General features: G+C 33.2%; 7 protein-coding genes across 7 annotated transcripts in view; 2 read left to right on the forward strand and 5 right to left on the reverse strand.

Moving 5' to 3' along the window:
- The window catches only part of LOTGIDRAFT_235181 (hypothetical protein), a gene marked incomplete at its 5' end in the record, with an annotated part of 3,153 nt that extends 723 nt beyond the window's left edge, over positions 1-2,430 (forward strand). Inside the window, 5 exons of the mRNA XM_009064200.1 lie at positions 1-55; positions 470-687; positions 1,207-1,320; positions 1,530-1,640; positions 2,130-2,430. The exon at positions 1-55 is cut by the window's left edge and continues 45 nt beyond it. Of these exons, the coding sequence (XP_009062448.1) occupies positions 1-55; positions 470-687; positions 1,207-1,320; positions 1,530-1,640; positions 2,130-2,400 (769 nt within the window). The 3' untranslated portion in view covers positions 2,401-2,430. The remainder of the gene's footprint in view (positions 56-469; positions 688-1,206; positions 1,321-1,529; positions 1,641-2,129) is intronic.
- A 4,973-nt stretch (positions 2,431-7,403) lies between these two features.
- LOTGIDRAFT_88834 (hypothetical protein) lies at positions 7,404-7,946 on the reverse strand (the record flags this gene model as incomplete). The annotated part of the gene is made up of 2 exons (XM_009064201.1): positions 7,404-7,562; positions 7,860-7,946. Coding segments are annotated over 2 exons (246 nt in total), but the record flags the coding sequence as incomplete, so codon positions are not given.
- A 1,803-nt stretch (positions 7,947-9,749) lies between these two features.
- Positions 9,750-14,565, forward strand: LOTGIDRAFT_235183 (hypothetical protein). Its single transcript, XM_009064202.1, has 8 exons — positions 9,750-9,824; positions 10,583-10,751; positions 10,988-11,081; positions 11,536-11,687; positions 12,198-12,314; positions 12,778-12,858; positions 13,650-13,817; positions 14,355-14,565. Exons 2-8 carry the CDS (start codon positions 10,672-10,674, stop codon positions 14,452-14,454), a joined length of 792 nt encoding a protein of 263 aa, XP_009062450.1. The 5' UTR covers positions 9,750-9,824; positions 10,583-10,671; the 3' UTR covers positions 14,455-14,565.
- A 552-nt stretch (positions 14,566-15,117) lies between these two features.
- LOTGIDRAFT_194600 (hypothetical protein) lies at positions 15,118-21,551 on the reverse strand. Its single transcript, XM_009064203.1, has 5 exons — positions 21,390-21,551; positions 20,639-20,694; positions 20,324-20,430; positions 18,467-19,548; positions 15,118-18,344 (listed from the first exon to the last, which is right to left on the reverse strand). Exons 1-4 carry the CDS (start codon positions 21,445-21,447, stop codon positions 19,386-19,388), a joined length of 384 nt encoding a protein of 127 aa, XP_009062451.1. The 5' UTR covers positions 21,448-21,551; the 3' UTR covers positions 15,118-18,344; positions 18,467-19,385.
- A 9,961-nt stretch (positions 21,552-31,512) lies between these two features.
- On the reverse strand, positions 31,513-32,142 carry LOTGIDRAFT_166758 (hypothetical protein; the record flags this gene model as incomplete). The annotated part of the gene is made up of 2 exons (XM_009064204.1): positions 31,513-31,668; positions 31,996-32,142. The coding sequence occupies 2 exons, from the start codon at positions 32,140-32,142 to the stop codon at positions 31,513-31,515; spliced, it is 303 nt and encodes a 100-aa protein (XP_009062452.1).
- Positions 32,143-32,588: 446 nt separating this feature from the next.
- LOTGIDRAFT_166759 (hypothetical protein) lies at positions 32,589-39,175 on the reverse strand (the record flags this gene model as incomplete). The annotated part of the gene is made up of 7 exons (XM_009064205.1): positions 32,589-32,654; positions 33,115-33,246; positions 33,670-33,763; positions 34,022-34,133; positions 35,740-35,865; positions 38,741-38,810; positions 39,173-39,175. Coding segments are annotated over 7 exons (603 nt in total), but the record flags the coding sequence as incomplete, so codon positions are not given.
- A 16,376-nt stretch (positions 39,176-55,551) lies between these two features.
- The window catches only part of LOTGIDRAFT_235185 (hypothetical protein), a gene marked incomplete at both ends in the record, with an annotated part of 21,304 nt that continues 4,766 nt past the window's right edge, over positions 55,552-72,089 (reverse strand). Inside the window, 4 exons of the mRNA XM_009064206.1 lie at positions 55,552-56,442; positions 57,043-57,095; positions 58,093-58,261; positions 71,709-71,898. Coding sequence (XP_009062454.1) covers positions 55,552-56,442; positions 57,043-57,095; positions 58,093-58,261; positions 71,709-71,898 — 1,303 coding nt within the window. The remainder of the gene's footprint in view (positions 56,443-57,042; positions 57,096-58,092; positions 58,262-71,708; positions 71,899-72,089) is intronic.

The raw sequence follows: 72,089 nt of genomic DNA on the forward strand, positions 1-72,089 counted from the left end.
CTCAAAAGCCACCAGGAAAGAAATTAAGGCAGCTTTTATAGAAAAATCAAAAAAGGTTGGTTTTCTGAAAACATATATTTAAGCAATAAACTGTCACCCTATGGCGGTTATGGTCGTATATCAGGACAAAGGTTGGTTAAGAAATTGAATTAATGCGTGTTAGCATGTTTATGACTAATTTTCCAGTAAACTTTTGTCTAATGTACATTAGTCCAAAATGATAAAAATTATTAGCTAATGTGAATATTAATGTATATTTAAAGACCCAAATCATGTCCTAAAAAGTTTTTATGAATGAAGCTTTTCAGATAGCTGCATGAAAATTTGTGACAAAAACAAATTTTACTCTTTTTTGTCCCTTTTTTGAAACAGTGTTAGAAGTTAACACCATAGGACATCCTAGCGCTGAGATTGTTTTGAGAGTACATGGCCATAAGACAGAGTTGTTATTTTTTTTCTTTCGTTCCAGCTTCACCCAGATAGAAATGTTAACGACCCTAAAACACATGATAAATTTATTCAGTTAAACGAAGCCTACACGACTCTCAGTGATCCTGGTTTGAAGAGTCTGTATGATGCCAGAAAGGGATTTATGGGCCGATCGTCTTACACCAATCATCGCTCTCCTCCCTACAACAGTCGACCAAATCCCGTTAGTCAAGAATACTACATGTACGAGTATAACAGGTAGGATAATATCAAATATAAATCATTATTTCCTCTTGTGGTAGCTTAAAGACTTGTCATGAAACGAAGGTGAAAGTGGTTGTAAAAACGTTTTATAAAAGAACTTAACGAAAGCACAGACTGAGCAGGAAATTCAGCATCAATTACTGTTTAAAATTAACCCATTTGACAATGGAAAAGCTGTCAGTCAGTAGCGAATTGGATTGTTGTGTTGTTGTCTCCTAGGCGAAAAGCCACTGCTTCCAAAAGTCCACCGGTTGTCAGTTTCGAACCCCAATCACCAGCTAGCTGTATCTCCTACATTAGAATAAATAAAAGAATCTAGTTAAACAGTGTACTCTGTGATATCCGACATCTGAGTATTCCAACATTCAGCGTAATCTGACATATTTTGTTGGTGTATTTTCAAGTATTATGAATTATGACACTATTTAATTGATCATCTCATTGAACATTCTTAAGTCACGTCATTTTTATTAATTCAGATCAAAGCATTGTGAAATGTTAAATTTTCTTTAGAAATAGAACATCATATGAAGATCAACAGAAAGAAGAGGAAGGTATTAGAAAAACTGGAGTCAGGATATTTGTGGCTTTGATTGGTGTTTATGTTATGTTTTTTATTTTTGAAAGGTTAGTTTATAACAACAAACATACATACTATCAGTATCTCTCCTATAGCTACCTTGTATCTTCACAATGATCCTCATCTTATACCTTGAAAAAAACACTCAGTTGATTCCATGAATCCTGAACCTGCAGAAGTTCTGCAGCAGAAATCCCCAATCGAGCAGCTTCTATGACTTCTATTAAATACTGATGTAAAACTCCTTCTATTTCAGAATATTTAAAAAAGCGAATACTATAGATGTTGACTATACGAACTGGATACAAAATCACCATGAAGCCAAAGCATTTCGAGATAAGATGTACGTCCAGAGAATTCTAACAGAGTAAGTACGGTAATATAAGGAGACGCTCAATTGGCCAGTTCTTAACAGGTTCGATCTGTTCCAATTCTGGCCTGAATCGAAACTAGATTATCATTTTCAAAATATTTCAATTCCATTCTCTGGCAATTTGAATTACATGTGGACTGTGTTCTGAACTCTGTACCAACTTGTTTTATTGAATTCCCAGTCGATTCCATGAACCTCTAACATGAACCTCTAACATGTACCTCTAACATGAACCTCTAACATGAACCTCTAACTTGAATCCCTAACCAATCAAGCAGCCCCTATATAAAGTAACATTTTGTATTTACTGGAAATTTCAAATATGCCAACAATTCTGGGATATCGTGCCTGATTTTGGTTTTGTTCTGCAATCTTATTTGTTATTAAAGTTATATATTTGATAAAGATAGTCTGATAAACTGCTACCTTGACTAAATGTTCCTCCCTACCAATGCTTACTGATTAAATTTGTGCTTTTTTCAGTTACTTAGATACATTAGACCACAACACTCAACAGACTTTACGATCTTTCCCTCGTACAACACGATATCAAATATTACTAGAAATGTACGAAGAGAAAATGGATAAGGAAGCTGAAGAGAGAGCAAAGGTCAGGGCTGATAAAGAAGAAAAAGCGAAAAACTCAGAGAAAGATTCTGGTACGGAGGAAATAACAGATGATAGAACAATGACACTTAATTTAGTAGATTTATCTTGTAGTTCAAATCCCCAGCCTCCAGTCGACACGAGTTGATAGGGTGTAAATAAATATAGATAAATAGATAAAACACTGATACAATCTGAATATTTGATTAAACAGCTGATAGAGTTTAAAGTGACACATCCATCATCTGTTTTAAGAATCCATTCTTTGATTCAGAAACAAGAATTTTTTAGCTAAGTCAATCAGTAATAGACTTCACAGCTTGCTGTTGAAATTTGAGCCTTCAAATCCATGTGTGTGAAAGTTAATAACACCAGACACTGCATTTAAAGAAAAGACATCTAGAAATAGCAAAAGAAATTCGTAGTTTGAGGTATATTTGAAGGAATTTTTTTGTACATATCTAGTACTTCTGAAGACTATTTACATCTATAGAAATAGGGAAAGAAATTTCTAGTTTGAGGTATATTTGAAGGAATTCTGATTCTGAAAACATATATGCAACATCCAAATCAACATCTGATTATGCCAATTGTTGCTTTTGGAATCCCTCTACAGGATTGTAATATGACAGTTTCTCCTAGAATTCTACTGAAGCATCAACATTTGTCTGAGATAGGAGAGTGGAGAAAATAAATGTCTATTTATACATGTGATATATACACAAGTTTTTTTTGTGCCTTTCAGTATATAAGATAACAAAGACTACATTTTTTGTATTAATGTAAGAGGGAGAAACAGACCTGGATAATTGGACGTAAAATAATCTAAGAGTTCCATATTTCTCTGTATTGAGATCTGATAATGGTCCTGGATAAACATGGACAAAAACACATCATTGTGTAGTCGAGGAAGGAGCTCATTTGGATTTGATTCACAAATAGCATTCTACAAACACTGTAAAGGCCTGGCAAGCAGCGTTAACAATTTCATAAAAATATTTCTATTTGATTCAGAATTGTATTGAGATCTGATAATGGTCCTGAATAAGCATTGAAGAAAAAAAATAATTGTGTAGTTGAAGAAGGTTTTTTTTTAGCACATTTGGATTTGATTAAAAACATATACACAATTAGCCTTCTATTTTGGTATATAACACAAAACACAAGAGAATATATGATGATATAACACACTTCTTTAATAACAAAGTACATAACGTTTCATCTAATTTTCATCTGATGACAACACGTGTAAATTGTATTGATACTTTATGTACTTTGTTATTAATGAAGTGTGGTATATGTGCTTTGTATTAATCTAGTTTAAGTATCTACAAACACTATAGAAGACTGGCCTCTAATTGAAGTGAACTACTTGTTGTTTATGTTTCAAATCCTCCCCAACTGTTAAAATCTCTGTTTAACTCAAGTCTATAATTAATCTATCGTTTGTTAAGTTTGAGTTTTTGTAAATATAAATATTGTGAGAAGAAATAAATTATTTTAATTTTGTTTGTGTTGATTCTTGGATCAAGTACATTTGGTTTTGAATGTGAATATGAAAATGTCCATGTGATATCTACAGATTTGTCTCAATTAGAAACACTCTAATGATATAAAAAAAGAACCTGAAACATGCTGTTCCTCAGAGGTTAATGCTGTATACCATTGTCTGAAGATCCCACTAAACTCTGAGTAACAACATGTTTCAGGTTCTGTTAAGCCATACAGATACTCACACCATTTTTTCCCACAATGCTGTGTCGAGGTTGAGTCAAGGAACGCTAATTAAGGTTAACTACTCCAAGAAAATACCAATTTAATTAATTCAAACACTACTTTACTCTCACACTGTATTCTATATATATATATATATAATTATTAACTTCAACACAATCAATCATAAATATCAATTACTTCATGACTTCTGTTTATATAGTTGTCTCAAAGGGAACTGATTTTTACATGGAAAGTGGAGAGTAAATTGGCTTCATCCATGTCAGTTGGTTTGTCCGTCTGTCCACAATGGCTCGTACATGCTCTACAATGCACAATTCTTGACGGATTTAGACAAAACTTGGTGTTAAGAGTGAAGAAGTTCCTAAAAACTTCTATGTAAAGCACTGGCCAAGGTCACAAATAAAGAGATAAATGTTCAATACAAGATAAGGTGGTGTTATTGCTCTTGTTCTTGACAATGCGTTCAATTTTTAGCACGTCAACACAATTCTTGAAACAAAATGTAATATTGTTCATAAAAAAAACAAAAAGTTCAAACTGTGTATAACCGAAAGTTGAATATTTCATACCGGTAATTGAAACAATTGTGTAAATCAATTCTCACCGAATGAAGGTCAAAGTTCACTTCACAATGTTAATCAAAATTGAAAATTTAATAATACAATTTAACAGTGACAATAGTAAATACTAACGATGTGAACAGCAAAGCAAAACCTGAAATCCGAACAAAATATTGAAGAAACATTGGTAACTACTACTGAACTTTTTATATGAGGCAGTAATCCTACTGTAATAAACTATAAGTAAGTATTACCACGCATGCTGACCACTTCCCAGCTAATTCGATTGACACCTGGTAGACGATTTCGTGCCATGGGTTTGAATCCTCCTCAAGATAAGAAAGATTCTAATGCCAGTGCCTGTGGTATCTAGCGTCAGCCCAGTGCCGACTTTCACCCCCTAATATTTAACCTTATGATATAGAGTAGACTGCACATTCTCTTCTACGAAGTTAAATTCTCATTTCTCCCTAACACTCAATAATTAGCAGAAAGTGGCTCAAAGTCTCAAGAGCTCTATAGCTTCAGAAGACACTTTCAAAAACCAATATATCACAGTATCACGAAACAAGATAATATTGTCTTTATACTCTGAATATAGGAGGAAAAGGTGGGGCCAATCTCCATAGAAACAATATCGATATCCCAGCATTCTCATCCAAATTGGTTTACGATGGACAAATCACATTATTATATTGTCTTTATACTCCAAATATAGGAGCCGAAGGCGGGGCCAGTCTCCATAGAAACACTACTGATATCCCAACATTCTCATCCAAATTGGATTACATGGACAAATCACATTATTATATTGTCTTTATACTCCAAATATAGGAGCAGAAGGCGGGGCCAGTCTCCATAGAAACACAACTGATATCATATCATTCTCATCCATATTAGTTTATCTTCAGAACACGACAGACCAATCACAATACATTATTACTTCACCCTTTCAATGTTAATTCATCCACCATTTCTGGCTCGGCAGGTTTTTTCAAATCTTTATCAATATTAATTCCCTTGAATTTAACGTATCGTCTTCCTATCTCCTCAAAAAACTCCTCCTGTTTTAGATCGTCCAGATATCTCTGTTGGCCTCCAGACAACGACTGGAAAAATCTACAAAACAAAAACAAAGGCACAGGATAAAGTTGCGTAACTGGAATTTTTTTTATACTGTTATGGCAGTTTACATAGAACTGGAATTTTTTTATATTGTTAAGACAGTTTACCCATATATTTCCTTTCCAACTCCTTAAATAAGCCCAATTTCTCGCTGTTGATCAAGTTTTCTGTGACGTCACATAGTTTATTCATTCATATGACATCTTATTAATATATTACATAATAAGCCATGCATTCAATATGTTGGTGTGAATAAGGTCTATTCAGGACAAGATTCTGAATTACAGTTTCTAATCAACTTCAAATCAACTCACGTTCTTAAGATTTTTTTTTCTGCAGGATTAATATCCATCCCCTTCGCCTTCAGATCAAAGATCATTCCACCTAATTTCTTCGTGTGACCAGAGTAAGTCAGATTCTGTCGAATTTCGTTGTGTTTGGACAGATATTTGCTGGGTTCTTGTCTCTCAGGAGTTTTACCCTGCAATATCAAATATCTTCGACCAATTTCCGGTAAAAATTCTTCATCTGGTAAATCACAGAGAATACGTTGTTGTGTTCCAGTTAGGGACAAAAAATACCTGAAATTACGTGAGAAATGTAAGTTAATATTTGCATTGCCTAAAACAAAACTTTTCTGGGATAGAAAGACGGAATGGAATTCAGAGGCAATGGACAGAAGATTGTGACTGAAATTGAAAAACCTATTCTTTGAGTCAGAAGTAAAGGAGTTTGGGATCTGTGGAAGCTTTTTAGCTTTCTAAATACTGGAAGAGAAGAGATGGGCTGAAGGTGAAAAACCTACTTTTTGAGTAATTTCCGTTCCTCTGTCAGGATACTGAGATCCAGGGTTTTCTCTTCCCATCTTGAGTTACTCTCCTCCTTCAATCGACGTCTGGAAAATTAACAAATCAAAACTCCTTGTTTTACAAAGAATCTTCAATTTAAAAATGAGCTGGTGCTAATAGGACTATACACCACATAGCAGTCAATTTCACTGCAGCCCAAAGAACGAACTTGTGGTCTTATTACAAAGCACATGTAAATTTTTGGTTAAACTAGAGTAAGGTGCCATGACAAGGGCAATAACTCACAAAATATTTATTGCAGAAATTTTAGAAGCATAGCTAGTTGTATTAACTTAGACTAATAAGAAAATTGTGTTCAATATTTCTTTAATGCAGGTCTGATATTTACTATTTATAATCTTTAAAGTCGTTTTGAAATTAACCATCATTTGTTATTTTTTTCCTGTGACAATGAGAAGTCCATAGCGTAAATTCTGTGAGTACCTACCCTATAATTATATATGGTAATACAGCAATTATAAATATAAGGAGACATAACGGTATGGCAATTCTCTTGAACGTATCACCATCGACGTAACCAGTTCGTTCCATATACTCTTGATATCGTCTACAATATAAAACACATCATGAACATTTAAAGTGATTGTAAAGAAGTTTTCTAAATTTTGCATGTGTATCGAGGACACTGATAGCATCAATTTACACCATTCTAATTTTCAGTCAGACTTCTGTGGTTCCTGTAATTCCACTCAAACTAAGTGATTGATGACGTCACTAATCGAAAAATATGCTTTATCACATATGGCCCTTCAAGATTATTGAAGTCAATAAATTTCCTAGAATGAGATAAAAACTTACATCCATTCTGGGTTTCGATATTGATGATATTGGTTTTTCATTCTGCGAGATCGGACATTAGCCGATTCATACTGGTCCTCATAGTTGTGGTGCTTCCCCTCGAAATCCTGGATATCATATTCATCCCTGGTTGTTGAATTACTGAGTATCGTGTAGGCTTGATTTAATTTTACAAACTTATCATGCTTCTTTGGATCATTTTGGTTTTTGTCTGGATGTAACTGAAATAAACCAGAATTTACTGGTACAGAATTTAACAGCATAAAACAATGTAAGATAGGTTTAAATAAAGGCTGGAAATGCCAAGCAGTTTGCAATGAAGGAAATTTCGTTTCCACATAGAAATATTAAAATAAAAGGTAAAAGTGTTTTTACTAACCTAGGTACATGAAGTACTTCTACTACTACCACTGAGTAACCACCGTCATCAAGTTGACTATTCTGTCACTTTGGGGTGTGCACAATGAATAATATAGAAAATAGAAGTAGGAAATGAGTATGAATATCAATTTTCTCACCTTTTTTGATTTTTCAATAAAAGCGTTTCGTATTTCTGTGGTTGTAGCTCGTCGACCAACACCCAGTATCTTATAGTAATCTTGTTCTTCTTGACTGCTATAATATCTTACACTGAAATATTTATACTTCTCACTGGAGATGGTCATTGGTCAAGACAGTTTGGTGTGCAATGAGGGAAATTTAGCATGGATAGCGACATTTTTGGGTTTAGTTGCTAAGGCCTTCGTTGTTGTGTAAATTATAAGATTCAAAGAACTTTGACTAGAAGACGTTAAGTACAAACAATATGACATTATAACTGTGATGTCACTTCCTTTGGTTATGTTATGACATAACATTATGTTAAAGTCTATGAGTAGCAGCAATCCGTGATAATAAGCTTGCTCTTTTCCATTTCTTTATGTCAAGATTTCTTTAACATATCCAGTCTGTGGCACATGGAGACCAAAGGTTTTCAATTTTAATTGGATTTCATCTTGAATAAGATTTCAAGACTACAGCCTGAAGGCTTCACTTTAATTTTCCTCAGAAATTACCACCTAAATACACCACTGCTGACAATGATAAAGAGACCTGGGATAATGATCCTGAAAGCCTTGGCCGGCATCATGCAGTGTTAAAGTTCTACTTACCTACTGACAGTGGTGTGTGGAAGACGGTAAACTGGTGAGATTAAACGTAGTTTATGTCTGAGACAATATACCACCAGGTTCATTTTCTCTTCAACTCCACTCTCAACCAGACCTGTTTCAATCTTCACCACTCCTTTCTACTGCATACTAAAAATACTGTACTATTTAAATTCAGTATAGACTACAAATCAATCTTGCAAATGGCGTTAGTTTCATTTTAAAAACTGTCGTAAGTTGCCGTATAATTCTAGACGTGACAGAAAATTCTCACGAAAAAAAATACAATTTAATTTGATTTTGGCTAATCATAGGAAATATTGGATCACAAAAGGCGTCATTTTGACTCACAAACTGGGATGGTGTAATGCCATACCACTAAAATTGAACCCTGGTTATTTCAAACATGAAACAATCACCACTTGTCTATAGAGTTAACTCTTCCAAGAAGCCAATTTGAAAATATTGTGATAAAAAGCCTACCAACCCAAGCAGCTATTGTTAATAATTGTTTAAAACTTGGTCTAAGTAAAAAAAATAGTGTTTTCAAAAGTGTGCCGAGTTTGTCGTGAAATCTTTCAAAAAAAAAATCGGCCGAGTTTGTTTTGGTCTAAGATTGAACTCTATATGCACAACACTTCAACTAGTTTAACAGACATGAATAACCCACTAACTCAACCCCCCAGTCCCCCCCACCCTTTTTTAAAAAAAAACCACACACACGGACCAATGCAAATAGCAAAAAGATTGCATGAATTAAGGCATCAGGCGAGTCAAGTCTTTCAAAATCTAGTCAAAAGACTGCAAAAGTCACCTCAAGGCCATCAAGTATTTTAGAAAACAAAGATTCGTTATGCAATGTTTACCATTTTGTCCTCTGCTATCAGCCATGTTGGTGACCTTTCAACTTTGACACAAAATTGATGAGTCGTTTCGTACTGTATTTCTGTTAGGTCGTTTCATAACATCAATGTGTTTTATAATAAATATCCTGAAAAGTAACAAATTTGAACTTTGGAACTTTTGAAATTTTCACATCAAAGATTAATTGATGACATTTTTGTGAGAGAAATAGTGAACCATATGAAAAAATAAATGCACAAAAAATAAAAAAAATTTTGAATCGAATCGTCTTTTTATGTAATAATGACCTTGACATCTATTTCGATAGTTTTGTATGTCAAGACTTCAGTGTCCACTGTGAAACCAATACAAGTATCAGTCTGGATAATGAGGTCTATGTTTTTGTAAAAGGTCATGGAAATGGTCGACATGTCAGAAACTGGAAAGTGAATTTTGAAGCCTGTTTGAGATCTGTTAAGTTCGGTCATCTTGGTAAGCGTTGATACAGTTTCTATATGTGAAATTGCAATGGATAGGTTCGATGAGACAATGAATTTATGTCTTTTATAGCCAGAAAGTATTAGATCTAGTACGAATTTTTCCATGTCAAATCGGTGGGTCTTAATCTAATCACACACACAGATGTGGGAAAATAAAAAAAAAAATGAAGGAAGGGAAGGCATAGCCTAGTTTTAAACTTGGTGACACTAACCCAGTCTCTGCCTGACTATCTAGAAACTGTCAAACAGCCTTTGATTCGTAAAGATGTGATTGTGGGCAAGGTGAGAGTAAATTACTCTAGATCAGTGTTTGGCAAGACTTGAAGAGTAAAGAGTTTCAAAAAAAGTTCAAATCGCCACAACAACACTACAATAATTTCTTTCATAAAGTGCAGGCCTACTGCATGAGTCAGGTAAACAGAAATACACCATGTAAAGCAAACTTTTATATTCTATATAAGCTTGAAAAATAACACAAGGGAACGACTTATGATATAACACTTTTCCTTAATACAAAGTCAAAGTACAAACACAATCTACACAGGTCGTCTTCAGATGAAATGAGGAAAGAAGGGGTAGACATGACAATACATTGCTAAAAGGGAAGCAATAGGGTAGGTAATAACATGATAATAACAGAATAATAACAAATAACAAACAATAAACTAATCAATTAACAATAACTTAAATTAATAAGTGATCTCTGGTTTTATATATCATTCAAATCTTTTTTTTTTTTCTGAATTGCAGTAAATATCCACCACTCAAGAGATATAATGGTGAATTATCAAGGACCTAACGTGTGTTAATTTTGAATTGATCAGAAACAGCTGGGCAAAATGATTATATTTAGTTTGAATAGTTTTCTCAGTAGAAAGATAATTTCTACATCAACCGTTTTTTACAACAATTTTAGAGGGTATGTATAGATTTTTTTTAATTTGTGTTGGCAAGTTTTCTCGAGTTAAAGGGACAGGTTGGCTATTTTTTTTTTTTTTGGAGTTGATTTAAGTCTTGAATATATGTAAATAGTCTTCAGAAGTACTAGAAATGTACAAAATTGCATAGTTCCTTCAGAAGTATCTCAAACTAGGAATTTCACAGATAAATTTCAACAAGCTTGAATGTTTCTCAAAATTAAAATAATATTTTCAGATATGCCTCAGCTTCTCATTATGAAGTTCTCGGGGTGAAGAAAAATGCCTCTCAAGAAGAAATTAAAAATGCCTTTTATGCCAAATCAAGAAAGGTAGGTAGAAATCACCTTTCTATTCATGGGTTTTTATTTTTGTTATAATATAAAGAAATGCTGGAAAGAATTTTGTTTTTTAAATGAATTTAAAGATGTCAGAAGATTGCATAAACTCCGAGTAACAACATGTTTCAGGTTCTGTTTTAGTTGTCAGAAGATCGCATAAACTCCGAGTAACAACATGTTTCAGGTTCTGTTTTAGTTGTCAGAAGATCGCATAAACTCCGAGTAACAACATGTTTCAGGTTCTGTTTTAGTTGTCAGAAGATCGCATAAACTCTGAGTAACAACATGTTTCAGGTTCTGTTTTAGTTGTCAGAAGATCGCATAAACTCTAAGTAACAACATTTTTCAGGTTCTGTTTTAGTTGTCAGACGATCGCATAAACTCTGAGTAACAACATGTTTCAGGTTCTGTTTTAGTTTTGATGGATATTTTCAATCTGTTTTAGTTACATCCAGATAAACATAATAATGATCCGAAGAAACATGGTCAGTTTGTAAAGATTAGTGAAGCGTATACCACATTGAGTAGTCGAGAAGGGAGATGGGAATATGATACAGGTATGCCGTACGGTGTACCAAAACCAGTTTATTATAAAATGTAAGTTAACTGGTTGAAATTTTCAATTTTGCGTATTCTAAAAGTTTAAATTAATAAATCACCAAACTAGGTCAAACTTCTTAATTAACAATTAGAACTCTCTGTTTTTAATTAACCCTTTTAAAATAAATTCAGTTTGATCAAGTAGATACATAGATATAAATAACATACTTTAGAAATATTTTCAGGTATAATTTAAATGTAAAATAATAAAGTGAAAAATAATCTGATGTAAAACTCCAATTCATTTCGAGACAGGAAGATCATATAACAGACAACACAAGGGAATATATTATTATATAACTCACTTCATTAATAACAAAGTACACAACATTTTTACACATGTTGTCATTAGATGATATTTATCTAAGCATTTTATCTGATGATAACACGTGTAAATTGTGTTGAAACATTAAGTACTTTGTTATTAAAGAAGTGTGTTATACCATCATATATTCTCTTGTGTTTGTTGTTATTCATTGACTCATTGTGCGTGTATTATAATGATAGGAGAACTCCAACTCAACCAGAAGACAGTGAGTTCAACAATTATACCTTCAGACTAGCTGTCTTGTGTCCCATTGGTTTAGTTATATTTACTTATTTATTATATTTTGATATTTTACGGTAAGTTTTATTTTTAATTAATCTGATTGATTAGGACTAGGAGAATGTATCTTGGTATTTTTTCTATATAGGGTTTGAAACCTGACACGTGGCCATCAAGTTTTTATATTCGATAGGATTTAAACCCACGGCACCACAAAGCAGAAGACAATCTTAACTCCCCATCGACTGAGCTATTCTAATGCCACAATAAGACAGTGTTTCAACTCAGAATTAGAGAGAAATGATCACGTAAAACAATTGAGTCAAGCCCACGATTCTAAAAAAATCCAGCAATAAGAATTTGTCGTAAGAGTGGAATTTTACAGTGAAAAATATCAAACTCAGAACAAATTTAATGGTAAGAATTTTGTTTTCTGAAACAAGGCCCTGAAGATCACACAGCATTAAGCTGTAAGAAACAACATGTTTCAGGTTCTGTATTAATATTTCTATTTAATAGTTGATATTGTATAATTTTCAGAACGGCACCACGTTTTGATGATGGTGATAGATTTTTACAGAAAGTTTATGATAATAATGATGAATATGTTAATATGAATAAGTATGTTCAATATTTTATCTAAATCTTAGAGAAAGCAAATAATAATTTCACCGAGGACCAGCTGGTAGAACATATATTTTTGTTAAATCATTACCAAGAGGATTGGCCAAGGAATAGCCGGTTGACAGGATCCTTGTGAATCTAAAAGCTTAAGAAACCAGTAGACAAGATCCTTGTGAACCCTAAAGCTTAAGAAACCAGTAGACAAGATCCTTGTGAACCTAAGAGCTTAAGAGACCAGTAGACAAGATCCTTGTGAACCTAAAAGCTTAAGAAACCAGTAGACAAGATCCTTGTGAACCTAAGAGCTTAAGAAACTGATAGACAAGATCCTTGTGAACCTAAAAGCTTAAGAAACCGATAGACAAGATCCTTGTGAACCTAGAGCTTAAGAAACCGATAGACAAGATCCTTGTGAACCTAAGAGCTTAAGAAACCGATAGACAAGATCCTTGTGAACCTAAAAGCTTAAGAAACCGATAGACAAGATCCTTGTGAACCTAAGAGCTTAAGAAACTGATAGACAAGATCCTTGTGAACCTAAAAGCTTAAGAAACCGATAGACAAGATCCTTGTGAACCTAAGAGCTTAAGAAACCGATAGACAAGATCCTTGTGAAACTAAGAGCTTAAGAAACCGACTTGTAGAAAGAATCCTATAAAACGTAAATTGTTATCCTGGTAAAATCATTACCAAGGGGGGTTTGATCATGGACAAACATGTAGACAGATCGTCAAGTACTAGCCTAATGAAATATGATTTTTTTTCAAATTGAAATTTGATATTTACAGGTTTTACTGGTCATTAGATTTAAAAACTCAGATATCTCTGGATGTTTTACCTGATAAAGAGTTTACGGAAGCAGTCCGGGCAATGTACCAGTCGTCTGAACAATGTCAGAAAGATTTGGCTAAGAAAGCTGCTAAAGAAGAAAGAAAGAAGAATTATGTCTCTGTGTAGTAAGTAGAAAGATTTCTTGGTTAACTTTTCCTTCCTACACGATTTTGAAAACTGCTTAAAGAGATTGTAAAGAGGTTTTATGTTTATCCAAACCAGACTTACAGGGAAATGGCCATGTGTTAAAAGGTTCTTAACTTTTCATGTATATCAGGGACACTGATAGCATCAAATTACATCATTCCTATTTTCAATCAGATGTCAGTGGTTCCTGCAATTCCATTAGAACTAAATGCCTTATGTGATACAAGCATATTTTGCAATTAGTGACGTCATAAAACATTTAGTGGAATTGCAGGAACCACAGACATCTGACTGAAAATTGGAATGGTGTAACATGAAAAATTTAGAAAACCTGTTTACAATACATAATTGTCTAGAATGATTATCAGAAATGGACAGTCTTAAACGACATATACTCAGGTATAGGGAACGCGAGGAAAGTTGCTCCTTTCTTCATCAGCTTTGCCAATTTTTAATTTTTTTTCAAAACTCAAAGGACACAGTGCCATGATATTCTGTTATTGTTTTTTTCCCAGCAAGATCGATGCCAGACCAAAGAGTGTCAGGGATGCAGAAGCTGCCCTGAAGGCCCAAAAAACTCAAGAAGTAGAACAACTTACTCAAACCAAGAGTTAGGAAATTAAACTATAAATGAAAGTTTGAAGAAGTTGAAATTAATACATGATAAAAAATAGTGAGAAAGTTTATAGTGAGCTTGTCTGTGATCAGAGACAGTAATATTATGTTGTGTGGTCTACACAGTGAGGTGTTAATATATAACTGAACATAGAAGGGCTGGAGAAATGGGTTTAAATAAGGATAAACTAGTGGGGAAAAAAAATTAATTTCCTAGTTTGAGATATATTACAAGGGATAAGGCAATTTTCGTTCATTTTTCTAATACTTCTGAAGACTATTTACATAAATTCAAGGCTCAAATCAACCCCGAAAATAGTGAACCATGACCTTTAAAGAAACAAGTATAATGTAGATCAGTGAACAGGCTATGTTCCTTTCAGTTTCAAGTTTGGTATAAACAAAATAAGTATAAACAATAATAATAATGTCCGTAGCATCCCTTGTGTTTAATTTGTGTTCACACCATTCCAAGAGTAGTGCTTTTAAAAAGGAATACAGGCAAACTGATTAATCTACAAATCTGGATATTTCGTTTAGTATTTCTTCATCAAGGGAGGCAACTTATTCCATGATGTAACTGAAGTGGTTTGCTTCAGATACAGCAGATTTCAAGATTTTTGTCGTCACGTGTGCCTGTTCTTCCACAACAAGATTATTGCGTTGCCAACAGGATATTTTAATATTTGTTGCCGATTATTTTATCGTCTGCCAGACAGAGCATCATCATCCAATCAGATTCATTTTCCTTTCAAGTACATGATCCCCACGTGATTATCGACATTGTGGAAAATGACCGACTGGAGATTTTTTGTCTCCTGGTGTGCCTGCAGTCGGTCAACTGAAGTAGTCTACCAAGACTGTGAAGTGTCTGCGGCTTAAATCACTGAGATACTTTGTCAATTTTGAGGTATTTTTTCTGTAGAAAGGAATTTTTTTGGGGATTGGGTTTTGTCTGTGATTCTCGAAGAATATCTGAAATATAAAAAGCATCCTTGTTGTATCACTGACTTTATAATGTTTTATTAAATGAGATTAACAATATCTCAGGAACATTTCTCTTGAAAGCATTTTATTTTACATCATTTTGAAACCAACATGTGTTAGAACAGATAGACCATCATATATATTTTTGATTGTAATTTTGAATTGATATCTTAATCCTTTAAACCCTGAGTGTAATAAAATATAACATCATATACCCTGAACTCCAAGTAATAAAAGTAAAAGCGTATGACGTTAATGTTGTATGACGTCACTTAGTAACAGCCGGTAAACTGGCCGCTAGGGTTTAAAGGGTTAATATATGATATATGTATAAAATTTTCGTATTATCTTGATTTATCCTGTGAAAGAAATAATGTAACAGTTAAACAAAGATATTTTTATGCTCATTAAAGGTCCGATCCAAATCATAAACCCAGGCAATCCATTTTATTTGAGGAAGGAATCAACTGAAGGACAAACAAGGAGATATCAGAGTAGCTCAAGATAATGCCCTCTACACTTGTTACAGTGTCGTTACGTTATCAATCTAATATCATCTTTACAATATCAAACTATTACGAACTGTGTCTTATACCTTGACTGTAATAGTCACCTTTCTTGTATCACAGAATCCATATATTTGATTGAATTGTACACCAGTGAATACAGCCAATCAGAGTCCAATAGATGGACTGTGATTGGCTATAAAAACTAACGTGCAATCTAATCAAATCACTGCATTTACAAACTTTCATAAAACAAGAAAAGTTACCATTGTAGTCGAGGCGAAAGTACAAAGTTCGTAATAGCTTGATATTATGAAGATGATAGTACCTTTGCAAAGAATCTATTCAGTATTGCTCTTAAATAAATTAATGAGAAGAATCCAGACAGTGATGGGTGCTGATGTGACAGACACGAGAGATTAAAATAATTTCATCCACAACACATTCTGTACATTGAGAATATTTATTTACAATATTTTTATAAGAAATTTACTTTATCACAGTGGTTTAGATGTCTTGGTTGAAAATTAAAAAGGAAATTTTCTAGACTTTTCTTGTGTATCAAGGATACTTATAGCTTCTATTTAATTCATTCTTGTTTTCTGTATGGGTCTAATGTGCCTTTGTATAGCTTCTATTTACACTATCTGTAATTTCATGCCAGGCATCTGAGGTTCCTGCAATTCTAGAAAGACTTGACTATAATTACTTTCAATGTCATTCTCTGGAATAACAGGAACATTGTTGGATCAGAATTCAGAATAGTGCAAATACAGACCACATTGATGCTATTAGCATCCCTGATACACATAAATAGGCTTGAAAACCTCTTTTATAAATCTTAAACATTGGTTCATACAACCCAAGAACTGGAAGAACAAGGCTAGAAAACTAACAGTGTATAACTTTGTATCACAATTCTAATGTCAAGGCAACTGATGGTCAAATTAAAGGCACAATGTATTACTAATTACAGTGAAAAATTTCAAAAAGAGGTCTATATTGCAAGAATAATTTTCACTCTCAGAATATTTACAAATAAACACAAACAATAATTATACATAAATAACAGACACGATGGCAGAAAAAAACTAGTGCAATATTTCAGACAAAAAATAATTTAAATTATTAAAGAAAAAAATATCAAAAGTAACAAAGAAAATTCTGCGTCCCTCTTAGATATGCGGAAACATAATTTGGTCCCTTTAACAGAAATTGAGACTGTCTTTATATAATTAATGCCATTGAAGATTATCTTAAAGAGATTGTAAAGAGAAGTTTTTCATGTGTATCAGAGACAAAGCACAGACGTCATGAAAATTTGAATGATGTAAATTGATACTATCTGTGTTCCTGATACACAAAACTCTTTACAATCAATTAAACAGTTATCTTAATATAATGTTAAACTTTAATATATTTTGTTACTAAATAGTATGTATTATAATAAGTATAATATTTAGACAGTTAGCAATATTTTGGCAAATTTAAAGCACCGTATTCACAACCCCTTAAGATTTGATTTAAGCAGAATACAACATAGGAAATATTTCACAAAATCACAACAAACAACATTCATTTATCCAGACAATACTTTAATCTGATTGGTCAATATAAATAAATTCAGCTAATTGACCAATCAGATTTATGAGTATTATTTATCAAAGTTTTGATCAGAAATCAAGAATTTCCCCTTGAAAAAGTAATAATATACATCAAAGTGGAATATTAATAAATACAATACAAGTTATTGCTATAGAACTGGGAGATATTGGACACAGTTTTAATTGTGGAAGTTAATCTGCTTCAGATACAGATCTAGATGTTTTGTTTCATGTTTCTCTACAGGTTTATACACTTCTCGTCCATGATCTAACAATCGTCTTCTCTTAATCAAGTTCACTTGATTTCGTCCCATGTCATAATTGTTGTCTTAAAAGTGGTAAGATGCAGAAAAGTAGGACGTAAAACTCCATTCATTTCATTTCATTTAAAAGTGGTAAGAAACAAATCATTAAACAAAGCGGTTCTATTAACAAAATATCTCATTAAGAGTAATTGAACATATTAATAAATATCATAGAAATACTCGTATAGAGTCAGGATAGAAATATTATAACATAATCTCAAAAAACATGTTGATACACAGAGTTTCACGCTATGTGATCTTCAGACAACCATAACAGAACCTGAAACATGTTGATACACAGAGTTTCACACAATGTGATCTTTAGACAACCATAACAGAACCTGAAACATGTTGTTACTCGAGAATTTCATGCTATGTGATCTTCAGACAACCATAACGGAACCCGAAACATGTTGTTACTCGAGAATTTCATGCTATGTGATCTTCAGACAACTAAAACAGAACCTGAAACATGTTGTTACTCGGAATTTCACGCTATGTGATCTTCAGACAAATGGAACAAAGCCTGAAACATGTTGTTACTCAGAGTTTCACGCTATGTCATCTTCAGACAACCAAAACAGAACCTGAAACATGTTGTTACTCAGAGTTTCACGCAATGTGATCTTCAGACAACTGAGTTGGGATATATAGTTGGAGCATTCGATTGGTTGAATATCAAATGACACAGAACACGAGATGCATAACAATATTGGACAGATTATGGATGGCAAGTGGATACCTGCAATCAACAAAATATGAAACACCTAAATTTACATTTTGGTCACCCAACCTTAAATTGCTTGGACTTCAACAGAAGTAAGCATATGCATTTTTTAATATTCATATTTTCATAAAATTCTGATGAAATTTCATGAAAGTGTCTTACCCTATAAATTCTCGGAGATATAGTCATCTATATAGTTTGTTTCCATGGATATATCTCAATTTCAACTATGGGTATATTATAAACAGTGAGTTACTCTTCAGAATGAAAATTTGATATACAGTTTGTATGCAATTAATGAAAAGTGACTATGGAAAGACCCTTTTACAGGTATATCCTATTTAACAAAAATCTGTACAAACAAGACACTTCGGTCAATCAAAAATCTCGTCCAAAATATGACAAAAATCAAGGTAGTATAATAGTGGACTCCTTTAAACCATCAGGTGATTCAAAAAGAATGAGCATGGTCTGCTTCACTACTACAATGGTTTCATAACCAATTTGACTCAATTAATTGCAGACAAACCAGATGTCAAATTCTAAAAATGATAATGAAAGTTGAAATTGAGTTCTATCAGGTAGTTATGGGAACGTAAAAATAAAATCTACATGAAGTCAATTTTGATCAAAATGAAGTAAACATCCTAGTATTTTCTTAGACACACAGGTCCAGACAGATAGACATCTCCATTTCATTTAAATTTCTAAATATTTAGATGACTATATCTTCAATTTACGCTGTAGGTGTAGTCCGAGTTTAAATACATTGTAAACAAGTTAGTGACCAGATAATTCAATATTAACAACCGAACATTTCCTGGGAAGCATACGTCATATACAGAAAGCCATCATCATCTCTCTCATCTCTATATATCTCAGCCATCATGGACGACATACTAGATATACTTTTATTATTTACAATTAAATAAAACGCTTGGTTGGCATTTAAGGACATTCTGTTTCTGAAATTATAATATATATCAATTATGAAATGAAGTATCATTTTATTCCTGATGAGGTGTGAGAACCAGATAGAAACTTTGTAAAGGTATCCACCCCTAATTATTATTTAATTTTTCTATAACTTGTGTTTTTAATGTGTCAGGAATATATTACACAATTCGATATAGGATGTTTATAACACATTGTGTCACAATCAACTTGTTAGCTACCCATCACCTGTTTCTCTAATTAGCTGATAATTAATCAATATAGAGAACTATAGAAACAACAGGACGACAGTCTTTCTACTTTACTGCACTCAGGCCTAATTTTCACCCAATTAAAGATATTTTTACTCATAATTTCTACACACAAAATAAAAACTTCTTCATAGTCTTTAGGGCCGAGTCTTTTTCTCTGTCATAAAAAATATAAAATATTTCTCAAGCTTGAATGATGTCTACTGACAATCTGTATTAGAGGTATGAAAGGCTAAACCCAGATCGACTCTCGATAGCACTGGCATAAGAATTTTTCTTATCTTGACAAGGATTTGAACACGCAGCACCTTATCACCTGGCAGATGACAATCCATCTCGCTATCATGGGCCAACTTTAACCCTTTGAACACCGAGTGTGAATCAGATAAAACGTCCAAATAATAGAACTTGAAGCCTCTAATGTGATGTGGTGTCATTTGGAAATGGCCGCTTTACTGGCCAATCAGGTATACTGTCATTATTTTCAAGATATCATTACATTTTATATTTGGATTTCTCCAAACTGTCTACTTACCTAATAATTGTAACAAATTGAGACATTGAAAGTTCCTGGGGGACGAGAAATTTTGTTTTATCCAGAATGGGTAACTGTTTTTCTTTATGATATCTTTCTACTATAACCTACAACAAAACAACAAATAAATATTTTCAAAAGTGGAAATTGAAGCAGTTATCAAAACTGTCAAAGTTGAATAAATCTTTAGTCCATTAAGTAGGCCTCCTGTCTGGGTTTCAGAATCGTTATTTTCCCTTTTTTTTCTTGGATTGAAACATCATCTCCCAATAATTACTAAATAACATTAAGTCTTAACAGTTTCTAAGAACTTACAGGAATTTTGGTGGGGAATTTTGATCTGATTCCACCAACTTCTTCTTTTCTTGTGGCTAAAAAATACAAATAAAATGTTGTGACATAGGTTTATACAGAATTATTATTCTGTTCAATTTCTTGATTAGGTCAGAGCACAGGCATCTGTTTCTATCAATAGTCGACCATCTCTATTATAGAGAGAGTCGACTATCGGTAAAAACAGATGCCTGTGGGTCAGAGATATAAAATTTGGCAGACATTTAGAAGCAGAGAGCACATACTGATAAGTAAATAAAAAAGTTCATAACATTTCAACACAATTTACGCAAGCCTGACATTTATGGGGAAAGATCTTAACAGTCAGTAGACCTCTACTTTATTTTGGTATTATCAAATACTGCAGACATAAGTCAACTCTTTGTGTCCAGATGATCCTAAATCAAATGATGTAAAGTTACTTGACAGATTAAGCTACCTTTTATCTTTTTTTTAAAGAAAAAAAATCAGGTGACATTTTGTCACAAAAACTGTCAAAAGTGAACAAATTTTACAATTAAAATAAAAACTACAGGATAGTATAGTATCTGTTATCATCTGACCCATTTGTCACCCTAATTTAGCTCAGTTAACTATTTTGTTGATTCAATTTGCCAGACGATGGCTTACTTTAAATGTAAGGGGGTGTCCATTTTCATCATGAATGGGCTTCAACTTAAAAGAAAAAAAATGACACATTTAGGGCCATGTTTTGTGAAAAACAAGGACTTACCGAAGCTTTTCCTTTGTTTAAAAGTTTTCCCCAGGCTTTCCTGAAGTTCCGACTTCATTTTGGACGAAATTTTTCAAACAGACGTAAAAAAATAAGAGCGAAATTCAGACAGACTTCGCTTAAGAGTGATAACTTCTCCAATGTTTTGGTCTAACATCTGACGTCACATCCACAACATGTGACTAGAGTTCAAGGTTGGGGTCAAGAGTTCAAACCAAAATGAAAGTAGAGCGATTTGTTAAATGATAAATGAGCGCACATATCGTATTTGCTCTCATCAAAACAACTCAAACTTTAAAGAACATAACACCATGTTTGTTGACTTCTTCAGCAGTTTTTTTATTTGCTTTTCCATGACATTTGCCATTTATTTTGGAATAAAAAGACAAGGGGGCAAGAGATATTTACCACGCGTGGAAAATAGCGAATATCCATTCAAACGGCAATATGCCACGCGTGGTAAAAAGTGAAAGCCTCACTTTATTGTCTAATCAGAACATCTGGACGCTTTTTGATGTCAGCACTGCATCACTGATATCCCATCCTATGCGGAAACAGACCTATTGGGTGTCTAGGTTTTCAGCCCCTACCTTGAGTTTCACACTGTGCGATCTTCAGACAACTAAAACAGAACCTGAAACATGTTGTTACTCAGAGACGCTATCTGATCATAAAACAACCAAAACAGAACCTGAAACATATTGTTACTCAGAGTTGCTATGCGATATTCAGACAACTAAAACAGAACCTGAAACATGTTGTTACTCAGAGTTGCTATGTGATCGTCAGACAACTGAAACAGAACCTGAAACATGTTGTTACTCAGAGTTGCTATGCGATATTCAGACAACTAAAACAGAACCTGAAACATGTTGTTACTCAGAGTTGCTATGTGATCGTCAGACAACTGAAACAGGACCTGAAACATGTTGTTATTCAGAGTTTCACCTATTGACTAGAAGAAGTATTTGTCCCAGTCTACACTTGGACAGATCAGATGGTTTATTAAAATAAGAAGACAACTATATAGTGATATATGATGATTATTATTATTATTATTATTATTATACAAATACATAGTTTAAAAGACCAGCTAGTAACAATATAATACATGAGATTAGAGAGAGAGTGTCATCCACACTCTGGGCAAGAGTACTGACACTTATGCTTGGTTTTAAACAGTAAAGAACTGTTCTAAACTCCAAAAAATAACCCTTAAAAAAGTCTGTCTGTGCTTTCGTAACATCACTTTATCTCAATATGTTACAACCAAAATTCTTTACAAAGAACCTAATGGCAGCTGTACTATAGTTAAATAAAAAAGCAAAGAGCAACAGTAATTTGAAATAAATTTCCTAAAAAATCCCAGATGACCTATGCACAAAGTGTGAATGACTTACCTCCCCTAATAACATTCAAATATAATATATAAGATTCTAGTTTTTACACTGAATTCTGTCTGGAACTGGCACCAGATATTGGTAAATCAATACAACATGATACGTAATGCTACAATACGTCTAGCACATCTTAGGATCATGTATCGATACAAAATGCTACAATACGTCTAGCACATCTTATGATTATGTATTGATACTAAATGCCACAATACATCTAGCACATCTTATGATCATGTATCGATACTAAAGCTACAATACGTCTAGCACATCTTAGGATCATGTATCGATACAAAATGCCACAATACGTCTAGCACATCTTATGATCATGTATCGATACTAAATACAATACATCTAGCACATCTTATGATCATGTATCGTTACTAAATACAATACGTCTAGCACATCTTAGGATCATGTATCGATACAAAATGCTACAATACGTCTAGCACATCTTAGGATCATGTATCGATACAAAATGCCACAATACGTCTAGCACATCTTATGATCATGTATCGATACAAAATGCTACAATATGTCTAGCACATCTTATGATTATGTATCGATACTAAATGCCACAATACGTCTAGCACATCTTATGATTATGTATTGATATTGTAGCAGGCATACCACAATATGTCTAGCACATCATGTATTGATACTGTAGCAGGAATACCACAATACGTCTAGCACATCATGTATCGATACTGTAGCAGGCATACCACAATACGTCTAGCACATCATGTATCGATACTGTAGCAGGCATACCACAATACGTCTAGCACATCATGTATTGATACTGTAGCAGGCATACCACAATACGTCTAGCACATCATGTATTGATACTGTAGCAGGCATACCACAATACGTCTAGCACATCATGTATTGATACTGTAGCAGGCATACCACAATACGTCTAGCACATCATGTATTGATACTGTAGCAGGCATACCACAATACGTCTAGCACATCATGTATCGATACTGTAGCAGGCATACCACAATACGTCTAGCACATCATGTATCGATACTGTAGCAGGCATACCACAATACCATTATTTCATGAAGAACAATTTACAAGGCTTTAAAATCAACCAATATTTTATTTACAGAAAGACAAAAGAAAAGTAACTTCTGAAAATACTGATAGAACTTACCAGACACTGTGGTCAATAAACTTATCAAATATTCTACTGTTATTTTTGTTGAATTATAAGTCTATTTAACACAGACTTTCTGTGACGTCTTTACAAAGTATATCAGTATTGGAAAATTTGATATATCATTATGACCTTTCTTTTGTCTTCCAGTAAATTTTATAATAATGAGACGAACAACTGTCCTGTATAAGTCGAGACGTTTCCCGACTGAATATTTACAAATCTTCAATACTTACAATATTCCATTCATATTCATTGAAAAAAACAAAAGTAATTAAGTGCAGTTATCACTTGTGAAATTTGTACCATGTTCGATACCTCTAATGATTATCGTGTTTACTGGGTTAATATTGTGAATTATCGTTCGATATCGGGGTTCTCTCGTTCTTACCACTTTGGAAAGTTGCGAAAAAGGAGAAATGACACTGATTTTCACAACTTCTACAACCTTCACCATTTGCAAAAATTAGCAGGAATTTCAACACCGTTAAAACCTCTTCATCCACCTTCGTTATAAAGTGGTGAATATTGCCAAAAGGTGTCCACTTTTGCACACAAGTTTCAGAAAGTTGTAAACACTATTTTCACAGCAGATATCAAACACAGCATTAGAAACAAGGAATAATGAAATAAAGAGAAGTAATTCAGCTAAAATAGGCATCAGAGATCGGACAAAATAAAAACCTACTAGTGTTTAAGATTCGTTGTGTATTTATACATTATTTTAACCAGTTATAATTCTTATAATAAAATAGAACTTAGATCTTCTGTCTACCAACAATTAATCTGATTTAAAAACAACTCTACATCAATCGCCATTTTCTCAAATCTTGACCCAAGTTGTTCTAGTTATCTGACAATCGATTGAAAAGTAGATTATAATTATAGTCTCAATTGTAATCTGATGTTTTTCTACCACAGTTGCTGTCTGGTGACGGTATTTCAACCAATCAAAGTGTGTCATGTAGAATTTGTTTTTTGAAAACATAACAAACAGAATAATACAACCTATATCGGTTTCCCACAATTTGTTATGTTATAAAGAGACAGGTTCTACATGACATACTTTGATTGGTTAAAAGGCATTCAAAAGAAAATTTCTACCAAAGTTTGTAGAAAAACTAGTCAGATTTCAATTGAGATGATAATTATAATCTTGTTTGACGACCACTTGAGGCTTTGTTATATACAATATAACATATATAGCACTATTTCAACATAACTTCACTTTCAACTTATCCTTCAAAACTTCAAAAAAATATGTTAATTCATCATAAGCATGAAAGACATTTACATAAAAAAAACCTTCAGCAAAAATTCCAACCTTGATTTTTGAAAAATTTGTGCGGAAGGAAAGAATGAAAATTACGATTAGACCTGACAAACATAGACTTTTACAAAATAAACATTGTTAAAACATAACAAACAGAGATACCTTTATTTACAGAATTTATACCAAATACTAGATCTAAATTTTAACACAGGCCAGTTTCTCTAAAACTTGACTTCAAGTACCCTTCTCACAAAATTTAACACAAATACAATCCAGGTCATGTATTCTGCAAACATTCTAGACGCTAGTATATCCTAGAAACAATGTTAGAAGTTAGGACATCCTAGTGCTAAGATCGATTCGAGAATACGTCACCAGATTTTAATAACTAGAGAAATCAGAGAAATTCGCTGTTTTTATAAAATCATGGGACTAAAGTTTAATATCATAACAATTCTTACCTCTTTTAAAAATCTTGATTAAATCTAAATTAATAAATTTAAAATTGTTGATTGATTATTAAAATTATGTGAAATCAAGTTTTAGAGATACAACCCCTTGATTCCATTTTAAACCAGAGTAAACCTTGTATAACACTGTATTATTATATTATATTATTACAAACAACAAGTCTGAAATACATTCAATATCATCTTTTACAATGTTTCTTACATATAGCTAGAAATCTGTTCTCAGCCATTTGTTATAACTTTAAAATTGCTCTGTTTTTAACAACACGCTAGAAATCTGATTGGTCTATATATATCTATAGTCAGATTATCCAATCACAGTAGACTACGTAGTTGGAACTACCATGTTTCTGACAACTAGCTAGAAATCTGATTGGTTAAATATATCACTGTTTTAAGAAATCACATATAACCCAAAACACTTCTTTATTAACAATGTACATAACATTTCAACACAATTTACACGTGTTGTCATCAGATGAAATGTAGAAAGGGGGTGTCACCCCTGGTTGAAGGAGAGAATAAATATTTATAAAAGAGAGTATAACAAAACTAATCAGATTTCTTAGTAGTGATCGTTTTTGATAATCATAAAGTTACGATATTTCACAAAACAAGGCCCTGAATTATAAAGTTACAAGTTATACCAGGTTCACTCTGTTTAAAATCGTTAGATCTTACCAATTAATTAAAATATTGAAGATAATTAACAATTAAAAACATGATATAATAAAAGATGAAAGATTGATACAATGTAATATTAATAGATATCATGATCTATAAACAATCTTAATATTAAAATAATCTTATTATATTCATCTTGTTTCTTAAATTATTCCGATTCCTTATTTTACTTTATTAACCTACAAATCTTAACTAATCAGGTTTTATTGTTGAAAATTTAACTAAAATAATTTCAATCTTCCAGTCATCTGATTGGTCAACCACTAAAATTAATTTTAAATTTAGTGATTGACCAATTAGATAATCAGATTTCATTTTCTGTGAAACAGTGACCTTCTGAAAATACTTTCCAAATACCCGAAATGCAGAAATTTGGTTTTCTCGAAACGATCTTAGCACTAGGACGTACCAAAAACAGTGTTAGAAATTAGGATCCTGGGACGTCCTAGCACTAAGATCTTTTCGAGAATACAGGGTCTGATTCATATATGTTTATATATAAACAGGACTGCCTGATGGGGGTTTGTAAAAGTAACATGAGGCCCTGGCATCAATCTATATCACCAGAATCTCTTGTAAAACCAGTCAATAGTAAGGGTATCTAATATACCCAAGTTTTTAACTCAAAATCACAATTTTTACAGTTAAAGTGGACTTTCTGATCGACCTGGATACCAATCATACCACAGGTGACTCCTTAAAAGTTCAATTATAAAAAAGGAGTCAGATAGACACTGTGAATGATAGAATTTAAGAGATTCTGAAATTCTAACAACTGGAAGCATCCAAAAAAACCAGTCGAAGGATTCCCCTGTTGATAAAGACCAATAAATTACCTATAACTATAAAATACTAATTTTGATTTAAATGCATGATATATAAAATGATATGAATAATCTACTCCACGACGATGATTTCTTATATAAAATCTGCCATTATTTCATAAACCCAAACCTTATTCTCAAAACTTCATGTAAAAACATTTTAGTGTTCCAGTCATCTGATTGGTCAATCACTAAAATTAATTTTATTGTTAGTTTATAGATAAAGTATCTTATCTAAGATAAAGATAGTTCTCTTGTTCCAGTCATCTGATTGGTCAAATTGATATCAATTTAGTTTTATTATCCAATCAGATTACTGTATTTCTTCAAATCCGGGTTTTATCTGAGGACAGATTTTGAGAATAAGGACCAGAAAATTTTCCTATAAAATTCTGATACAATGAGATATTTCAAAAATTAGATGAAACTTGAAAATCACCAATAGGGGCTGTATCCGTACACGATATAGAATCCCCATATCTGAAAAAACCTTACTATCAACATATACTGTCAGTGATATATTTCTCTGTAATATTTTTAACTACCAGGGTAGCTCTTTTGAGAAAGAGTGGTCTGCTCGTGTAAATAAAATTGAACTCTCCTGTTTAGGGACTATTTAACACTAGAAAAACACCAGGCCACATATTCTCGAAACAATCTTAGTGCTAGGATATCCTAGGTTCTTATCTTCTAACATTGATTCTAGGATATCCTAGGTTCTTATCTTCTAACATTGATTCTAGGATATCCTAGGTTCTTATCTTCTAACATTGATTCTAGGATATCCTAGTGCTAAGATCGTTTCGAGAATACGTGGCCTGTATTGCATTGTATTAGCACTGTTTAACCAGAAGACAGAATCTGTGTTGTCGTCTTGCCATGATGAAACTGATTGATATCAGAGATAACGAACATCAGTTAAAAACCATAATAATATCTTATTTCATTTCATTTCATCAATTGTTCCAATATTATAACATTATTCTTTCTTCTATATACTACAATATATAAATATAATTATTATACATAACATAACACTTGTTAAATATATACTTATTCAAACATTTTCTTTACTAACTGATAGAACTGGGGTTTTAATCTCGAAAACTTAAGATGAAAATTAAAATTTCCAGTCATCTGATTGGTCAATCACTAAAATTGATTTTAAATATAGTTCTATCATCCAATCAGATTACAGAATTTATTTAAATGTAGATTTTTATCTTAGTTTTTTAGAAAAGGTCTCTGAACTTTCAGAATTTGAATTAAAATCAGACATTGGTTGCCTCAAGAATTAATCTAAAACTTTCTGTGGCTGTTATTAGTCATATTTTGTTTAAAATGAATGGTGTTTTAAGAAGGACTGTCCTTCTCTTCTGTATCTGATTGGGAAAATTAAAAGCTAAAATCAAAAACTATGTATGATATTTCAAAAGTGCATGTGAATCCACATAAGAATAGGTTCTTGCAATGGGTGGGTACTAGTGGCAATGGGGGTGGGGGGTTTTTGGGGGTCAGGGCCTTCCCTTGGAAAAATTTTCTAACCTAGGAAGGCAGAATTTCATCTGAGATTTTTGCACTGAAAGTATAATGAATTTTTCATTTTTTCTGTCCTGAGGGCACCTGGCACTTAAATACACCACTTGGTCTGAAGAAAAGGAAAAGACAGAACTTACCTAGTTTATATGTTAAGATTGCCAGGAATATTCTACACTCATCCTACTAGAACCCAGACTGGTACGACTTCCGTGGAACGAAAATTGTTCAAAATACGGCATCTGTTCTTCCATTTCCTCGGCTACGGAAGGTAGATGGCTCTGTGTATGAACGGGTGACAATGTGACAGACTCTCCGGTAAACGTGTCGTCAAAATATCGTGTATCTGTTTCTGACGTAACTTGAGGTTTAAATGGAGGTTGAATCTATAAAAAAAGAGACAGTACATCTTAAAATATACTTATTTTCGTGATTAGAGAGAATCAAATAAGTAGCTTAGTCTGTAGTAAGTTGGATTGTCGTCTGCTAGGACAGTGGAATAGCTCAGTCAGTAGAGAGTTGAATTGGTGTCTGCTAGGACAGTGGAATAGCTTAGTCAGTATTGAGTTAGATTGTCGTCTGCTGGGTCAGTGGAATAGCTTAGTCAGTAGTGAGTTAGATTGTCGTCTGCTGGGACAGTGGAATAACTCAGTCAGTAGAGAGTTGAATTGGTGTCTGCTAGGACAGTGGAATAGCTCAGTCAGTAGTGAGTTGGATTGTCGTCTGCTAGGACAGTGGAATAGCTCAGTCTGTATTGAGTTGGATTGTCGTCTGCTAGGACAGTGGAATAGCTCAGTCAGTAGTGAGTTGGATTGTCGTCTGCTAGGACAGTGGAATAGCTCAGTCTGTATTGAGTTGGATTGTCGTCTGCTAGGACAGTGGAATAGCTCAGTCTGTATTGAGTTGGATTGTCGTCTGCTAGGACAGTGGAATAGCTCAGTCAGTAGCGAGTTAGATTGTCGTCTGCTAGGACAGTGGAATAGCTCAGTCAGTAGCGAGTTGGATTGTCGTCTGCTAGGACAGTGGAATAGCTCAGTCAGTAGCGAGTTAGATTGTCGTCTGCTAGGACAGTGGAATAGCTCAGTCAGTAGTGAGTTAGATTGTCGTCTGCTAGGACAGTGGAATAGCTCAGTCAGTAGTGAGTTGGATTGTCGTCTGCTAGGACAGTGGAATAGCTCAGTCAGTAGTGAGTTGGATTGTTGTCTGCTAGGACAGTGGAATAGCTGAGTCGGTAGCAAGATGGATTGTCGACTGCTAGGACAGTGGAATAGCTCAGTCTGTATTGAGTTGGATTGTCGACTGCTAGGACAGTGGAATAGCTCAGTCAGTAGCGAGTTAGATTGTCGTCTGCTAGGACAGTGGAGTAACTCAGTCAGTAGTGAGTTAGATTGTCGTCTGCTAGGACAGTGGAATAGCTCAGTCAGTAGCGAGTTAGATTGTCGACTGCTGGGACAGTGGAATAGCTCAGTCAGTAGTGAGTTGGATTGTCGTCTGCTAGGACAGTGGAGTAACTCAGTCAGTAGTGAGTTGGATTGTCGACTGCTAGGACAGTGGAATAGCTCAGTCAGTAGCGAGTTAGATTGTCGTCTGCAGGACGATTGGTGCCATTGGAATCCTCCTCAAGAAATATAGTTTTCTGATGCCACATCCAGTGCTTCTGTGAGTCAGTCTGGTGTCAAATTTCAACTTACCTTTTTGTCATACAGATCTTGCCAATTTAAGGAGACAAAAAAGGGATGAGCCATTATTTCTTGAACGTCTTTTTCACTTCCACCAAGTCTAAAATAAAATACTACATTTTAAAAATCAATATGGGACAACCATAAACTAAGAAACTTTGGATTTTTATGTTTTAAAAGCCAAACATTAGCAAAAACAAAATATTTAAAAACTTCATTGGTTATGTGAGTCAAAGAAAGGGTAGCCATGGTAACAAAGCTAAAGTTATTTCTAAATTTCAGTTTTGATAATATATATCAGTCACTTTTCTCCTTGTGATTTCAATTCTATAATACAATGTCTTTTTGGGTATTTCACTTAACAATAAATGAAATGAATGAGTTTTACATCCTATGTTTCTATTAGGACTAATGAAGACAAGCAACACCATGCATTGAACAATGAGAGAAATTTTGTCAGGACAGCAGCATTGGCCTACTCTTATTTTGCTTTCCAACTGTTGAGAGATCTTTAACGTGCACAGCCTGTAGCACACAAGCCCTTGGTTTATTTCCCATCCGAATGACAAGACCCTTTTTCCATGACAGCCTCACCTACCTCTGACAAACAAGGAATAGTGATTATGATAAAGACTTTAACATAAAACCAACTGACCTGTCTTTAGGAGATTTTACTAATAAACCACTCAATAATAATTTGGCCTCCTCTGATAGATTACGTGGGAATTTCACATTTTGTAATAAAATTAATTCAAATAGTACGTCATGATCACGATTATAGAACGGCAGACGTCCACACATCATCTCATACATAACTACACCCGTTCCCCACCAATCAACAGCTCTACCATAGTCATTGTCTTCTAATACCTACAGAACATCCATAAAACATATCAGCCAAAACATAGTTAATAGAATACTACCTCTTAGAATGAATATCAAATTTAAATTCTTTCTCCAACTTGATCAATAAGACTATATATTCAGAGAATCAAAACAACATACTGGCTAAACATTGGTAGCAGTTAATGAATTTCACATGAGGAAGTATATCAATCATAAATGAGTAAGTATGTCATAATGAAAAGTGGTATCAGGTGTCTAGAAGAGTAAATATAATGTACCTACCTCTGGAGCTAAATATTCAGGTGTACCACAGAATGTGTTGGTACTGGCCCCAAAAAACATCTCTTCCTTACATAACCCAAAATCTGCTATTTTTATATGACCATCTTTATCTAATAGGAGATTCTCTAACTGTAATCACAAAATATATCAAGTCAACCCTAAAAATATCATGTCAACCCCAAAAATATCATGTCAACCCCAAAAATATCAAGACAACCCCAAAAATATCATGTCAACCCCAAAAATATCATGTCAACCCCAAAAATATATCATGTCAACCCCAAAAATATCATGTCAACCCCACAAAACATTATTTCAAACCCAAAAACAGCATTATTACAAAACCAAAGATTGTTCTTCAATATATATAAATATATAAATATACCTGATATCAATATCTAGAGTTTTTGAAGATTTTGATGTTGAAATATATAATTTATAAAATATCATCCCTACCTTTAAGTCTCTATAAACAATATCATTTTGATGTAAATATCCTAACGCTGAGATAATTTCAGCTCCGTAAAAACGTGTTCTATCTTCAGAAAATACTCGTTCTCGAGATAAATGGAAAAATAATTCTCCTCCATTTACATATTCCATGACAAAACACAATCTATCAGCTGTTTGGAATGAATACTTTAATTGCTGTAAATATAAATAATAATATTTAGAGTTCAGGGCCTTGTTCTTTAAAAAATCTTTAATAATAAGATGTAAATGCCTAATTTAATTGAGAGATGAGCTGTTTAATAACAGTCAAATTTTTTTAAGAGTGTTATTAAGTTGAAAAATCTGGCTCTATTTCAGCCTCTTATAACTAATCCCCATAAAACAGAGCCTAGTTTTTCTGACTCTACTCTGGCCGACATCTGTCAAAATATCTATCAGAGGCTGGAATAGAGGTAGATGTTTTGGCTATCAGAGGCTGGAATAGAGGTAGATGTTTCGGTGTAAAATTATATGACAGGCTTGAAAACAATGTAGAAATGTCACTGCTGTTTTTCTGAAAGTAGCTGTAAGATATCTATCAAACTAGTAAAACTTACTGTTAAAAATGGATGTTTGGTGTGTTGTAAAACTCGGTTTTCTGTTAACGTGTGGGCTACTTCATCCTAGAATATAACATAACAAGTTTATCAAGAATTTAGGTGAGATAAAGAATTTTATACAAACTGCTGTGTTAAAAGGGCATTATGCAAAATTATCATTATCAAAAACATCGTAAATTATACCTGAAAATATTGCTAAAGTATGTTATTTATATCTATGTATTTACTTGATCAAACTGAATTTGTTTTAAAAGGGTTAATTAAAAACAGAGAGTTCTGTATTTTTTCTAATAAATATATTCAGATACGTCAAGGGACAAATCTCTCTAAATTTTGGTGTATAGTTTTCTACAAAATATAACCGGAATGCCCCTTTAATACTGTCTAAATCAAAGTTTCATAACAATATTAACAAAGGCTTTAGTGGACACTAACAGCAAACACAGCCAAACAACAGCTCTGATGTAACTCAAGAGACTTGATAATCTAACTAAAATCGATCAGAATGATCATCCAGTCTTACCTTAGCTATAATAACAGCTTTTTTTAATATTTTAATAGCATAAAGTTGACTGGTAGATTTTTCTTTACATAAAATAACTTTACCAAACGTTCCTTTACCTAATACTTTTAAAAACTCAAAATCTTCCAGAGACTGAAAAATTATACAAAAATAGAAATATTCAAAATATAAAAACATTAATAATCTTTTTAAAATATTCAATTCAGTCAGAAGGGAAACTGTCAAAATTGTAGACAAATTAACACAAAGAGAATATGTGAATAACATGAACAATAACATCTTACTTTTCTGCACTTAGTTTGACTAATTAATACGAGTGAAGCCATGCAGTAAAATTTTTCCAGGACAGTGGCATTAGTAATTTATTTTTTCAATTTCCAACTGTTGAGGGATTTTAACAAGCACAACCTGTAGCACACTGGGCCTCCGTTCTATCCACAAAATAGAATATATAAGAATTTGTTCCATTGATTACAAATGACTTGGTGTTTTGCCTCAAGTTGTTAATTGTCATTAGACTCTCCTTACTTCAAATAAAACAGATATACATCATACCTTTTTCTTGCCCCGTTCAGCAGGACCACACGCTTCATCCTCATCTACTTTCAATGTTTCTGATACTGACTTGATAGCTTGTATCCATTCCTCTCTATAATAAAATGTCAATGTGCCCTATACCATCAACTTTTAGAGATTTTCAGAGAAAACTTCCTCAAAAACTTAACTTAAGTAAAATGCAGACTTTAAGAAATACAGTAATCTGATTGGTTGATAAACCTATATGATTTAAAAACAATTTTATAGATTGACCAATCATATTACTGATAAACTAAAATCAATTTAAGATTTCAAGATAATTTTTGAACGAATGAAGAATGCAGAGTCTATAAATACAACATTTTCCTACCTTTCTTCTGGTGTGTCTACACAGAACATCCTCTCTACCACAGTGGTCCATTGTAACCCTCTTATAATAAACGTATTAGACTTCGGTCGTTCTAGTTTCATCAACTGACAATCTGAAACACACAGAGTTATTGCCCTTGATTTCTAATATATTCAATCAGAACTGCACTAAAGCGGCATTGGAATAGTTGGTGTTAGATGGTGATGAGAACATAGTCGTTGGTGTTAGGATGTTACGAGTGAAGGAGAGTTCTGACAAGTTGGTGTTAGAAGAGTTAGTCAAAAAATTTTGATGTCACTGCCAGTGCTTCTGAAAGTCATCCTGTGGGATTTCAACCCTTAACACAAAAAACATAAAAGGATGCATAATACATTAGTAGGCTACATATTTAATATTTTTACCGGCTTTCAATAGACAGATTCTACATGTTTATCATTGTTTTGTAAAAGTAAATCATGTCTATATACTTGGAAGTAATAAGTATAGTCAACCAGTCTTTATACCAAATAGCACAAATGAAACGTGGCTCTGTACAAGGTTGGAAATGATGGTGTCATTATTTTACAAACAATTTTCCAGTGAAATAAGTTGTTATTAATTCTAACTCTATCAATAACTATCTACATGGATAAAGCAGCCATGAGTGTTTCTCTACAGCAAGACTATATAGTCAACTACCTAGCCATTGACTAATGATACACCAAAATAATTATAACACCACCCATTAGGACAGGACAGTTTGTGTGTCTTTACAGCAAGGCTATAGGTCTATTGTCCACTACTCACTAGACAGGACAGTGTTATGTCTGTTGATGACAGTTGACTCACTACAGCAAGACTTTATAATCATTGACTAAGACTACACCAATGAGCAGTCAATGACCAGCCGTCATCAGTCATAATAATAATCTATATTTACCACTACCATGTCAATAAACATGACCTTTATGGAGGTCAGACTGAACAACATGACCTGGGGTCAAGGTTGTAATATTTATTGCTTAGATTCAACTAGGAACTCATATAAATATTAATTGTAGTTATTAGTCCAGTCAAATTTTTATTACATATCCAGCGGCCTTATTCTGGAAAATTCAACAAAGATAAAACCCAGATTTTCAGAAATACAGTTGAGATAATAAAAGTAAATTTAAATTTGATTTTAGTGATTGACCAATCAGATAACTGGAACACTGAAATCATATAGAGTAAAATTTTCAAGAAGAAGGACCCTGGATTTAAGACATAAACCTGAGTTCTCTTATTTTGAAGGAGAATAAAAAGCGTTTGTAAACGGAAACCACATTTGTCCTGTTTTGTTATTTTCATAAAAAATATTTATACTCCTCCCAAACTAATTCAAAACATAAACAAAAAGATGACTGTGGCGTGGTGGCCGGTTGGGAAGGGGGAGGCACGTGCCCCACCAGTGACGGGAAATTAAGGGGCACCCAAGGTGTCCCATTTCTTCAAGAGGCATGCCAAAAGTGTCCCATTTCTTCAAAAGCCCTTTTATAACACGTGTCAGCGAAAATCCTCAGTTGGTACAGCAGCACCCCTTTCTAGCAGATCTATTTTTCTTTGTAACCTTGACCTGTACACAGGAGTTTTAGAAAATTTCTTCCCTACAAATACTTCCTCAATTAAAGTAGACAGCTTGTATTTTAAATCAGACCCATCGTATATACTCATAAATATAACATCTCAATTACACTTACCTTTTACTGTGAAGTCATTAAGGGGGTCACTGAGGTCCCCACCCTCAGGTTTGGCCCTGAACCCCAGGAACGATCCATCAGATCGTAAAATAAAATATCTCTTCCTCCAATTCTTTATGTGTTCTCCTGAAAATTAACAATTTTATATCATTCAAAATTTTACAAAACAAATAAATTGAGCTAATATCTAGGCCATTCTAAAAAGGAAAAGGTGTTTATAATTACAAAACAAATATGCTTTGATATGTAAAAGCATGTTGATTGGTCTATTATCAAATCATGTGACATTATGAATATTTATTATCTCTGTCCTCACACAAGGTTTACCTGATACAAAGAAGCACAGAAGAAAAAATATCAAGGTATTAGACAGGTTCAGTGAAACACGGTAGAAAATAGTTTCAGACTTTCGATTTGTTGAAGTTTATATCCCCTTTCTAATACTTCAATATTTTTCACTGTTAACATAGAGCTCAATCTGAATTATTATAGGAGAATACTATTGGGCTATCAATTTAAAAAAATACAGTTATAGTATAGGATATTCGGGTAAAGATATCATTTCATTTTTAAATTCCAAAAAAAAATAAAATAAAATTGGGCCGTTCAAAAAAAATTTTTTTTTAATGTCTTGCCCGAAAAACTAGCCTTCGGTGCTGCGAGGGGGGGCGGCTGTAAGGGGGGGCGGCTGCAAGGGGGGGGCGGCCATATCCTTTTTCAACTACAATAATAATATATTTTTCACTGTTTAAATACAGCTCAATCTGAGTAACAACAACCTGTTTTTTTAAATTCTGTTTTAATATTTCTAGGTTTTCTTCCATGATAAAAGTTCCAGTGTTTCTGATAATGAAGACACTAGATATAAAACAAGGAAGTGAAATATCAAGGTCAATGATAATAATGACATGTAAACATCTTTAGGTTATAGCTGACATGACAAATACCCTCCACCAACATCATGCTGATTATCAACTGAACTGACTAATAGCAAAATATGCTTTATCACATAAAGCCCTGCGCAATTAGTGACGTCATTAAACACTTAGCTTAGTGGAATTGCAGGAACCACAGACGTCTGATCGAATATAGGTGCTATCAGTGTCCCTGATATATATAAAAAATTTAGAAAACCTTTTACAATCACTTAAAGTGAGTAAAATTTATGCATTATATTGTATATTTGTGGTAAAATATTTATTATGACAGTCACATAGAATTATCTGGAACATTTAACACCATAAAGTACGATGAGAAAGATCTTTGTTATATTTTAACACAAGTTGAGAAAGTGTATCTCATTTTTCATCCTATTTGTGAGATTCTATACCACAGTCGGTCAGAGTGTTGGTTCTTTACATGACGTCATTTACTTGGTTACGTCCAGCAAATGGCGGCTGTGGGTTCAATTCTCTATCGGCGTATGAAAGTCCGATGACCTTAAATAAGTCATCGTCACTCGTCATTCCAGTCGACCCAGCTGTAAATGGGTACGGATAATCTGGGAAAGATCAATGTCAAGAGGTTTGGCCAAGGACCAGCTGGTAGAAAGGATCATTAACTGTGAACCTAAGTTGTTGTCCTTGTAAAATTGTCAAGGGGTTTGACCAAGGTCCAGCTGGTAGAAAGGATCCTTATTGTGAACCTAAGTTGTTATCCTTGTAAAATCAATACCAAGAGGTTTGACCAAGGACCAGCTGGAAGAAAGGATCCTTATTGTGAACCTAAGTTGTTATCCTTGTAAAATCAATACCAAGAGGTTTGACCAAGGACCAGCTGGTAGAAAGGATCCTTATTGTGAACCTAAGTTGTTATCCTTGTAAAATCAATACCAAGAGGTTTGACCAAGGACCAGCTGGAAGAAAGGATCCTTATTGTGAATCTAAGTTGTTATCCTTGTAAAAAATATAGTTGTTTTTTTATCTTTTTACAAGAGGTTTGATGTTTCATGCTCGATTGAAAATAGTTTCCGAAACATTCAGCAACATAAAAGGAGATGAGCTGTTGGCTATAGAAGATGATAGAAATACAGTAAGAGTATAAAAATATCTTGTTTATTTCTCAGGGCCATCTTGTGTTTTTACGAAGCATTTTGATCTCCTTGAAGTGGATGACGTTATTTCATCTAAGATATTCTTGCTAACTCGTTGCTTCTGGCCTTTCTGCTGAAAATTAGTCAAAAACCTAACTGGGTATTGATCTGAATAATTTCCTCAATAACAAATTCTCCCTTCCAGATAATCTTGACATTCCACTTTACTAGGTCAAAATATTACGAACTGTGTCTTATACCTTGACTGCAACATCTTCACAATGTCAAGCTATTACTAACTTCATCTTCACAATGTCAAGCTATTACCAACTTCATCTTCACAATGTCAGGCTATTATAAACTTCATCTTCACAATGTCAAGCTATTACCAACTTCATCTTCACAGTATCAAGCTATTACCAACTTCATCTTCACAATGTCAAGCTATTACTAACTTCATCTTCACAATGTCAAGCTATTACCAACTTCATCTTCACAATGTCAAGCTATTACAAACTTCATCTTCACAATGTCAAGCTATTATAAACTTCATCTTCACAATGTCAAGCTATTATAAACTTCATTTTCACAATGTCAAGCTATTACCAACTTCCTCTTCACAATGTCAAGCTATTATAAACTTCATCTTGACAATGTCAAGCTATTACAAACTTCATCTTCACAATGTCAAAATATTAGAGACTTATAACTTGACTATAATTATAGTCACCTTTCTTTTATCACTGAATGCAGCGATTTGATTTGATTGTACGTTAGTGAATACAGCCAATCAGAGGCCTCAACAGGTTCTGTTTTAATATTTCTGAAGTTCTAATCCTCACCCTCTGTAAACTGGTTTACTGTCAGTCCAGTGGGAAGGTGGTATAGAGAAATTTGATTATAAATAAAACAATCTGGATTGATAGTAAACATTGAAAAAAATAATATTTGATAAATTGAACAGCTTACCTCTCTTTGAGAGAAACCCTTCTTTTACCACAGTTAAAGATTCATCAGTGTTCATCGCCGAATTCCAGTCCTACAATATAAACATCAATATATCAATCAATAGAAGTTAAGTCTCCATTGTAAATATCTATAGAAGTTAAGTCTCCATTGTAAATATCTATAGAAGTTAAGTCTCCATTGTAAATATCTATAGAAGTTAAGTCTCCATTGTAAATATCTACTGTCTAGACAGACTTATATAAGCTTTATGCTTGTCTCTGGATCACTGAATGCATTTTTAGTTTGTAAATTGTTTTTGAAATAAATACTGTTTAAACCAAGTTGATTCTCCTGAAAAAAACACAAGATGTCCTTCAGCTATTTAGTTCTCTATAGCTAATATTTCACCAATCAATAATGAATTTTCTATCGTTAGTTTTTCAGAATTTTCACCATGGTGACAAAAGACAAATTTGGCAAAACTGACTCTAACTGTGACGATATCTCGTTCCAATATTACATCGGAGGAACAGGTAGAGCCAGATTTTTTTGGACTAAGTTTCAATATATTCACTAAACATCCACTGACAAACTCTATGCAATAACAAAATATTTATATATTTGTCTGTAGAGCGATATAAAACTAACAATATCACATCCGTATATCACGTTTGAAAACAAGGTAGAGCCAGATTTATCTGACTAAGTTTCAATATATATATACACTATCTAAACATCCACTAAATAACACCATACAATAAGTAATATTTCAGCTGTTTTAATAGTGTATCAGTTGTAGAGGAATACTGTATACAACTTTGACAATATCACATTGGAAGAACAGGTAAAGTCAGATTTAGCTAAGTTTCAATAAATACTATCAAGACTAGCTGTTTTTATAGTGTATCAGATGTATGTAGAGTGATATTTAAACTAATTCTCTCCAATGAACATCTCCTGATGGATTATCTTGAATCATAGTTTCTGATTCATTCTATATTATATCCCAGTCTAATATTCTTAATTCAATATGTCAATCAAAATAAAACATTCTTCTCTAATGACCATACTGACAAAATATGTCACTTTGTATAGAAGTTATAATATTCTCTTTACCAGCAGACAGAGGTTAATTAAAACATTATATAACCATCTTAATATTCTCTTTACCAGCTGATAGAGGTTAATTAAAACATTATATAACCATCTTAATATTCTCTTTACCAGCTGACAGAGGTTAATTAAAACATTATATAACCATCTTAATATTCTCTTTACCAGCTGATAGAGGTTAATTAAAACATTATATAATTCTCTTTACCAGCTGACAGAGGTTAATTAAAACATTATATAACCATCTTAATATTCTCTTTACCAGCTGACAGAGGTTAATTAAAACATTATATAACCATCTTAATATTCTCTTTACCAGCTGACAGAGGTTAATTAAAACATCATATAACCATCTTAATATTCTCTTTACCAGCTGATAGAGGTTAATTAAAACATTATATAACCATCTTAATATTCTCTTTACCAGCTGACAGAGGTTAATTAAAACATTATATAACCATCTTAATATTCTCTTTACCAGCTGATAGAGGTTAATTAAAACATTATATAACCATCTTAATATTCTCTTTACCAGCAGATAGAGGTTAATTAAAACATTATATAACCATCTTAATATTCTCTTTACCAGCTGATAGAGGTTAATTAAAACATTATATAACCATCTTAATATTCTCTTTACCAGCTGACAGAGGTTAATTAAAACATTATATAACCATCTTAATATTCTCTTTACCAGCAGATAGAGGTTAATTAAAACATTATATAACCATCTTAATATTCTCCTTACCAGCAGATAGAGGTTAATTAAAACATTATATAACCATCTTAATATTCTCTTTACCAGCAGATAGAGGTTAATTAAAACATTATATAACCATCTTAATATTCTCTTTACCAGCAGATAGAGGTTAATTAAAACATTATATAACCATCTTAATATTCTCTTTACCAGCAGATAGAGGTTAATTAAAACATTATATAACCATCTTAATATTCTCTTTACCAGCAGATAGAGGTTAATTAAAACATTATATAACCATCTTAATATTCTCTAAACAACTAAATGTTTTTCTTTACCGGAGTTTTTATTGTATTGCTTTTTTACAAGAAAGACCTCAAGTTTGTTCACAATTTTTTCATGAAATATAAGCTTACTGCCATTCAATGTTTTTATTGTCTAAGATATGTGTAAGCCATTACATATTAAACTTAAGAGGATTGTAAAAAGATTTTCTAAATGAATCAGAGACAATGATAGCATCAATCAGATGTCTGTGGTTCCTGCAATTCCACTAAAACTAAGTGTTTGATGACATTAGCGAAGGGCCTAATGTGATAAAAGCATATTTTGCAATTAGTGATGTCAACAACTCTTGGGGCGGTATGCAGTGCTCTTACCCTGACTAAAGTTGAACTTTGGCTAAAGTCGAACTTTACAAAGTTAAGATTAAGGCTTTCATTTTCTACATTTGATAATCAAATTTAAGCACGACTTTAAGATCGACTTAAGTCTAACTTTAGTCAAAATTTAGGTAAAGTACGAGCACTGTATATGGCCCTTAGTGTTAGTAGAATTGCAGATACCACAGACATCTGACTAAATATTGGAATGGTGTAAATAATGCTATCAGTGTCCCTGAACACAAATATATTTAAGAAAACAAGTACGGTAACAAGATTAGTTTGTGTTATTTTGAGAGAATAACAATAGAATATTTTTCTAGGTTAAGAGTAGAATAATGATATCACAAATAAACAAATAAACAAATAAACAAACTACTAAACAAAAACAACAACAATAATATCTTTTTACTGAAAAGAATAATTAAAGGAGAATGACTCGCCAACAAATCACAGTGATTAAAAAAACTGGAGACTTCATTTAGCTAATTGATATTTTCTATAAATCACCAGGAAATTACCAGATGAACGAACTGTTGTTTTAAAATCTATTTGTGATAGAGAATTTTCAAGGTCGAGAAGATCAGCTGCAGTGAATTTCTATCATCAATCTTTATGTTAAATCTAGATTTTAAGAAATAAAGACGTTTGATTGGATAATAAAGTAAGATTTAAAATTGATTTGATAGCCGACTAATCAGATGACTGGACTATAGTACCATTAAAGGGATTGTAAAGAGATTTTTGTTGTTGATTTTTTGTCCTCATTCAAACAATCTTCCTTTGCTAGCTTGTCATAAACATTGTTAAACTGATTGTAAAGAGGTTTTCTAAATTTTATACGTATATCAGCAACACTGATAGCATCAATTTACACCAGTCTAATTTTCTATCTGAGGTCTTTGATTCTTCCATTTCCACTCAAACTATTCACTGTATGACATCACTATGGCAATGGTTCTTATATCAATAGCAGCTTTAGAGATAGTGATGTCATCAAACACTTAGTTTTAGTGGAATTGAAAAAACTCACAGACAGCTGACTGGAAATTAGAATGATGTAAATTGATGCTATCAGTGTCCCTGATACACATAAAAAATTTAGAAAACCTCTTTACAATCTCTTTAACAAGAACCACAGACGTCAGATTGAAAATTAGAATGGTGTAAATTGATGCTATCAGTGTCCCTGATACACTTAAAAAATTTACAAAACAATCTCTTTAATTTTCATTGAAACAAACTATTGATCTATAGTGACATATTGTTTTGTAGTAAATTCGTATATTTTGAAACCAATCTCTATAAATCACTGGCTATAAGTTTAGTCAATGAAGAATAAAGTAGGTTTATCATGTTTTTCTCTCACTGGCGTAAACAGTCACCATTTATCTTTCATCTTATATAATAAAACAACATTCATACATTTACTTTGTTTACAGTTCTGCAGATGAACATTTTTTTTTTTGGAAAGGAGAGATACACTTTTTAGCAAACTGGATTCCACTCAATGACTGATTTGTTAGAGAATCCACGTTGATTTCATGCTTATTTTGTATTGGGTGTTATAGAAGATTCTCTGTATAGAAACACTGGCCTAGGTCACAAGTGTTAGGTGTTTGGGAGATACTCTGTATAGAAACACTGGCCTAGGTCACAAGTGTTAGGTGTTTGGGAGATTCTCTGTATAGAAACACTGGCCTAGGTCACAAGTGTTAGGTGTTTGGGAGATACTCTGTATAGAAACACTGGCCTAGGTCACAAGTGTTAGGTGTTTGGGAGATACTCTGTATAGAAACACTGGCCTAGGTCACAAGTGTTAGGTGTTTGGGAGATTCTCTGTATAGAAACACTGGCCTAGGTCACAAGTGTTAGGTGTTTGGGAGATACTCTGTATAGAAACACTGGCCTAGGTCACAAGTGTTAGGTGTTTGGGAGATTCTCTGTATAGAAACACTGGCCTAGATCACAAGTGTTAGATACTGTTCTATAGAAGCACTGGCCAAGATCATATCTTTTACATAATTATCTTTTATCAATTTCAGTAATAAAGATTAAATTTGGTAAACTTATATTTCTTGTGGTTCAAGATAGCCTTTAACTCTTTTGTGACTAATTTTATCTAATTTACAGATAATCTGTTTCCCTGTTTCCGAAAAGATCCTGTAACTTCAATATTATAGTATAGGCTGTTTATTTTCTGCTAATATTGTTAATTCTAAAATAAGTTATAAACTAGCTATTTCATCCTTATTAATTTCAGATGACCAGATCTGTTTCAGAAAGGTGGTATGATTTCAATGCATGTTGTTTGTTATTTATTCTACAATATAAGTAAGAAGATAATGACCTGTATTGACCTGTGTTGACCAGGTATTACACTTGATAATTACTATGTTTTATAATATACTGAAGTGTTGAGAAAACCTCTTATATAATTCTCTATATCTATATCTCAAAAACACAGGTGTATTATAGCCATTTTTACAATGTCAAGCTATTAAGAACTGTGTCTCATACCTTGACTGCAATAGCCAAAGTGTTTGATAGAGTCAATAATTGCGAAATATTCTTGTAAATGCATCATATAAGGCCTATATGATTAGTGATGTCATCAAACACTTTGTTTTCGTGGAATTGCAGGACACTAAGAGGTCCAATTGAAATCTGGCATGGGGCAAATTGATGCTGTCAGTGAACACAATATCCATGAATGTTTTCTAATTTTTTTTCCTTTACTATCCCTTTAAGCTGTTCGTGTCCTGTTAGTTATATTTAACAATGTTTTAATTTAATTATCATATTACATTAATATCTAATATAATTTATTTTTCTATGTTTATATACATCTTTATCACTAGAATACTAATATCTTAATTTATTAAACTTTATAGCTTCTATCATGACTTAATGTACATAAACATTCAGTCTACTGATATAAAAATATAATTTATACTATAGATCTCTAGAACTTTACTACATGGAAAAGATTCTAGTCATTCAGATAGGACAATAAACTGAGGACTGTTGTGCTACAGGCTGTGCACGTTAAAGATCCCTTGACAGTTCGAAATCAAAAAAAAAAGTAGGCTAATGCCGCTTTTCTGGCAAAATTTCCCTCATTGCACACTGCATGGCATTGCCGTCTTCATTAGCCCACATAAAATTAGGTGCAGAAAAGTAGGATGTAAAACTCCATTCATTTCAGTTTTTTCTAGAATTTTACTTCCTCCAGGTTGGCTTCCAACTTTATATAGCTCATCATGACTATGTACTAAGTCTGGCTATCAAGTTATCAAGGTTGGACCTTTTAAACCATCTAGCTGTATACCAAAGGCGTTTTTGTGGGCCGATTCGATTAGGTAGTACAAACGCACAAAATAGCTAATCTACCTAATTGAATCGGCCCACAAAAACGCCTCAACACTATGTAACAGGGATTATAGTCACAATCAAAGAGAACCAGGAGATAAATCATTACCTTACCATATTATTACTAGCCCCTTCTGTCATGCCTGGTTCTAGACTGACAACAGGGGTTTCGCTATTGATCTACGTTCAGCTAGAATCCTTAAAACAGACTATAGAAATTTATATTCTGTACACATATTCTCAATATCCAATGTTTTTAAAAATGGTTCAAATTTTTACATCTTTAAACATTCCAAAATCCTTAGTCTGTATATATATTCTTAATATACTTTTATCTAAAAAATATCTCAATATCCTGTGTTTTATAGTCCAAATATCTTATGGTTTTTGGAAATAAATTGTCAATAGCCAATAGCCACAATAATACTATATCCTATTGCTTCTGTACTCTCAATATCCTGTGTTTCAGTATTACTAATATCCTATGTTTTGAGGGAAATAAATTTTCTGATACCATACACAATACTACTAATAATACTATATCCTATGTTTTCTCTACTCTCAATATCCTGTGCTTTGATGTTGACTGTATATTTGTCAATGAGTAAGATTGTTGTTTATACGTCTACACCATCAATACTACAGTCAAGTTGTTCACTATAGTTCTACTAGTAATACAAGTCTACTGTAGCCTTGAGCTTTCATTGACCTGGTCTAAACTCATAAACAACTAGACTGGACCGGTCATTCCCTCTCTCTCTCTCTCTACATCACTAGAATTAGCAAGTCATGTCTGACTAGAGCTCTAGACAGTTGATTTGGCTATATTTACCAGTCATGTCTGACAAGAGCTCTAGACTGTTGTTTTGACTGTATTTACCAGTCATGTCTGACTAGAGCTCTAGACTGTTGATTTGACTGCATTTACCAGTCATGTCTGACTAGAGTTCTAGAGTTTATTTGGTTGTATTTACCAGTCATGTCTGACTAGAGCTCTAGACAGTTGATTTGGTTATATTTACCAGTCATGTCTGACTAGAGCTCTAGACTGTTGATTTGACTGTATTTACCAGTCATGTCTGACTACAGCTCTAGACAGTTGATTTAACTGTATTATCAGTCATGTCTGACTAGAGCTCTAGACTGTTAATTTGACTGTATTTACCAGTCATGTCTGACTAGAGCTCTAGACGGTTGATTTAACTGTATTACCAGTCATGTCTGACTAGAGCTCTAGACGGTTGATTTGACTGTATTTACCAGTCATGTTTGACTACAGCTCTAGACGGTTGATTTAACTGTATTACCAGTCATGTCTGACTAGAGCTCTAGACTGTTGATTTAACTGTATTTACCAGTCATGTCTTACTAGAGCCCTAGACTGTTGATTTGACTGTATTTACCAGTCATGTCTGACAAGAACTCTACACTGTTGATTTGACTGTATTTACCAGTCATGTCTGACTAGAGCTCTAGACTGTTGATTTGACTGTATTTACCAGTCATGTCTGACTAGAACTCTACACTGTTGATTTGACTGTATATACCAGTCATGTCTTACTAGAGCTCTAGACTGTTGATTTGACTGTATTTACCAGTCATGTCTTACTAGAGCTCTAGACTGTTGACTTGACTGTATTTACCAGTCATGTCTGACTAGAGCTCTAGACGGTTGATTTGACTGTATTTATCAGTCAAGGAGGAATATATCTAAAAACGGAGCTGAACGTGATTATATACGTCAACATGCTATAAGTAATATTATCCTGAATAAATTTTTTTTATTTCTAAACCATTTTTCCTGGATTCAGTGCGCACAATAATAAACAGATAGAAATAAACAAATAGGGTCTATATTATACAAGGATAACAACTTAGCTGCACAATTAAGGATCCTTTCTACCAGCTGATCCTTGGCCAAATCTCTTGGTAATGATTTTACAAGGACAACAACTTAGGTTCACAGTTAAGGATCCTTTCTACCAGCTGGTCCTTGGTCAAACCTCTTGACACTGATCTTTACCGGATTATCCTTACCCATTTACAGCTGGGTCGACTGGAATTAGGAGTGACATTTACCTATTCAAGGTCATTGGACTATCAAACGCATATTGAGAATTGAATATGTTTAAATAAAATTTAAAAAAAAATTACTTTAGAAGAGTTGTTTATTTTACAGGGTTACAAGAGGGCTGACATCAACCTTCATTTTATATACGTCATTCATAACACGGTTGTTTACATCAGATTATATAAGTCAGTAACAGACCAGATTAACATGTTGCAATAATAGTAGATCAATAATATAACGCATAAAGTAGTCCCTGACCACCAGTCTCATACTAAGGGGGAAATGAAAATGAAATGGAGTTTTACATTCTATTCTTCTGCACCTAATGAGGGAAATTTTGCCAGGACAGCGGCATTAGCCTACTTTTTTTGCCCTCCAACTATCGAGGGATCATTAATATGCACAGCCTGTAGCACAATGGGCCTCGGTTTATTGTCTCGTCTGAACACCTAGACAATTTTTCCATGACAGCGCCTCTTACCTGTATCACTGACAGGGGGAGACTAGTGGGATAAAATCCGAAGTTATTATCTCGGCCTATGTCAGGATTCGCATTATAACATATGCCTTATGAAAATGATCTGTCACATAAATCAGCTGGGCAAGATGATGCACCGTAATCAATACTCAAACATTTTGTTAAACAGGAAGAAAATCAAAATGTTGCACATCATGTGAAAAAGTTGTAAGACTATTATTGGTAAATTCATATGCCATATTGTTTCATACTCTCCAAAGATATCCAGAAAAAAGTTTCTATTTGAGTAAACAGATTCTTTTAAAGTTTAATATCATAAATATCTAATTGAATAAAAATAAAATCTACCTTGAATCTAATAATTCTCATCCTTGAGCCTTGATTCTCACACTTATCCCTCAAAACTTCAAAAACAGTGTGATACCTTGACAGTCTGAACTGAGTAATCACTCAAAACTCTACATTGACTGCTCTATGACAGGATGTTCTTGTTGTAATGGATCAACTATTTCCTAATCATTGACGTAATCACCTGTTTTTGAACACCTCAAAAAATTAACAACTTTCAGGTGTGAAAAACTCCAGTTGTACGTCATTATGGCCTATCTTTATCCATTATGCTGAGATTTTGCGTACAAAACAAAAGATGTATTCCGAAAAGCATTAGACATTGAAAGCATCTTTAGCGTCACAAACTCATCTCATGTTGTCAATTCATGCCCCATTTTTGAGACCCTGAAACCATGGTTCATAATGTAAACTACGTCATCCATTAATAAGATGGGGATGTCATATGAAGGAATAGTCTAGATGACGTCACTGAAACGGCAAGAAATATCAGAAATGCGTGAAGGTAAAATTCATGTAAAACTTTCATTAAATAGTGTAATCAACTCTGATCATGTAAATATGATTAATTTTGAGTTACTAAGATTGGGGAAGGTGTTAAAGGCGCCATGGCGATTGTATACAGTTACACGTTACCATTGTTAGGGTTATGATTCTCATTCTGGATTCATTGTTGATGACGTGTGAATAAGGTCTATGTGTGTTTGAACACAAAGTAATATTCAGGGATATTCATTTTAAAGCAGATTAGCGAAATTGGTTACAAATTTAAGTAAGTTAAGTGTTTGCAAAATGTTCTGCGTTGCCGGTAGATCAAATTTTATTTTTTTACTTTACTGACAGCGTCAGTACTGATACAGTTTGAGTTCCAATGATTCATGAAGTTGTGATGCGATAAACTAAACGATACATCGATAAGAAGGAACGAATCGCGCTGAATCGTTGCAGCTCTAGATTCCATACACAACATGATACTCAGCCAACGATACGAATTATTGTGAAAATTATTCCAATTTATTTAATAGATAAGGAAAGAGAATAATAGTAGGAATTCTTAAATTTATAACAATTTTGTCACTATTTAGTACAGTTGTGAATTGTGAAAGAAAATTCCTTTAGAAGGTTTTTTTACAAAATTAAATGTAAAAATCATAGTTAAAATCACATCATGACGACACAATTTGGAAGATTCTGTGTCATTTGTTATTAAAGGGACCGAAACATCTGCTTCTATCCCTTTAATTCAATAACAAATTTTTTTAAAAAGCACCTTCAGAAGTGTGGAAAATCCCTATTTAACAAGGCATAGTTTTTCTGACTCTACTCGAGCTGATGAGTGTCAAAATACCTAAAAAGGATGGAATAGGGCTAGAGAAGCAGATGTTGGAGACTTGTGACTGTGGTAGTCTTGATATGACTTTGCCTTTGACCATCATAGCCAAAGGCCAACATGGACACACATTTTCATTTAAAATATTTTTTTAAAGAATGTTATTTTTGGTGGTCAAGTTAAGTAGAAAATTCTTGGAGGGAAAGTGCCAGAAAACAGACGACAAGGAAATTCCAAGACTGACAGGAACTTCCCTTCCCCTGTCAAAATATGTCAATATTCAAGATGTTCAAAGGCAAGTGAATTGTTTGTCGTGAAGGTGTAGAGACGATGGGGAAAATGGGTAACGATTGAATATGTTCATGACAAAAAAAATTAGTAAGAAATTATATGTACCTTAAAAATCTTTCATAAATTGAGCAGAAAAAGCCCAAAAATAATAAAAGCAGCCAGCACTTCCCGTACAGAAAGTTAATTCAATACAAGTCTCGCTATATAACGTGTACCTGCGAGATTACATGAGAGTTGTAGAAAAGACAATAGAAGGGAGAAAACTCTAGTTAATATTTTTACTGACTACATACAACAGTTAAAGTCTCTGTTTTGTACATAAATGGTAACTTAGGCAAAATGAAATGGAAGAGGGAAAACTCTAGTTAATTTTTTTTACTGACTGCATACAACAGTTAAATAATCATTTTAAAATTAGTAAATAGTTACTGACGTAAAGAAAAAGAAGGGAGAAAACTCTAGTTAATAATTCCAGTGACTACGTACAACAGTTAAATAATCATCTAATGAGTAACTCTTGCGTAAAGTAATGAGGAGGGAAGTAAATCAAATTAACCTGATGATTGCTACAGCCACAAGTAATTTTTCTGCATGTCAATACGAGCGTCTGTTTCTAAAACAGTTACTGATAAGAATTTTTTAACATTGTTTACAAAGGGTGTTGGTTCAAATCCAATTTGATGCCTCAGAATAATCTATTTAATTTTCATTCAACTGATTTGAAACTCTTCACGAGAGATATCTTGTACTCAACACCAACCTTTTTGTTCTAAATGGGTCAAGGAGTTTGAAATTGTAGTTGGCTACTGTCTATTCTGCATTTGATCTGAGGGTCATCTTATCTGAGGGTGTGCCCCTTCCTACCCCTGGTATCCAACAGTAACAGGAAGTATGTAATTGTTGTTGGTGGGTCACAGTCAAGCTGTACTGCATCGCGTGCACCTCCCTGGTATCCAACTGGTATCCAAGGTGACAAGAAGTATGTAATGGGTAGCAGGATAGCTACTTCCACCTTTCAATTGGTCACAGTCAAGCTAGGTAACAGATTGTTCACCATCCCCTCGTTTTCTATAATGGCCAGGGGTATATACCAATTCAAATAAAAAACATAAAAATATTTCCAAGTTGTATATTAATCATAAATGTCGTGTGAGTACAGAATTTAAAAAAAAATCTTAGTTTTTTTGAATGCAACCATACAACACAAAATCAGTAAAAAAACAACATTCATACTGTTTTTACACGCGACACTTTCATTCAAGATAAAAATATATGTTCATTTTATACTGCATCATTCACTCTTATTTACATAAAAACATGATTATTGGTGAAAAAAAAAAAACATAGTCACACAAAAATATTTATGAAAATCTAGATACTATTCAAAACATAAGACAAGTCCATTTTATTTTAAGGTAGTATTAGTTGCAATGAGGCCAATTCCAATCAAACATTAAGTTTCAAATACTATCTATTCTACCTTAAAATAAAGTGGACAGGGCCTTATTCTCAAGATCAAATCAAAATTTTAAGAAGTACATTAATCTGATTGGATAATAAAACAAATTTTTAGAATTAATTGCAGTAACTGACCAATCAGATGATTGTAATACTAAAATCACTTTCAGTTAAGTTTTTCCAGAATGAGGCCTGCATGTTTTATGTTTTAAATGGGTCCTAGACCTTCGTAAATATATTTGCTAGACTATAATAATATACTACTTCTCTTAGCATTCTACTTTCACTTTTCAACTCTTACAGGTTGCTATTTATAGATAAGGGGCAGACAATAAGCGTTTTTTAGAATTACAGCAGAACAATACACCAGTTCCAGATAGTGATAGTAGAAACTGTCAATAGTAAATGTCAACTGTCAATGTTTCTCAAAATAATCTTTCCCTTAATTTATCTTGTAGATTTTCACTCTAAGATGGAAATTTTGTAACAAGATTATCTGAGACACTTGGCTCTAGATTGTTCTTGATTAGGATAGTGAGTGTACAACCAGGGAAATTTTGACAAGAATTTGACCTGCTCTGTTTCAATATATATTTATGGTTACATAGTCTTGAAGGGATTGTAATGAGATTTTCTAAATTTTGTATGTATATCAGGGACAATGTTAGCATCAATTTACACCATTCTAATTTTCAATCAGAGATCTGTGGTTCCTGCACTAAAACTAAGTAATTTATGACGTCATCCCTGTGAAGCTCTTATGTAATACAAGCAAATTTTGCAGGGTGACGTCATAAAACACTTAGTTTTAGTGGAATTGCAGGAACCACAGAACATCTGATTGAAAATTGGAATGATGCAAATGAATAATACCAGTGTCCCTGATAAGCATAAATATTTAGAAAACTTCTGAACAATTACTTAGGTTCACAGTGTTTATGACAAGCTACCAACAGCAGATTGTTTGAAAGAAACAGTAAATATTTCCGATTTTAACATAAAAAACAACAAATCAGCAAATGAAGTTTGAGGTGAAATAAACATCAATTAAAGTGTAATATAAAAACTTGCATACAATATAACACCGGATATTGAATTGGTGACGATCACATGTAGGTTCAATGAATTGTTATTAACATGTAGTTAGGGTAAGTTAATAGCCACCTTTGTTTTATCAGTTGGACCCTTTGTCATTTTCACAATATCAAGCTCTTATGAACCTTTATCTTATACCTTGACTACCATAGGTCTTATGTCTTATATCACAGAATGCAGTGATTTGATTGGATTGTACGCTAGTGAATCAGCCAATCAGAGCCTGGACAGAAAGACTGTAAACATTATGGCTTATTGTATAGACTTTTTGTCCAGGGCTCTGATTGGCTTATTTGCTAGTGTACAATCTGATCAAATAAATGCATCTACAAACTTCTATGATACACAAAAGGTGACTATTGCAGTCAAGGTATTAGACAAGATCGTAATAGCTTGAAATTGGATCAATTTCTCCAAACTGCATTCCATGATACAAGAAAGGTGGCTATTGAAGTTAAATTGCTGAAGTTTGTAATAGGTTGATATTGTAAAGATGGTTTAAATACAGAATAAAGTGTAGTATTTTCATATTTTAATGACTAAATCCCTAAAAAGATTCATTAAGACTGAAGTACGAAGGTCACCATCATTAAAATTGTAATTTAACGAACATATTGCTTCAAAATAATATTCTTGATTTTTACAGAACAGAGAATTGTTTAGAACAGAGACATTTCAATTTACATAGTTAAAGGCTTTCCTTAAAAAATATTGTTTGGTAACCTCACCTAATGTTTCCAATAAATACCACTGACAACAAACCATGTCTACTAGTTATAAAGATATCTTAGTTCAAAATTAAAACTTGGATAATTTTGGATTAGGAAGTTTTTTTTTTTTCTCACAGAATTGGATATTCAAATTTCTAAATTTTTGATAAAATGTGGGGTTTCTTCTGAAACAAAGTCACTACTCTATCAAATTAGATTCTTTAAATTATTCACTGAAATAAACAAATTCTCACAACTTGATTTTAGGAAATTTCTATAAATCATTTCATCAAAATTTCCACGGAAAATTTGGCACAGAAAAATCCTAAAATTGGGTGAACACTCTCAATATTTTTATTTGAGATCTTAATTTTAGGTTTAGTCAAACAAGAATTTAAATTTGATCAGCACTAATTGAAATTTCATTGACATGCAGCAAAAAAACACCCCCTTTTCTTATATGAACTCTTCTCTACATACATTACAATGTATTGAAAAAAATTGCAGAGTTCAATATAGTTTAGGGGTGTCAAGTAGATAACTGATATTTCCAAACTTTCAGGTTTTAAAACAATGTCACCATTCTTGTATGAGAATCCATTAAACATTAACAACCAGAATATTTTACTGAGTTCACAACCTATTTTTATACTAAATATATTGTAGACAAACCTCATTTTTAGTTTTTAGAAAACAAATGTTATCTGACTATTACGTTTTAGAGTGGTGGAAAGAATCATTTAAAATCAATAAAGTTGTTTCCTCATCTTTGTATATGTATTGTGTATTTGGATATACTTATAGCTTCTTTAAAAGTTATATGAATTTCCCAATTTTCGTGGTTTCCGTGAAAAACTAATGAATACCCATACAAAGGCAACAAAAATTTTCTGAATTTATGGAAAAACTGAGAATAAAAAAAAAGACCAAAATTGCATACGGAACAAGCATAGCTCAACATAACTAAAATAAAACATTAAAAAATCACCTTTTCTTTAAAAAAAAAAAAAGAAGCACATAATTTTATAAAATCTTTTTTTTGATAAAATATAACCAACGCTAACAAAGTTTAACTACAGTTCGGGACATTTCAAAACATAAACAATAAGAATCAGTTTTATTTTGAGGTTGAATAAATAGTAATCCAAGCTATATTAGTCTGAGTTCTGTTGTCAAGGACAACGTATGGTACTATATAGAAATAATACACAAACCTAGTTCACAACCATTTTGAATGATATTGACCAATCATATTGATTTAAAAATCTCAACACAAGAATATCTTACTATGCCCTTTCGAACAATAAACCAGACATAATAATATTGTGTTATATACTACTTAAACAACCTCAAAATAAAGTGGATTAGTCTTGTTTCTGTTTTGAACTATTCCTGCACGTGCACGAACATCCTTGCTGACACTTATAACAGATTCTTTAACAAACAAATATAATTTGTAGGACTGTGATATGACTACAACTATTCACCGCTTCTAAACTTATTCTCCACAAAGATTTATTTTCATTCAGGACTTTAAAAACCCTTCTCTTAAAAAAGGAGATGGTAAAGAGGTTTCTATACTTTATGTATCAGGGTCACCCTTCCAATTATCAATCAGACATCTGTGTTTTTTGTAACAAAATCTGCCAATATCAGATGTCAGTTAAGGTTTAGTTTTAGTGGAATTGCAGGAACCACAGACATCTGATTGAAACTTTGAATGTTGTAAATTGATGCTATCAGTGTCCCTATTCGCATAAAAATTGAGAAAACCTCTTTACAATCTCTTTAATCTTTTCCAAACATTTTATATTTTGAATTTGAAATTTGCCATTTTCTGAGAAACAACAAAAGAAAACACAGAAGGTTGTTTTATAAAATAGTATTATATATATTTCACCTATTAGATTCACTCAACATTCATTCTTTATAACATGTTTACATTACTTATAGTAATAGTCTGAAACTTGCTGACTCTTACCTAGCACCAGGAGGCGCTCGGGTTGAAATAAGTCAGTTGTCTGAAGACCACACAGAAACAACATGTTTCAGGTTTTAATATTTTTTAGTCTTGGATAGACATTGTTGACAGCAAGCTAGAAACTAACTGAACTAGTTGACTAGTGAAAATGCTGCTAACTTCAACACAGTATTTTAGTACATGGTCTATGAGAGCTATTTTGACAATTTGTGGCTAGCTAGAAACTTGCAGTGTCATGCCTAGCAAATGATAGCTATTTCAGTTATCAGCCAGTTTTGCAGACTCTTGCCTAGATAATAATATCCCACAGTTTAACTGTGACTGTTTGACTTATGGCAACATTTCAGGGTCAGCAAATTTCAGACTGATAGTATTGATAGTGATATAAGTTGAAAACTTGAATAACTCAGAACCAATTTCTAGAGAAAACTTTCACCAAAATCTGAATGCAAGTTCACAAAATACATCAGAATTGCACTTGTTCAAAATAAAATATCAGAAGAGTTCGGAAACAATTTACAGAATTATCAAGTGATTATTGGTATCTTGTATGTTGGCATATATTGACTGTTTTGTGATGAACTTTGACCTATGATTATTTAAATTCAATTCCTAACCAATCAAACTGTTTCGATTCCTTTATATCATATTTGAATCAAGACCAGCAAATTTTTGCAGGTTATTTGTGTTAACGTTTATAAACTGTCTATGACTCTGAATGGTCTGCCGTAGAATTTAGAAAGATAAAGTTTCAGATATCAAGATGATTATCAACTTATATCAGCATCAATAAATTGATTTAACACAATCGTCAGTAAGCTGGACTTTAATCATACGATGTTTTCACTACACATTGGAGAACCACACGTAATTCTTGCAACTTCCAAACACCACTAAATATTGACTTTACCATCTGATAGAGCTCATATATTTCAAATATATTTTCTACCAGCTGATAGAGCTTAATTTTGGCTGTCCACATCAAGTTTTAGAACTAAACAAGAGTTGTAAGCTTTCTGAATAGTAGCCGTGTGTAATATAAACCTGGTATGGACCAGCTAACTGACGAGGCGTTATAATTACTAATGAATATATCTTTAACACATTCATACCTCCATTGTTTTAAAACAGAATTACTAACCAAGGCTGAATGGAGTGGTCACTCTTACCGTGCATATATATTGAAACGAAGGTGGAGTGTGGGGTAGGTCAGGTGACACAGGTCACATGGCCTTGTGCCTGGCTCCACAATGCCCACATGACACCCCACACCTATGGCAGGCCGTAAGTGGAAAATAGCACCACAAACATGGTAGAAAGAAGGACAATATAGTCATGGCCGTCCATTTCTTACAGTTTGATGAATCGTTCCCATCACACTGACAGGGATGATGATATTCACCGTCTGCGTCCGATAGACAATGATAGTTTAAGCTATGAGCACATATAACACATGTGACACACTCAATGCACTTTGTGACACGGTCTGGGGCGTCCTCACAACTTCCGCGAACATTTTCATCCAATGAAAACATCTCATTACAATGTTTGCAGACAGACTGCTGTCCAAGAAGATTCTGAGTTGCATTTTTATTCATTTTGTTGATTGGCAACGCAACAGGTGGATGGGGCTGAGATAGACATTGCCGTTTTGAACTAGATTCGCGTTTCGTAGGTGGTTTTTGGGTCGGTTCCAGACTGGGATAACTATACTCGTGAGGAGCACCGGGCTTATTTTTAGCGAAATAAACATAAGCGTCTTCCTTACTTAACTCTAAGTCTAATAACCCTTGGTCAGACTTGCCACTGAGAGAGGTGGGGTCGTCTCCACGCACCCAAGGATCGTCCAATCCACTACTACTTTCGAAGCTGTCTGATTTGTGAGAACCACTTTTCACACTGTGAAAGGATGAGTTGACACGGCGAGAATGAGGAGGTTGGGAGATATAATGAATACGATGTAAATGATTAGTCTGTGATTGATAACTGAACGACTCCGATAAACCAGGTATAACGGACGTAGGTGAACGTGGTGCTGGACTACTTGTTGTCGTGGAGGTTGTACTCGCTGACTGTGATGAACTACCTGTTCGACCCCGAGGAAGATCGATCATCTGAAAATAAACCAAAATATCGTTAAAAAACAGCGACAACAGTAAAACATGTCTCCATTACACTAAGCTCTGTGATTGTCCAACACTTTTATAATAAACTTCAGGATGAATTCTCTAACATCTATACTTAACGTTTGGTGACTGCTTACAAAAGGAATAAAAATCTGAGTAATGTTCTTGTCCATGGTAGATTAGATCCCCTTTCATTAACTCTCTGAAACAATCACTTTGCATTTCTGAATTATTTGTTTATCTTGTAAATCTCTGCCAGAAGTAGGTAATTTTCTATCATATTGATGTATTCCAATACTGAGTCTGTACATGTGACCTAGGCCAGTGCTTCTATTAGAGAGTTTCTCTTATAAAACCTTATACTAAGTTTGCACACAGCGAAGAACATTTATTATAGTACCATTTCAATCTAATCTTTATTACTCAAATTCAAAATGGATGTAAAAAGAAGTATGTTTTCATCTTGTGACCTTGACCAGTGCTTCTATAAGTGAGTATCTTCTATAACACCCAACATGAAGTAAATTTGAAACACGCTTCTATTATCCACGACTACGTTTAGAAGTGTTACAATAAACTAATACTGACCTGAAATACTGAATCTTCATCTATATTACTTGATGGACAACCGTTTAAATAACCTGTAATATATGTTACATTCTATTACAGGATAAAACTTGGGCTGTGTCAGTGGGGGTTCAGGGAGGGCATTTGAAAATCATTAGAAAAGTAATTTGCACCCCTAACTGTACCTCACTTTATTTTCAACAAACCTATATGTCTACCCGTCTCCAAAATATGTGTCAAAATGCACAAAATCAATTCATTTTTTCTCAAACGCTCTATGAGAGGCTTGCGACTATGATTCCACCAAAGAGCAGCCAAAATTTGAATTCAGCCTCAGCAGTTGTCCCCCCATTGAGTCAGTCTGCCCCCTATTTGTACCCCCCAGTATCGGAAGGCTGGCACTGCAAGTACTACTGGCTGGATATATATTGGTGATACTTTGTGATACAATATGCAACGATGTATGTTTATTGTGTTGTATTGATACTATACAATACTAGCCAGGTATATCAAACAAACATAACTTGTTTCGACTAAATGCAAGAGAAATCAAAAGCATATCTTCCGTTACTTTTTACTGTTACGATTTTACTTAATATCTAAAAATATGAACTAGTAGATATCACATTAAAAAATAGTGTTAGTTTAATGTTTAAAATCAAACATTAGTTGAGGTACCATACTGTATCCCTGTCACTGACATACATATTAAACATCATAGCATGACTGGTCATAACCAGCACAGGAAATAGAAAGAGAAGAATTATCTTTTAACTCTTGTGGTTTTAAATTTCGTAAGCCAAGCTGGACAACTGGCATTAAAAAGTGGTTTGTATTTTCTTTCATCATCTTATCTCCTAAAGATTTGCCAACAGGATAATGGTGATATGATTAATGTAAATAAAATATATCAGTGTTCCTTAAACATATACCATGATCAGAAAATCTCTTTAGCATCTATTCATGTGAATTATTGCCGAAAACAGTAAAAATAAGCTGGTCCCTTAGACATGTACATGGTCATACAGGAAAGGCTTATTAAAATTAAATGAAATAAATAAAAAATCTTACTGAATGTTAGCTCCGTCACGGCTTTATTCATAGACTTATCAAACGCTCTGGCATCGTACGAACTTTCAAACGTTAACCCAAACTTCTTATCGTCTGTTTTCCAATGGAGAAATTTCGGGTTCACTTTAAAATATTCTATATCTGATTTTAACGAACAGTTTAACACAGTCTGAAAATAGAAACAAAATTTAATTATTATTAATGTATATTCATTTACATATTATTATTCACCAATAGAATGCTGAAGTGCTGTCCTTTACAGGAATAGAGGCCTCATTTTCAAAATAACCATATCAAACTTCCAATCAAAATTATCATCTTTAGTGGATATGTTAAATATAGACACAGCTTTATGGAAGTTATGTTTCTGAAGGTAACAGGTGAAACGTTACATAAAACTTTAACAAGTGATTTCTGATCCATGAAGCTGTGTTTATGATTCTACTTAAAATTGTTAATTGTCATTAAAAGACTTTCTCAGTCCTCAAATGACAATATTTTATGAAGGGAACAAAACAAGTATATTTTACAAGTATATTTTACAAGGATAACAATCAAGGATCAGCAAGGATCCTTTCTACCAGCTAGTCCTTGGCCAAAACCTCTAGGCATTGATCTTTCCCTGATTTACTGTATACATTTACAGCTTAATATTATATCCATTTAGACAAATGACAAATACAACCTTGATGATCTCAATGACATGGTAGACATCAACTCAACATATCAGAGACAAACTACTATAAACCTTCAGCTCGTTAGCTTAATTAAGGCAATCACTAATTAGCTCATTATCTTAGTACAACTAGTTTAATCAGAGACAGAAATGTCAAGTTATAATTTTCTTTGATGCACTGGAATATATGAACTATTCTAGTCAACAGGTCAGCTTACAAGAAAAAAAATTATTTAAAGTTTGCCATTTTCAGGGGTTGATTTGTGTTTTGAATATATGTAAATAGTCTTCAAAAGTACTAGTCAAATGTATAAAAATCTCATAATTCCTTCAAAAATATCTCCAACTATGGTTCTCATCAGCATGTTTTCTACTGCAGGTGTTTTACAATGTAAATATAAACAACAAAACCACAACACAAGTTATCCTCAATTATTCACAATTTTATTTATTCTTTTCAAAACTTCTTTTCTTCATTCCTTCATTCATTTATTCAATTTTTATTCACTTGCTCCATTATTCAAATCATTCATATATTCTAAAATCCTCATTCATTAATTCATTTGTTCGTTCATTCATTTGTTCGTTCATTCATTCATTTTCAAATTATTCATTTATTCAATCTTCACTCAATTATTTATTAATTAAATTTTATTCATTCCAATATAACTTCATTCATACATTCAATAATTGTATTTATTCATTCAATAATTGAGATTGTAACATTCCTTCAACTAAGATACAATGTATGACTGTATTATTATCTATTTATTTTAAACTTAGGATTGGTTCAGTGAAACAGTTGTCTAAATATTCACTTTATCTCTCTATAGCACTCATTATAATCAAATAGTAACTAGCCCCTGAAATTAGGCAGACCATGCTTACTCTTTTCAAAACACCTGATGGTACTTCTCTTTGGAAGAGTCAACTACTATACAACTCTTGTTTTTGTCAATCTTTGGACGATTTTTTGATTGATTGCATGGTCTTACTTGTACTGATTTTTACTTGTACTGATTTTTACTTGTACCGATTTTTACTTGTACTGATTTTTACTTGTACTGTACTGATTTTTACTTGTACTGATTTTTACTTGTACTGATTTTTACTTGTACTGTACTGATTTTTACTTGTACTGTACTGATTTTTACTTGTACTGATTTTTACTTGTACAAAAATTTCTTTTTCAAAAAAGGGCATAGGGCATATTACTAAGATTTTTCTTCATAAAGGCTTAACATAACTTGTGATCAATACTATATTTAAATAACAAAGGAAGGGAGGGGTTCATAACATTCATATTATTAAATTACATATCACAAGTTATCTACCAAACCTAATATGGCATTTCAAAAATTTATAATGCAGCCCTTGTGGAATTTGCTTACTTTGTATTCAACTGGGGGCGTAGCTACACCTGATAGTCAAGGGGCAAGTAAAATATTTGGTGGGGCAAGTAAAATATTTGGTGGGGCAAGTAACATATCTGGTATCTGGTGAGGTAATGAAGGAGTGGAGGTGATTGTTGGTTACAGAAGTAAAGAGTAAAATTGACCTTCTAGGCTAGCAGGTTAACACCATGGACCTTCAGGTTAACACCATGGACCATCAGGTTAACACCATGGACAACACCATGGACCTTCAGGTTAACATCATGGACCATCAGGTTAACACCATGGACCTTCAGGTTAACACCTTGGGCCTTCAGGTTAGCACCTTGGGCCTTCAGGTTAGCACCTTGGGCCTTCAGGTTAGCACCATGGACCTTCAGGTTAGCACCATGGACCTTCAGGTTAGCACCATGGACCTTCAGGTTAACACCTTGGACCTTCAGGTTAACACCTTGGGCCTTCAGGTTAGCGAGTATCTAACACACTAAGCCCTGTTCACAATTAAAGAGTAAAATACCACAAAAAACTCCACGAAATAAAATAAAAAACGTAGAAGGACATGAGGTGAGATAGTGAATGAAATACGCCCCATCATATCTGAATGTCAGGTAAAATTAGGTTGATAAATTTACAACCTGTTGGAGTTGACAGGTAAACCATGATGCTTGTATTTTACCTTCACATCATATCATTCATATTCAAAGTAGTCGTTCATTCATATAGTCGTCTAAATATTTACATTTATATTGAATATATGTAAATAGTATTAGAAATGTACGAAAATTGTATGATTCCTTCAAAAATATCTCTAGCTAGGAATTTCCCTTTCTATATCTGCTTGTCTCTTTTCTATATGTTGTCTATATTCTGTGTCTCAAAAAAGGACGACTCATCATTTTAACTTTCAAATGCAGGTAATTCTGGAGATGGTTTTCAGGGCTCAAAATGTAACGATGAGCTGTGAACACTATTACTGATAAATATTCACTTAAACAGCTGATAGAGCTCAAATTAAAAGCCAAGCCCACACCATCATATTTTTCAGTGTTACTTTAATGTACAGGTGTTATTATAGCCTAGCCTATATACCATGTTATCATTCATATAGACCAAGGTTTTTATCCCTTTTTCTTTCTATTATCCCCTCTCAGTATTCTGATTGATTGTAATACACTTCTAAAAACCCTGAAAAGATGCTAGATATATAGTAATGCAGACAAAACTTTTCCCATTGAACACTGCAGGTTGTCCTTTCGTTGAGTCAAGAGCAGAAATACTGCAAATCATATCCAGTTTTCCTTTAAAATACATCTATTATTCACATGTATACACCTAGACTGGCAAAATTTCCATCATTACACACCGAATGCCCTATAGATATGCATACAGAATAAAGTCCTAACAAAATTTGTCTCACGAACAAACCAAAACGAGCAGAAAAACAGGAAATGAACCTGCCTCTTTAAATGGTTATCAGTAAACCTAGCCTATAATGATAGACTCTACCATTCATATAGAGACTAGATAGATATACAGTATATATAGTATAGTATTATAGTAAAACCTTAGTAAAATTCGCCTAATCTGCACAACATTGCCTTTCATGACAGAAACAAGATTTCAGTTCTCTAGCTACTTTAAACTTCAGTTATCAGTAAGCCTAGCCTATATACCACTCTACCATTCATATAGCAGCTAGATATAATGTAGGAAAAACCTGACAGAATTATTAATCTTCATGACTTTGTCCTTCAGTAGCCTTATACAGGAGCAAAACTGGCTCTAGCCACTTTAAACTTCAGTTATCAGTAAGCCTAGCCTATATACCACTCTACCATTCATATAGAGGCTAGCTTATATACATATATATACCCCTGGCAGGCGGCTGACACCATTCCAACCTAACTTATTATCTAAACAGGTCTGCATTTTAATCATTTAGTCTAGAAACCTGCATTCTTTCAAACTGGTACAAGCGTTAAAAACAGCGTCTTACCGTGCCTAGAATTTGATCTTAGATCTCTTCCTTAACTCGTAGTTTTAAAATTCCATTATTTTCACAATATACGATAGTTTTCTGTCCTATACATATTAAATAATACAGTTTTAATGTTACGTGAACACTGACATGAAGCTATGAATGGTTGTTAAATTCTATAACCTATCTCTCTCTCTCTCTCCTGCCCGACCGACCAACCGACCTGACAGTTCACTACAGGTAATACTGAAGTTAATATACAGAGTTGAACGTGGTTTATCTTCACCTTAATATTATAATAACTATATCTTATACCTCATTAACATCCAAGCTATATAATATAAACAACTCATTCTTACACTCTACTTAGTTAACAAATACTGGTTTGTCATTGGTCAACTAAACTCAGTCAACCAATCAAATTACACAATCTATAAACCAGGTTTAGAGTGTCATTATACTTTTAATTCATACTGTAATGAGGTCAGTTTACAAATACTTATTAATGATTGGTCATTTATTGCCAGTCAACCAATCAAAATACAGGGCTTATAAACTAAGTTTTGATTGTCAATGAATTAAACATCAAAGCTGTGTAAAATTACTCTGTTGCATTCCTACACATGAATGTAATTGAAATATTTATGTCAAAAACTTGATGAGTGAAACCAGTCCCATTGTAACAAATAACTTGACAGGTGTCACTAGAGAAATAAAATGAAATTAATAGAGTTTTACATCCTGCTCTTTCTGCACTTATATGGGCTAATGAAGACAGGCAACAATACCAGGGTACCATGAGGGAAATTTTGACAGGAAAGCAGCATTAACCTGCTCTTTTCAATTTCAACTGTTAAATGATTTTTAATGCGTACAGCCTGCAGCACACAGAGCCTCAGTTAATTGTCTAATCCAATCAAATCTGTAGGTATTATCAAGACCTATGCCAGGACTGAAACCTGGACATTCAGGTTAGTAAGCAAGTGTCTAAACTCGCTAAGTCTACATGGCTCAGTGTCACTAGCAAGGCAGGGGTTGCTCACACTTTCATAACACCCGATTCAACTCTGAACCTGGGCTTATCAATCTTTACACTGTGATTATTTTAGGAATATAACTTGAATATTGTTCTATATAGCTCCAACTTCGTGTGTTCACATACCATTATCATAATCCTTATTAATTATTTAACTGAAAAGTTTGCCATCATCAATGCCTCTAAACAAACTTAAAAAAAAACTTCCAATCTTGTCTCGAAATTTAGACATGAGGATAAATTCTACCTGTCCAACTTCATAATAACAACATTTTTTTTGTAGAATCTGTTTTAATATTTCTCATCCTTTTATTGTAATGTTTTGATGTCCTGATGAAAATTTTATCCGAAACATGTGTTGATCAGAGAATTTGGATGAAATTTCACTAGTTATGCTCAATAGAGTACTATATTCTTTCTACACACAATTCTAATGACAAATACCAGCCCTATGACTAATATTAATGAGATAATCTTGATAAACATATAGGTTAGAAATTCCCTTTTCAATTCCTAGAGAATCCTAAAAGCTAAGTAGAGAATGTGGAAACCAGAATGGATTATGTTGAAACAAAGGGTCATCTATAAAAATTCTCTGACTGAAAGTAGTGAATAACCAAATCACAAGTCCATTCTAATAATCAAAAACAAGTTTGACATGACCGTTAAAAACAAACCAAGACAAAACATCCAGATTAGCATTTTAACCAGAGTCTTATTTTACTCACAGGTCACAATTACTAAGATTACTAATCACAATTACTAACCTTACATATCACAATTACTAACTAACTATTGTGTTTAACAATGACAGTTACTGTGACCAACCAATATCCTATAATTATTGATAAGACTAGTGACTAATTCTACTATTAGTAATCATTAGTATATCATGATTCAATGAGAGTTTACGAGTCAGTCAACATCTTTCCCTTGATACAACTAGACCTTATTTCTTATCATAATCTTTGTTGAATGAAATTGGTGGGGGTATTAATACAGAGGATATGAAATAATTTCTTATCATAATCATTGGATGAATTAAGAAGGTAACATTAATATCAGTTCAGGATGGTGTAAATCCTGTGATAAAACTGAACCATATTTCCTGTCATCAGTATTGGAAGAAAAAGTTGTTCAAGCAATATCTGGAACCAATGATGATCTATGCCCATTAAGAAATATTTTCTGAGCAATTAGTACAAGGCTCCTTGTATAAATTTGAAAAAAGTAATTGAGGGTATCAGAAAATTCTTCCATTTCTACAAGACATGGTTACACTTTCTTTCACTTCATATTCTGTTCTGGCTTTCAGGCAAAGTTCAGGTGTTTTACTTGGCATGTTTGGCTTATTGTCGTTAACACTATTGGAACATTCACAGGTGGATCATTTTTTGAGAAAGTTTGCACCAAGTGACTCGTTGAAGCTAGATGTATATGATATTGTCAGCAATAATTAATCAAACATGAAGAAAAATTTGAATAAATGAATGAAATGCAGTTGTTAATAAATTCACACAGTCAGAAAATAATTTATAATTATATATTCTATTTTTAAATTTAAAAAACAAAGTTCATTAAGTACAATGTCATTATTCTTGTATTCATTTAATATGAGTCATATTGGACCACCAATATATATATTTCAATACAATAATTTAGTCATTTCATATGACATTCTTGTTAATGTTTTAAAAACAGCGCAGTTGAAGCCTGGCCTTAGATTCAAACCAAGTTAATTCATAAAAGAAACAACCCCCTTATCAAAGAGACTGCTAAAATATACATGCTATTCTACAGTTCAATAGTTTCCTCATTCTTGTTTATAATCCCAGTGACTGTATAGTGTTCAGACCAGCCCTAGTTCATTTCACTTTTTTCTACAATCATTTCTGGAAGAAACAATGCACTATCACAAGGATCCTTAAAATATTTCTATTCCACTTTTTAATATTTATTTCAATGCAATTTTAGTTTCGTCTTTTCTTATGACATTCTTGTATAAGTTTATAGATGTATTAGAGACACTAGATTCAATCTTAGTTATCTTATAAAAGAAACACCCTCAATTCTTATGTTTTTAGTTTATGTTTATAATCCCAGTGGCTGTATAGCATTCGGTCCAGACCCAGTTCAATTCACTTGTTTCTACAATCATTTCAAGAAAAAACAATCGATTATCACAAGGACCACTAAAATATTTAATATAAATAATCAGTTTAATAATTATTTCAATAGTTTCCTCATATAAATGACATTCTGGTTTATGTTCATAAAATCTGAGTGATAGTGCGGTGGAAGCTTACAGCCCCAGAAACATCCCCAGTCATGCTTGTGGTTCAGTTGATCATTCAAAGCAGTTTCTATAAATATCAAACTCAGTAATGGATCAGTGTGTCTTCTGTGGCAATACTTTTTTCACCGACTTTTACCTCTGCTTCGTCTTATGATAATAATTTTGTAAACTTCTGCATTCAATGCTACATTATGACTATATGTGATCATTAAAGTCTTAAATATCAGAATATAATCATATGATATATGTTTTTAAATGTCGCTCACGGATTATCGTTATAGTCAATTGTCTAAAATTAGAATCCATGGAGATCAAATTTTAAAAACTCTAGAGGTTAGGGTGGTTGAAAGGTTATCTAGGCACCTAATACAGCTTTTCATATTTCCTCATTTATAATAGGTATATTACCTCATATAGAAATATTAAAACAGAATCTCAAAAACAGAGTTTGGCGCTATGAGATCTTCAGACAACTAATACAGAACCTGAAACATGTTGCTACTCAGTTTCAGGCTATGCAATCTTCAGACAACTAATACAGGACCTGAAACATGTTGTTTCTCAAGAGTTTAACGTTGTGCGATCTTCAGGCTACTGACCTATTTTCAGCCTGTGTCCTTACTGAAGTTGGACAAGTAAAACTTATTCTCATGTCTATATTTCAAGACGAATTCGTAACATGAATATTTCATTAACTGCTACCAACGTATTGCCAAACTCTTATTAAGGATTTCGAGTTTCGTTTTGCAATTCTGATCATAATTAAAGTACTTTCGGTTTTTATTTTATCAGAGAAAAGATTCAATTGAGCAGTTTTTTTGCTTTTTGGGATCATGTATTGTGTTTCCTATTAATACAGGAAATACTTGGCCAACCTGAACATTACATAACAAATGACACCATTATGAGTCACTCTGCAGAAACCAGTAAGGAAGAACAGCCTACAAATCAATTTCCAATGTCAACATAACCATTTCCCATTCATTTTATCTCATTATTTCATTCATTAATTATCAATGAATAAACATTGACCAATCAGTGGACTGAATCAAAACATTTCAACCAATCAGTCAACTGTATCTAAACATTTTAACCAATCAGGCATAACAGTATCAGTTGACCTCACACTTGACCTCTAGGTTCATTCATGTTTACAAGGAAATCAGTTTGTCCATTCAGAAAGGTCAACTGGCTGGAGTACCAACATCCTGCAGGAAGTTTTTGAAGTCTATAAATAGTAACGAGAGATAACCATACCACCATCTGATGTTTCTTTCTCAATCTGTTTTTCATCATTCCATTTACATCCTAGATTTTAATCCTAAATCTGCTCCTGCCTGGGCCGGTGTTAGGGGGTTAAAAGTGAAATAAGAAAACTCCAAGGCCTTACCAAAATCCTTGTCAATTTGAGGTAAAAGTGTCTTGTGGATTTAAGAAGAAAATTGAAAAAAAAGGACACTTCTTAAGTTTGGTGGTTGTTCAAAAGTGAGACTTTTGCCTCTGTATGGCTTTAGCCTTGATCTAATTGCATTGTGAAATAAGGAAAATTTTTCTAACACAGCTGTCAATTTGTCAAATGAAATAATGTTCTATTGCATTACTTTACTTACTTAAAGGGATTGTAAAGAGGTTTACTAAATTTTTTTATGTGTATCAGGGATACTGACAGCATCAATATAAACCATTTAAAGTTTCAATCAGACGTCTGTTGTTCCTGTAACTTCATTAAAACTAAGTGTTTGATGACATCACTGTGACCTCATAAAACACTTTGTTACAGTGGAATTGCAGGAATCTATAGCATATAGGTTGTGAAGTATACAGTTCATTGACATCAACGCAGTAGATAAGAATAGATGATGAGACAAAAAACATCCCCTGAAAAACTTGGTCTATGATAAGATAGAAACTGTTATACAGATAAAAAGGTGAATGACAAGCCTGAATTATCTTATCAACATAATCTTTATCATTTATTATACACAACAATAGACAGGGCTACAGTAGATAACCTTGTCTTATACCTCAGGCAGATCTAAAGAGTGGGGGGCACTATAAGCACATCCAGGCATTCCAGAGACAGAAAGCAAAAGGGGCATGGCTGATCTGAGGAAGGGGAGATATGCACTATGGGCAAAATTGAGTGGGGGTTGGGGGGTATGAAGGGGGAGGGGGGCGCAAAAGAAGAAGATAAAGCGGGTTTGCTACCTATCTGTTTTTTTATAGGTATAGTAATGAAAAGAAACTTTTTCAAAAAATAACCAAACAAATTGGAATGAAAGGCTCATATGCTAAAGAGATCCAGGTAAAGGTCTGAAAGAAATGTGTTGAACTCTGATCTCTGAACTTTGATCTCTGATGTTAACTTGCAAAAACTTATGTCAATAATTCGACATTGTAGACTTAGAGGAACTGGTGTCTGGAATAGAGACATCTTTCCTCTCCACGCTGACTAAAGACTTCGTGAAAATTTTCCTTACAGGCATTGACAGTGATAATGCTTCCTTTTAATCTGAAGTCTAAAATTAACAATGTTACGAAAGCACAGGCACAGGATGTATAAATCTATAGTTCTAGAAAATAAATTGAGTATAATAAAGCTTAAAGCGAAACTTTCGAAAAATGTTGGTAAAAATTCCTGTTTTAAAAATTTTGAGGAAATTTCCAGGGATTGGCAATAATACATCCTTTTGGTTTAAATATTTAACCTCATTTCATATCTACCTTCATTCATTCATATACTTTGACCTTCTATGACCTTTGTTGATGTGGGATATAACACAGACAGGTTATTTGATAATAAATAATGAAGATACAGATTCCTAGGGGTAATGTTTTGTGCAGGTAGAGGTGGGGGTAGGGGAGGTTGAGGGGGTAGGTTGTAGGGGTAGGGGCTGAAAGGGGTAGGATGGTATAAGGGAGGTGAGGGGAGGTAGATGTTGAGAGAGGATTTGAGGGGTGCGAGTTGTGAGGATGTATCACAGACAGGCTATTTGATAATAAATACTTGAGAAACAGACTCATAGGGTAATGTTTGTGAAGGTTGGAAGGGAGGGGATGTGGGGCTGAACAGAGTCATGCTTCTTGAATCTGGCAGCAGAGGGTTTATGCATAGGCATTTTTTTCTGTTCACTACACATAAAGTCTGTTGTCTGGAGGGTATACTATCGACAGACAGGCCACTGGTAAGAATGGATAATGATAAATTTTCATAGGGTCATTGTCATTGTGAGGGGAGGGAATATTTGTCATGAACTGTGGTCCAGATGTTCTTCTTCTCATTGGGTCAGGGAAAGCATGCCCTTGAGGATGCATTAAGGAAAAACGCCTACTCTATTCTGATAAATGACTGTCAAAAAATTTGATGGAACTTAAGACGTGACATAAATTGTATAGAGGATTATAATGGTATGACTGAACTACAAAATTATCCATCTTTCCAAATCTATTTAGTTTGGCGAAAACGATTCGAAGAGATAGGGTAAAAAAAATTCTGATAAAACAGGGCCTTGTAGACATCTAAAGATGTATATCAGAGGCCTGGATAAAGGCATTTGTTTCAGTCTGCACAACTGGTACCACTCAGGGTATTGGGTTTTTGTCTAATCCACTTGACTTGTCAGCCCACTGTGCACCAGTACCAGAGAGGGAGAATCTCGCTGAAAACACTCTTTATTAAAGGGGTTGTAAAGAGGTTTTCTACATTTTTTATGTGTATCTAAGACACTGATAGCTTTGTGTTAGTTTTAGTTGAATTGCAAGAACCACAGACGTCAGAATGAAAATTGAAATGGTGCAAATAGATGAGCACTATCACTATCCTGATACACATAAAAAATTCAGAAAACCTCTTTACAATCACTCTAATTTCTCAAGTTGGCATGGATAAGGACCAATGTATAGAACAATTATTTTATGGGTTATTGTCCCATCCAAATGACGGGTACGATTTATTTTGTTTCAGTCCATCTGACCAGCATCACTGAAAGGAGGAAGCCCGCTCTTTCTCTAACATATTCAAGTTTGGTTAGCACCAATGTATAGAACACATCCGTTCTAGCTATGTCAATGAAACATACCAATATTGCTATCCTAGTCTAGAGTAAAGTGTTGGCCTAACTTTCTATCTTCAACTAATCAATATATTGGCCCAGTCTACCGACTTTCCACGATAGCTTAATCCTCCGTCCAGTTGGTATTACATACTGCTGCGTGGGAGTAGGAAGGTCAAGGTCACAACTGGACAACCAAGCTACTGTTCTACTCATTCATTGATTAGTGTAGTCTTAGACATCAAGTCTGTTTAGTACAACTATAACCAATAGGCCTGTTTCAATATAGACTCTACCATCCAGTTAACCAGGTAATGGCTAGAAGCTGTATGGAAATATCTAACCCACTTCCTCAATTTATAATCAGTAGGAAATATTTTGAAGATCCTAATTGACACAATGCAGGTGTTTTCAGGGACCTATGCTATGTGAACACTATCACTGATTGGCTTAGCTAATAAAATTCCTGTTTCTGAGACTAAGATATGATTAGTCAAAAAAATGGCGCTAGTCCCTTTTAACTTAATATTTAAATAAATAAAAAATTTGATAAATCCATTAACTGATGATGTAAAGATTAGCTATAATCAGCTAAAATCAAATTAATGAAAATTTCATAGATTAAGTCCAAATCTTCATGAATGAATTTTCTTAATCTATATTTAAATCTAAATTATCTAATTTACTTAATGAATGAAAAACATGTTAATAAGAATGAATAAACTTACATTTGATTCTCAATTCTTTAATTTTAAGTTAGTCAAACCTTGAGGAATTGGTCAAGAGACACATCAAGAAGAAGTTTTAATACTTTTGTCCATGCAAAATTAAAAACGAGTGATTTTAGCTCATTGCTGAGTGGGAGAAATTAATGTTGGTAAATTTTCATATCCTTTATTATTTGGAAATAACTGTCAAGTTTCCTTGTTGATTAATCTTTGGGTTAACTTAGTAACAACCTTCCTACTTTAGGCAAGATCATTATTTTGAGATAAAATCAAGGATACATCTTAAAGGGACTGTAAAGAGGTTTTCTTAATTTTTCATTGGGGACACTGATAGCATCAAATCAGAGGTCTGTATGGTTCCTGCATTCCACTAAAATTTAGCGTTTGATGGCGTCACTAATCGCAAAATATTCTTTATTCTATAAGGACTTTGCGATAGGTAACGCCATAAAACGCTTATTTTTAATGGAATTGCAGGAATCACAGATATCTGATAGAAAATTGGAATGGTGTAAATTGATACTATCAAAGTCCCCAATACACAAACAAACAAAATTTAGAAAACCTCTTTACAATCCCTTCAAATTTCATTTACCAAGATTTTTAGTCAACATCCCTTGTTACAAAATTTTCAAAATCATTTTATTGAAGTCCTTAACAACAGTTAAGATTCATGTGAAATATTAACAGATCTTATCCCAAGTTATTAAAACAGTTTTAAAATACAGCCTAGATAATTCATTGATAAAATATTAGAATTTTCCTCATTCATAAAACTTGGGATATAACAGGTGCCCTAATTCTGATTGGTTATTGATATAATGTCACATATAAACCTATAGAGTTATTATTATTATTGAGTATTTATCAATCACCTGGTACCATAATAATATCATATATTAAAACTATTCTTATCACCTACATTTTTATGTTCTACTTTCCTACTTTATGACAAATAAAATGAAATGAACTAGATTCGAGGAAAGGGAGGATTTGATTCTTCCAAAATTTAAAACAATATATAGATTATATTTATATGTCCATAGTATAAATTTGTTAAATTGATAAAATTATTTGTAAAATTAGAAATTTGAGGATCAAATCTACTTTTGTCACAATTCTCTTTTGTTTTTACTGCCATTTCAAATAAAAATATTCTGTACAATTTGATTCACCAACAAACATCCATCTAAGACTACCAGTATTAGTATAGTTTCGAAGATGATATTCCTTTCCACATGAAGATAATCAGCAAAAACAACAAAAGTCAATTTTAGGCCAAACACAACAAGTATCGTTTCCCATTCAGTTAAAAATATTCTGTACAATTTGACCAACCAGTACGTGATCAAGAAGACTGTAGGGTCAAAAAGAAAATAAAAATTTCTGACCAATTTAAAACTGTTCAAGCTGAAATTCTGTGGGATAAAAAATTTGAAAAAAAATGTTAACTTACGACACTATCTGTAAGGCGTTTTCCAATAATATAATAATCATTCCTCGGTTCCCCACCACCACCACTATTCACTCGTAAATGTTTTAATCCAACACGACTGACCCCACCCCCCTCCATCGGTACCCAGCCTCCTGTGGAATCATCTCGGATCATAACTTGAGCCTGGACCTCCACCAGGTAATCACCTCCACTGAAAATACAATTCAAATATATCTTTATAATTAATCTAACTAAAATATACCAAAATAAAAAGCCAGGCCACCATCTTTTCTGCAGGGGGCCATTTTTCTAAAATATGACAATGAATGGAATTACACAGTTACTTATCCATCTTTTTATAATATCACTATCAACGGAATACCCAGGTTACATGTCCATTTT

This window comes from Lottia gigantea, assembly GCF_000327385.1.
Source record: "Lottia gigantea unplaced genomic scaffold LOTGIsca_61, whole genome shotgun sequence".
Taxonomy (NCBI): domain Eukaryota; kingdom Metazoa; phylum Mollusca; class Gastropoda; family Lottiidae; genus Lottia; species Lottia gigantea.

Excerpts from the sequence above, each read along its gene's own strand:
- LOTGIDRAFT_194600 (XM_009064203.1), bottom strand. The coding sequence starts at position 21,447 with ATGAAGTCGGAACTTCAGGAAAGCCTGGGGAAAACTTTTAAACAAAGG. Across the intron at positions 20,431-20,638 it reads AATTCCCCACCAAAATTCCT|GTTATAGTAGAAAGATATCA; the intron begins GTAAGTTCTTAG and ends GTTTTGTTGTAG. Across the intron at positions 19,549-20,323 it reads CAATTTGTTACAATTATTAG|AAACAGAATGTCCTTAAATG; the intron begins GTAAGTAGACAG and ends TTATAATTTCAG.
- LOTGIDRAFT_235183 (XM_009064202.1), top strand. The coding sequence starts at position 10,672 with ATGATTATATTTAGTTTGAATAGTTTTCTCAGTAGAAAGATAATTTCT. Across the intron at positions 10,752-10,987 it reads TTTTACAACAATTTTAGAGG|ATATGCCTCAGCTTCTCATT; the intron begins GTATGTATAGAT and ends TAATATTTTCAG. Across the intron at positions 11,082-11,535 it reads TTTATGCCAAATCAAGAAAG|TTACATCCAGATAAACATAA; the intron begins GTAGGTAGAAAT and ends AATCTGTTTTAG.